The 71,867-nt window shown below is 46.1% G+C and overlaps 1 protein-coding gene across 1 annotated transcript; it reads right to left on the bottom strand.

Annotated features, from left to right (window-relative positions):
• Positions 1-51,582: 51,582 nt before the first annotated feature.
• On the bottom strand, positions 51,583-70,932 carry PTHLH (parathyroid hormone like hormone). The gene is made up of 3 exons (XM_060253942.1): positions 70,810-70,932; positions 60,920-61,339; positions 51,583-52,100 (listed from the first exon to the last, which is right to left on the bottom strand). The coding sequence occupies exons 1-3, from the start codon at positions 70,908-70,910 to the stop codon at positions 52,091-52,093; spliced, it is 531 nt and encodes a 176-aa protein (XP_060109925.1). The 5' UTR covers positions 70,911-70,932; the 3' UTR covers positions 51,583-52,090.
• Positions 70,933-71,867: the final 935 nt, after the last annotated feature.

Below are 71,867 nucleotides of genomic sequence, written 5' to 3'. Positions count from 1 at the left end.
CTTTCTCACTGAGGCACTGAGACTTAAGGCAGAGCTATGTAGATTGCCTTACAGTAGCTTATTCTCAGTGTTACCATATGAGGTGGCCAGAACAGCTGAGTCAGTGGGGCCATCTTCTGGGCTAAAGTGAGTTGGACAAAAACCTTTTAAAAACCTTGCTCCTCCAGCAGTTACGGTGGATGCAGGCTCTTAACCGAGTCAGCAAGGGGCAGCTGAACCAGGTGGGGAGCACAGTATAGTTCCAAGATCTCCTCTTCCCAGCCAGCATTACCTCTGTCTTTTCAGTTTGTTCACTCTTAGTCATTTAAGAACATAAAAACATAAGAGAAGCCATGTTGGATCAGGCCAATGGCCCATCCAGTCCAACACTCTGTGTCACACAGTGGCCAAAAAACCCAAGTGCCATTAGGAGGTCCACCAGTGGGGCTAGAAGCCCTCCCAGTGTCCTCCCCCCACCACAAGCACCAAGAATACAGAATATCACTGCCCTAGACAGAGAGTTCCAATGATAAGCTGTGGCTCATAGCCACTGATGGACCTCTGCTCCATATGCTTATCCAATCCCCTCTTGAAGCTGTCTATGCTTGTAGCTGCCACCACCTCCTGTGGCAGTGAATTTCATGTGTTAATCACCCTTTGGGTGAAGAAGTACTTCCTTTTATCAGTTCTTCTAACCCGACTGCTCAGCAATTTCATCGAATGTCCATGATTTCTCGTATTGTGAGAAAGGAAGAAAAGTACTTCTTTCTCTCCCTTCTCTATCCCATGCATAATCTTCTAAATCTTTAACCGACTTGAAGTGATTCAGGACCTCAATCACATCACCAGGAGACTTGGACAAGGAGATACAGAGCTGGGTTCCATTAGCATACTGATGACAGCTTACTCTAAAACTATGAATTACTTGTCCTGGGGGCTTTACATAGAGATTGAAAAGCATGGGGGATGGGACTGCACCCCATGGAACTCCACAGGATGGGTCCCAGACTGCCAGGATCATTCCTTGGACTAACGCCATCAAACAATTCTTGAGGAGTGGCTCCAAATTTAATGTGGGTGATTTGAAACATGTTACATCAAACTAGTGAGGCGTGACATCATCTTTCCACACTAAAGTGCAGGAGAAATCACCACTGGAAATTGACCAGAGTCTTGGAAATTGATCAGAGTCTTCAATATGAACTTCTGCTATTGAAAATGTGGTTTTAAATAGTACTATGGCTTTGGGAAGTGTAACATTGTATGTACAAAGTGCATAAGCACGTGAATACATTAATAACACGCTAATATAAGTAAGTTATACAGTGTTTCTTTGTGTTTCCTCGCTTGGAAGTTGCTCCTGCTCTAAGGGCCATGCTTGGTTTAGCTTGCTCCAGGGAGGGCTGCCAGCCTCCAGGTGGGACCTGGGGATCCCCTGGAATTACATCTCATCTCCAGACTACAGTCCACCTGAGAAAGTGGATGCTTGGGAGGGTAGACTTCATGGCATTCTGCCCCACCTAGGCCAGTTTGGTGTAGTGGTTGTGAGCAGACTCTTATCTGGGAGCACCAGGTTTGATTCCCCACTCCTCCACTTGCAGCTGCTGGAATGGCCTTGGGTCAGCCATAGCTCTTGCAGAGCTGTCCTTTAAAGGGCAGCTTCTGTCAGAGCTCTCTCAGCCCTACCTACCTCATAGAGTGTTTGTTGTGGGGGAGGAAGGTAAAGGAGATTGTGACCTCTATGAGACTCTGAGTGAAGGGTGGGATATAAATCCAATATCATCTTCTAATTCTTCCCTCCCCAGGTTCCATCCTGAAATCTTCAGGAGTTTCCCATCCTGGATCTGGCAACCCTACCCCCTTCCCCTGCCAGTGATTGGAGGAGACCTGACAACTCAAGCTCCAGGGCTGCTGGTGGTCTCCCAGCACAGTAAATTAAAGGGTCAGGTTAGCCTTATAAACAACTGTCAAGCAGCAACAGCCAAACCAGAAGGATCAAAAAGCTGTAAAAATTATCCCCAAAGTCCTGAGAAGCCAGCCACAGAGAAAAAACATCAACACAGCACCCTTTATTCGCCACATGCAAGGGTAACTCTGAAGGACGGCATTGGCTGTTGGTTCATCTTGTCCATTTACCTGGAGTAAGAGTCACCCTTGAAACACATCAGGAAGAAAGCATGCAGCGATCTTTTGAGGTTTGTATAATAAAAGCTGCGCCTTTCCCTTCTTCAAATCACCCACATTAACTAACTTTCTGCTAACTTCAGCACGGCAGAAGGAGGCAGAGGGTGAAGGCATGGTTTGATTAAAGTCAAAGATTATAATACGCAAGTCAGAAATATACAGGGCATTTTTTTTAAAAAAAAAAAGGTAAAAGGAATAAAAATGGGAAAGATAAGCATTTCCACTCTGGCTGGTGCCAGATGTGCAGAGTACAAAGCTGTCCTGACAAATTGCTCTTCTAAGCCGTCCATGTAGCTTCATCAGCTTAAGAAAGAAATGCAACTGCCTTCCTAAAGCTTTCTAAGCCAGAATGTTTATGGGGGGCAAATGAGAACACTGCAGGGGGCTAGGATGGCCAGTTCCCAGTCATCTCAAACCCTGAGACTCATTCGCTGGGGTTTGATGTCATCGGTGTGACCTGCTGATGTCACATTGGATAGTTGTATTAATTGTACGTCTACACCAGGGGTGGCCAAACTGTGGCTCAGGAGCCACATATGGCTCTTTCACACATATTGTGAGGCTCTCAAAGCCCTCACCATCCCATTGGCTGGGTTGGAGAATGCATTGAAAATTAAAGTTGTTTTCTTTCCACCTCTCCCTCCCTCCTCTCATCTTCCTTCCTGCCCTCAAACACCTGACATTCATGTCTTCAGGCTCTTAGGCTAAACAAGTTTGGCCACCCCTGGTCTACACGCTGCTGGGTCTGTACCACATGGTATTTATTTATTTAAAACATTTTAATGCTGCCTTTCCCTACAGCTTAGTGTCCCCAAGGCAAGCATCATAAGATATCTAAAACAGACTTGTAAAGACATGGTATAAATATAATTAAAAACAACAATCCAGCAGACGACATGGGGAGCTCAAACACACGGACAGCAAGGAGGGTCAGTGAAGGAAAACCATACAAAACAGGTTACGTCTTCATCTGCCAATAGAAGATTGAAAGAGGGAGATGTGGATTTCCCTGGGGAAGGAGTTCCATCATTTTGGTGCCATGGCTGAGAAAGCCCTTTCTTGAGTTGCCACTCATTTAATGTCAGATGGCAGGGGCACCCCCCCCACCAAAAAAAAAAAAAAAGGTTCCCTGATGATGACCACAGTGGTTTTGCAGATTCATATGGGAACAGTGGTCCTTGAGATATGCTAAAGTCTGGTATCTGCATAAAGCCCCAATCATGTGCCTTTGAAGAGATAGGCTATTCCCTAGACTAAAACTAATCAAAAGTAACATGGAAATTAGCTTTGTGCTAAACATGAAATATAGCTGAGCTTTCAGTGCCAATTATTGTCTCCCATCTCTAGTATAAAAGTGCAGTAGTTGCTACAGGCAGGCATTAATAGAACCATGTAGATCTGCAGTTGGCAAAACTGTCCACTACCCAGGGGGAAGGGAGTTGCTTTTGATCATATGGAGTCCTTCGCTGTTTTATTAGCGTACCTGCCTTCTACTCCCAAGAAATGTTGTAAAACGTAAGGTAAATGTGTTGTGTGCTTTGAGAAACCGAGGGATGGGGGAGAAAGCAATTAATTCTTACTTTGATTATTAAAGTGGGCGATTTCTGAGTTACAGCTGTTTGCAGATCACTCACTCAGGGCGTTTTCGCACTGACCTTAATCAGCAGCGACGCCCCTCTTCACCGCGCAGGATCGGCGTGGATTTCGCACTAATTGCCTCGGAGCACCCGGAAGAGCCGGAAAGTCCCGCGGCTTTTGCGGCGCAAATGGAAACTGGTTTTGGGCGGTTTCCGTTTGCACCGCAAAAGCCGCAGGACTTTCCGGCTCTTCCGGGTGCTCCGCGGCAATTAGTGCGAAATCCGCGCCGATCCTGCGCGGTGAAGAGGGGCGTCGCTGCTGATTAAGGTCAGTGCGAAAACGCTCAGTCTATACATTCATCTTCTAAAACAAGGTAAGTAGATATGTAGGTGGTTACTGCGCAGTGAGGGGGAAAGCACTTTGTACGTACTCGGAGTGTTTGTGTTCATGGTATTCACTGAAGAGATTATTATTTTCTTGTGTAGGATCTGTTGTTGTTTGTTTGGATAACAATTGGGAGTAAGTGAGGAATACCATAAATAAATTTATTATTGATTCAGATTTATTTAGATCCTCCCAATGATCTTATTTTTCTGCAAGAAGGGGTGGTGGGGCACTAAGATTGTCTGGATATGACAAGGGATATTCAAACAGCCGCTGCTTCAGCCGACATCCCGTTTCTGCAAGTTGGGGTCAGAGTTTTTTGACTGACCTTTCACCTTTTGCCTGCCTATTCATGGCTGTTTGGCGGGTTGTTTCAGCTGTTCCATCTGAACAGTACAGTGCTGCACAATCAGTTTCCTGCACATGCTCATTTGCTAGGGTTCCCAGTTCCTGGTTGGGAACTACCTGGATAATTTGGGAGTGGAGCCTGAAGAAGGCAAGGTTTGAGGAGGGGAGGGACATCCATGGGGTACAATGCCACAGAGTCCACCTTCCAAAGTGGCCATTCTTCAGGTGAACTGATCTCTGTCACCTGAAGATAAACTGTAATCTCAGGAGTTCTCCAGCCACCAGCTGGACATTGGCAATCCTGTCACTAAGGACTTGGGGAGAAAAGGTGAATGGACCAAGCAAATGAGTTGAGGCAACAGGTGTCTAATCAGGTTGGCTTCCCTTACTGCAGTCTTTCTCTCTATCTGGCCCAGTTTTAAGAAGCTCTTTAATGCCCAGCAGCTCTGGCTTGGCTTCATCATATCCTAACCAATTGCTGTGCAGGGCTTTTTTCTGTAGAAAAAACCCAGCAGGAACTGATTTGTATATTGGGCCACATCCCTGACACCAACCCAGCCGGAACTGCATTCCTGTGCGTTCTTGCTCAAAAAAAGCCCCGGCTGTCTGTTTATATTTTGACTGTTTTAATCTACTGAATTATTATGTATTTTATTATTTGATGTAGTCTGCCCTGAGTCCGCTTGCAGGGAGGGTGGATTATAAATTGACATAAGTAAGTAAATAAATAAGAATTTCATCTGGAAGTGGGCAAATGACTTCATTCTATCTCACTTGCTGCTTCCTCCCCACTATTCCTTCTCAGGAAATCCGGAGGAAAACTGTCTCTATTTTCATTTATATTTTCACAATGAAAAGAGCTAGAAAGTTGCTTTTTATAGAAGGGGATTTGGATGGGGAATATTTCTGGTGTGTTGGGTTTTTTTGTCCAAATTGTTTCCTGGGGTTACAGACCTGTCTCCACACACCTCCATTACAAGTAAAAACTAGGTCCCAGCCCTGTTCTTTTTGCTCCTAAGACAGTCCAATGTATGTATTCTGGGTAGATTGAAGGCTTGCATTTTGATTGGCTGGTGCCCAAGAGTGAAGACAGCTAATTACAGTAGCTCTAAACCCAACCCTCTGTGAATGAGACCACCATCCTTGTGATGGAACGGCTTTAGCTTTCTATAGCTGAAGCTCATGTCTATCATAAACAAGGAAGGAGGCATGTGAACAATTAGCAATTAACTATATCAGGAAATGTCTTTCAAACCAGGTGCCTGATTAGTCAGTTGTAGCTAAGTAAAATAGAAATCAAGTGGTGGCCCCTTTAAGGCTAACCAAGCTTATTTAAGGATAAGATTTCCTGAGTCTGACCTGACTTTGTCAGATGCATTCTACAAAACACCAAGAAGCAAGATTTCTTTTTGAAAAAAGTTAACTAGGAGGGGCTTTGAAGCTCGCAGCAGAAAGCATTAAACGATGGAAGGAAAATCTTCATATCATGTGTCTGTAACAGGGAGAAAGGCTGTGGGGGAGATCTGCCTTTTAAAGAGAATGTGGAATAGTTTGATGGCAATAAAATGGCTGTGAAAGAAAGCAATGGAAAATAAAACTATATTTGCTATAGCCAAAGTTAACTATTTGTGACAAAGATATTTGATATATAAGAAGAGCCTTCGGCATCTGCTTGGCATGCAGAACATCCCAGGTTCAGTCCCCAGTATCTTCAGTTAAAATATCTGGCAGCAGGGCTTTTTCTGAGCAGGAATGCACAGGGACACAGTTCTGGCTGGCTTGTCATTAGGGGTTTGGCCTAATATGAAAATTAATTCCTGCTGGGCTTTGTCTACAAAAAAGCCCTTTGTGAAACAATGGTGGTGTCATGGGGTATGGCCTAATATACAAATTAGTTCCTGCTGGACTTTTTCTACAAAGAAAGCCCTGTCTGGCAATAGGTGAAGTGGAAGCCCTCTACCTGAGACCCTGGAGAGCCGCTGCCACTCTGAGTACTGACTGATGGGCCAAAGGTCTGATTCAGCTTAAGGCAGCTTCATGTGTTCAACTTTCCAGCTCTGCTGTCTATCTAGTCAGCAACTGAGCCACTCTTTGCCCAACTTGCCTGGTTTGGCAGCTACTAGCATTGTTGCCAAGTTTGCCTCTCTCTGCCTCTTGTCAAAGGGGCTTTTGAGAAGAAGCCTGCAGGCTGCAGTGGGGGCTGTGGGTGGTGGGGCGGGTGCTTTGAGACAATTTGCAAGGGGCCCCCCAGGATTTTGACTGCCTAGAGGCCTCCATGGACTTTAATCCAGCACTGATCTCCTGGCATTGGGATTCAGAAGTTGACTGTCTCCGAATGTGGAGATTCCTCAGTCAGTCGCCATGATTAGTATCTACTGATAGACCTCTCCTCCATGAATTTTTAAAAACTTCTGGAGAGGGGTAACTCTGTGATGCCATGAGGTCCAGCTGGTCAATCTACTGCTGGGTGTTGTCTTGACTGATTTCTCCTTAGCTCAGGCCTGTAGGAGAGACTGTACATCTGACCACAGGCTGCAGTTCCATAGCAGCTTTACTTCTTCAATGGTCTATATCTGGACACTTTTTTTAAAAAAAATGTTGTTGTTTCTTATGTGGTGAAAAATCCTAGCCCATCTTTTTACTGTCTCTGCTGAGGAAAACCTCCTTGGTGGGGAGGCAGGAGGGGGCAAAAACACTGCACCTTCTGATTTCCACACCAAAAGGCCTTTGTCCCAAACCACACATGTAGACTTTTAAACTGAAAATAATATTAAAACACAGGGCTTCCTTTATAGCAGACCTTCTGTGCCTTATGCAGTTTTCGGAGTTCCTGTGTCCGTGGATTTATGATGTGCTCTGCACTTTCCACAGTCTCACTGCCCTTTTCCCACATGTGAAGGAGGGAAGGATCACGAGATTTGTGCTGAAGTAAAATTTATTCTGCCTGACGCTGTGTAGAGCTTCCAAATGCACCATAGCATGGAAAATGTAAATTCTGTAAGGCATCTTGAGTCCTTCCCAGGCACTGGAGACACCAGACCTTGCATGGAGAAACGTATAAATCTAGCAAGGGTCAGTAGTGAGCAGTCTTTAGCAGGTCTACTCAGAAGTAAATTTCATGCTATTCAGTGGGAGTTGCTTTCAGGAAATACCCTCAGGATTGCAACTTTAGTCTGTTCCCCCCCCCCCAATAACCTATCAGGAAATTTAATTTAATTTAATTTGTGATTATACCCTGTCCTGTCCTGCTAGGCGGGATTGCAGGCTGAAAAATCTTTAAGACACTAGATGCAATGGCTGCAGAAAGAGAACTTCCATAATGTGTTGCATCTCCCTCACCTGTGGTTGCTAACCTCCAGTTGGCAGCAGCTACAGATCTCCTGGGATTACAACTAATCTCCAAGTGACAGAGATGAGTTTACCTGGAGAAAATGGCCACATTGGAAGGCAGACTCTGAGGCATTATACCCCATTAAAATCCCTCTCCTCTCAAACTCCAGCCTCCTCAGCCTCAACTTCCAAAATCTCCAAGTATTTTCCAACCTGGAGCTGGGCAATCCTATCCACACTGACGATACTGAAGAGGAAGTGTTCTCTAGTTTTTATCAGTCTCCTAGTTCTCATCAGTCAGACCACAGGGAGAAGACGGTGCTTGGTTCCTACGCCTGAACTAAGGCTCCATAGACCATACCCAAACCAAGCAACTTGTGAAAGTTATTTCAACCTTCCTATAAAGCCATGTTTACCCTGGCTCGAAAAGCCTACACTAGTCCAATCTTGTCAGGTCTCAGAAGCTAATATTAGGATTAATATTAGTATTAGCTAGTATTAGGATGAGAAAACTTCAAGAAACACCAGGGTTGTTATGCAGAGGCAAGCACTGGCAAACCACCTCTGAATGTCTCTTGCCTTGAAAACCCTACAAGGTCATCATAAGTCAGCTGCGCTTTCCACCACCACCCTAATCCATGCTTAGAACCAACGTTTGGCTGAAAGTGGAGTAAAATGCAGTATGTAAAAATGACTATATTCCAGGTATCCTGTATTTATCTTTTTTTGAAAAGCCATGTCACAAGCCTTCATAAATACACCAGTTTCTGCTGAGAGGCTTTGAGATCGATTGAATTCTGGTGCTGATGGAGGGATGGCTGGACTTCACCTGCAGTCTTAAAGCACCCCCTGCAGGGCAGCTGACTTCTTCAGCAGGCTGTGGAGGGATTGCATTGTAGAGCCAGGACTGCTCTGGGAACAGCTTGAGGGCCAATTTGCTCCTCATTCCATTGGTGTTCCATGTGAACTAGGGAACACTTCCAGATCCCTTGTGGTGGGGGGAAAGGACAGGGGGTAGGGCCATAGGTAAGCATGGTTAGAAGCGCTATTTTTCTTGACTCATTTCAGAGAGCACAGCTAAATATTTAGAGCATTGTGAACCAGCCGTGGGTTCACACACTCCCTTTCCCCCTCCACTCCTCCTTTCACTTTCCATACCTTGTTTAGTGCCTAATCGTAACTGATACTGTTGGGTTTTGGCAACTTCACTCTCTGGAGCCATGAGTTAATTAATGGTTTGTTTATGCATGCTGGTACTTAGCCAGTCAGCGGTAGCACCTATCAGCTAGCCTGCACGTATCTCCCACCAGACGTGAGGTGTCAATATGCATGTTAACCTGTAAGGGGAAGCCCTAATTGCATAATCAATAGATTGGGGATGGTTTGGGGAGAAAGCATTGGGTTACAGTTTTTACAATCCTCTGTTCGTCCCTAGATCTCCATCCTGTTGCTGTTTAGATCTTAGAGTCAACATGTAGTTAGAGAAGACAGATAGGATGTTAAATCCTTTTCTTGTTTTGTAGAATTCCAAGTTACCCCTTTCCTCACTAAAGATTACTTTGTTAAAGCTAAATGCGTGTACCTGGCTGTTTTGTAGTTTACTCTGCATAATTCTGCTAACTAAATCCTAACAGATCCGTGTTCCCAACTTCCTAACTCTGCTCATGCCCGTCCTCCAAAACAGAATCAGAATCCATGGTTTGAAATGGCTTTCGGATGAACAAATCTCAGTGCGCTAGAAATGTGTGCCATCAAATCACAATTGACTCATGGCTACCCCAGGACTGTGGGGTTTTCAAAGGCAGTGATGAGCAGAAGTGGTTTGCTATATTGCAGGGGTGGCCAACGGTAGCTGTCCAGATGTTTTTTGCCTACAACTCCCATCAGCCCCAACCATTGGCCATGCTGGCTGGGGCTGATGGAAGTTGTAGGCAAAAAACATCTGGAGAGCTACCATTGGCCACCTCTGCTATATTGCCTTCCTGTGCATAGCAACTTTAGACTTCCAGGCAATCTCCCATTCAAATACTAACCCTAGCAGACTCTGCTTAGCTCCCACACTCTGAAGAAATCAAGCTAATCAGGGATATTCAGGCTGCTCAGCAAACTGTGGTTAGGTGTTAATCCAAGAAACATAATCCAAGGGAAGCAGTCAGCATAAAGAGATCATTGGGAGTTAATTGTCTGAACTGAGCATATCAGTCAGGTTGGAGCTGAGCATTGCTAAAGGTTTCCCCAACTCAGTTTTGCAAGACAATTAATTAATGAGGAATGTGGAGTCGTCTTCTCCTTGGAAGGTTTCACTGGAAGCTTCAAGTTCCTGGCCAGATCCTTTTGTGCATCATCTCATATTGTGGTTGTGCTCCTCATCCCACCCTCTTCTGCTGTCTGGCATCTTGGCAGGACAAAAGGTTCTCAGTGAAATTCATTTAGCCCGTCAAATATCACGTTGAGCAGCCCACATGGGAAACCCCCAAATGTCAGGACTGATGGATGCTGAAGAAATTGTAGGAATGCATCTCAGCTTTTCCCTAACTGGTCCAACTCTGTGCTTCCAAGCTGTGCAAACCAATCTTGCAAGTGCTACATTTGGGGTCAGGTCAGGTTAGGACTAGCCTTATTTTCCTCTAGATTATGCTTTGTATATGGACCTTAGTGCAAAATATATCTGTCTATGTGCTCTGTTTGTTCCTTTTTGCTTCTAATGACTGGGGGGAAATGCTTTAATCACAAAATTAGTGGTAAATTTGATGCTAATCCCTGCTATAATCTGAAAATGGGTGGTGGTGGTCTCATCTCCTGGGATGCAGACCTAGGCTCTGTGTTGTCCTTTAGACCAGGGGTGTCAAACTCATTTTTATGAAGGATGGATCTGACATAAATGAGACCTTGTCAGGCTGGGCCACGTGTGTCATAAAATGCAATGCCAGGTAGCAGAGATATAAACTTTATAAAGGACATAGACAAACAGAATTAAAGATTTAAGAAAAAAAGTTAAAACATGCTTAAAACATTAGCACTTGTTGGTCTTAATGGTGCTTCTTTATAACTCTCTCATGCAATCCAGGGAACTGGGCAAAGGAAGCTCTGGCTCTTTCTTTCCTTCCCCAGGGGACCGGGAGAGGGAGGAGCCTCAGCCAATAGAAGAAAGAGAGGCTTGGCTCAATAGCTCTGCTGTGTGGCTGAAACAACCTGGTAAGTTAAGCTATCTTTCCCCCCTTTCTCCTCAAGATGGGAGGCTCAGCCAATTGAGAAAACAGACGCTTTGCTCTGTAGCTCCTGTGCAATTGAACAAGCCTGGCAAAGCAAGCTGTGCTGCAGAAGAAAGCAGATGACAGCCAGTTGCTCAGGGGCCTGATAGGAGCCCTCTGGGGGCCTGATTTAGCCCCCAGGCCGCATGTTTGACACCCCTGCTCTTGACGGAATTACTGCATTGAACTTTACATGCAACTGTAAAGTGTTCCCGTACTTTAACTGGCTCAGAATGTAGCCATTAGAACAGGAATGAGAATTGACCTTTGAGAATATAGCTAAAGAACTGCCCTAACTCCAAGTTTGTATCTAGGCCCAATTCACATTACTGAATTTGACCTTTAAGGTCTTATATGGATTTTAAAAGTGGTTTGTCATGCAACATGGGGGGAAATCTGACTTGTTTTGCAACACGTATATCGTCCCCTTGGTCAAATAGAACTAGTTGTTCAGTACTTTGAATCCCTCAAGGGCCTTTCTGCTTTTCCTATCGACATAAAGGATGGGATGCCGGAAAGCTCCTCGAAAGTGGTAATAAAAAGCATCACATTTTAACAGTGAGGGTGATTTCTTAATGAGGAACAGAAGTCTTAAAAACTCATCCACTCTTTTGCTCTCGGTAAAACTTGCCAGATCTGCAAAAAGAGCAGAAGTTTCAGTAAATGGGTTATAGGCGAGAGTTGCTTGGTAAGGTTAACATGAGAACGCAAGCAAGTAGGAACACTCTATGATAGGGCAGGAGTGGCAGATCCATTTGTTAGGAGGACTGGATCTGACATAAATGAGACCTCGTTGGGCCCGGCCATGTCGGGGCCACGTGTGTAGATTAGGTAGCAGAGATATAAATTTTATAAAGAACACAGACAAACACAAATATATTTTTTAAAAAAACTTAAAACATGCTTAAAACATTAGCACTCGTTGGTCTTAAAGATGCTTTCTTTGTATTTCTTCCATGGGGTCCAGGAAAGTGGGCAAAGGACCAGGGGACCAGGAGGGGGAGGAGCCTCAGCAAACAGAAGGAAGAGAGGCTTGGCTCAGTAGCTCTGCTGTGTGACTAAGAGAGGCTGGCAAAGCAAGCTATTCCTCCCCAAGGGAGGAGCCTCAGCCAATGGAGAAAATAGAGGTTTGCTCTGTAGCTCTGCTGTGCAATTGAGCAAGCCTTGCAAAGCAAGCTGTGATGCAGAAGGGAGCAAGATATAGGAAGAAGGAAGCAGATGACAGCCAGTTGCTCAAGAGCCTGATAGGAGCCCTCCAGGGGCCTGATTCAGCCCCTGGACTGTATGTTTGACACCCTTGTGCTAGGGTGCCAGTACAACTGATAGCTGGCTACTCCAGGCACAATCCTTAAGCCACTCCACTGTACACCTGGTGAGCAGAACTTTTCCTGAACTGCCTCTCAGCTGTAGCTCCCCAAAAGGTACGCATGACTTGAAGGAGTCCATCAGGTTCAAGAGGTCATCAATTTCTCCTCTAGGTGAGTAGTTAAAAATCCAGTTCTTTCCTCATGTTTGAAAACCTGAAAAGTGACTTTTCCTCTACTAAGGCAGGATAAAAATCTCTTCACCAAGGGCCATATTTCTCATCTACTGTTACACTCCTCAGACACACTGGCGGAGAAGGAGAGAAAGTATTCTTGAAGGCCAAATAGCCAAGATGGGATGGTAGCACTGCGGTGATATTTGTATGTTCTTTAAAGAGCTATGCGCACAGGGCTGTTCTAAGCCCCAGAGGCTTGCATATATCTTGTGCCAGCATGATGCCTGACTCCTCTGCCATCTCAGCTGATCTTTTTCCAGGAGACTCAGCTTCAAGGAGTTGAGAGGACAGCAACTTCACTATAGACTGTAGCAACTCAACCACCTATCAACAAGCAGCATGTTGACAGTGCCCCACCCATCTCAGGCATTGATGGAAATAGCCAATCAGTCCACACCAATGTCGGTGGGCCTCCCTGATATCATCGTTTGGAGGGTAGACTCTATGGAATTGTACCCCACTGAGTCCCTGCCCTCCCAAGGTTCCTTTACCAAATCTCCAGGAGTTTTCCAACCTGGATTTCACACCCCTATCCGCTGCTAATGGCCAGGGGGGACTGAGCAACCTTGGGCCTCCAGAAGGGGAAAATCTCCCAAAGAACAAGTTTTTGCAAGGCCATGTATTGGGGCCCAAGGCAGCAGGCTAGTAACAAGAGATACAGTCATTCAAAGAAGGTCCATGGGAGAGGAGGCGTGAACTTTTCCCCCCGTGTCATTTCTCTGACTTCCAATGAGCCCTCTGGAGCCACTTTTTCTCATTGGGGGAGACACTTTGGCTGATTACAGGTGGGCAATTTGGGGTGACCTAGAGACACCTCAAAAACAGACTTGGAAAATCCATCCCAACGAACACATCTGCCACCCACCCCCATCTTGTACTCACCCCGTCCTCTGGCATCCTCAGAGCGGCTCAAAAAGCTACCACGTTCAAAGTGGTAGCAAATTTCTGAGCCGCATGCAAGTCACCTCTTCAGTGTCTGGACGTGGAAGCACGCAAGCGAGGCACCTTGGCAGTGTGAACCCACCAAGCTGCCCGAAGTTGCTTCCTGGTGTTTTTCCCCAAGATATTGCTTTCAGGCACATAGGCGCATAGGTGCATGAGTGCACATGTGCATGACCAAAAAATGAATGGGAAGAAAGAAGCTACAGGGGATGGTGCGCAACAGCTGTTTGATCAAGCCAAGTCACCCTGGGGATGGGATGGGATGGGAACGGCTTGTGGGGGAGCATTTGGTTGCTTTGGGGCACTTCTTTTTGTGCCAGCCCGATTTGGGACACCTCCCATCCGCCCCAAACTGGCTGTCTGTTATCAGCCTTTTTGTTGCCCATCTGTCTTTGCAAATAGGATTAAATAACAGCTTGGTGAGGGGCATACGAGATCAGGGAAATGGCAAAGGGGTAAAGGACCAAAGTGCCATAGCCATCATGACCACTATTTCCAAGTTAAAAACAAACCAAAACATAGACCCTCAGGGTATCCATTCATGGATCTCCCTGCATCTCTTCAAGGCCTGGTGAAACCTGTGGCTTTCGACTTTCAATGGTGTTATTTTGTTCCTTGTACTGAAAATGAATGGAGTGTTATGCACGTTCCTGAACCACATCCTTTTGACCAGTCCACCTACCTGCACATCTTTGAATTCATGTCTGTTCTTGATTGTCCTTAGTATTATTTTTGTTTTTTCTAGGTAACTGTATAGTAATTTTAGAATTGTTTTTCTTTCTTCATTTTCGAGATGTGAAGTTTCACTTTTTCTAAAAGTTTTTTTTAAAAAGGGAACATGAATGCAGGCAGTTGAACCTTCCCTATCTCCTACTTTCCCACCCCACACCTTTCTTCCAAGCTGGTGAGACCAAGCAGTGAGCCAACCTGAAGGCAAAAGTACCTGGACATGGGGGAGGTCTCCATTCTTGTCACCTACTCATGTTCAAAGCAGACACCCCACAACCAGTGTTTTCTCTAGTGTGAGCTAACTCAGTTTTTTAGCCTCCGACTCACATATTTTTGTCTTAGCGCAGGAAAAATGGCCCTTGAGCAAACTAATTGATGCAGTAGCTCACAACTTTAATGCTAGTAGCTCACAAAGTAGAATTTTTGCTCACAAGACTCCACAGCTTAGAGGAAACATGGCCTGCAACCCTTGCTTTATATAGGAAGCAGGCAGATATGTGCATGCATAAATGTAGCTGCCTCATGTTGTATGAATTTGGCGATTAGAATCCTATAAACCAGAGGTCCCCAACTTTTTAAAGCCTGCAGACACCTTCTGAATTCTTTCACAGGGCAGTGAACACAAGCACAAAATGGCTGCCACAGAAGGATCCAATCACAAAATGGATGCTGCAGGAAGTGGAGCCCATCTAAAATAGGGATTGTATTTATATATCACTCTATTAGTATTTTTTTAAACACTTGAGGCAAAAGTTCCGTTTAACTGGATGCCTTAAGCATTACAACCAATCAGAAGCCCAGCCCTACTGGATAGAAGTCCACCAAGTCCCATCCATTTTCTAAAAATACTTGGTGGGTACCAGGAATGGTGTTGATGGGCACCACATCAGGGATTCCTGCTGTAAACAAAAGGAGGCAATTTCTGCTGGTACCTCTGGCAGTAGCGTCTGGTGCTTTGCAGGCAGGCCCGTAGCTATGAGGGTAGGCTTCCCCCCCCGCCCTGGTGGGGGACCCCCCAATTTGCAGCCTCTTCCCCCGCTCTCAAAAAATCTGGAAGCGGGGGGGGGGGAGAGAACATACCTGTAGGCATCATGTTGTTGTAGAGCTTCTGATCCGTTTGTAAAATGTGTGCCCCTTTAAGGCTGCACAGGAAACAGGAAGGGCTTCATGGGAAAGGGTCAGTAACAGTTTCCATGGAGAACGGCCCCTCCCTTTCTTTTCCTGTGCAGCCTTGCTTTCGTTTTCACAGCAAGCAAAGTTCTGTTGGAAGACCAAGTAAGTATTTGTGTGTGTGAGAGAGGGAGGGGGCAGGAAGGGGGGATTCCCTGGTATGGAGCCCCCCCCTTTAGAAAGCGTGTGGGGGGGAAATGTCTACTAGGCACTCTATTATTCCCTATGGAGAACAATTCCCATAGGGAATAATAGGGAATTGATCTGTGGGTATTGGGGGCTCTGGAGGGGCTATTTTTTGAGGAAGAGGCACCAGATTTTTAGTATAGCATCTAGTGCCTCTCCCCAAAATACCCCCCAAGTTTCAAAACGATTGGACCAGAGGGTCCAATTCTATGAGCCCCAAAAGATGGTGCCCCTATCCTTCATTATTTCCTATGGAAGAAAGGCATTTAAAAAGGCGTGCTGTCCCTTTAAATGTGATGGCCAGAACTCCCTTGGAGTTCAATTATGCTTGTCAGATCCTTGTTCCTGGCTCCACCTGCAATGGCTCCTGGCTCCACCCCCAAAGTCTCCTGGCTCCGCCCCCAAAGTCCCCAGATTTTTCTTTAATTGGACTTGGCAACCCTATACGAGGGGGCCTGTGGGGGCACAGCCCCCCCCCCAACTTCTTGCCAAAGCCCCCTGACTCCGGGGCCCCAAGGAGCCCCAGGGCCTCAGCCATGTTGGCAGGAGCTGCCACCAGCCCTGAGAGCGATTTGGTGATGGAGAGGTCGCTCACGGGGCCGGCACCAGAAGCAGCCCAGCCCTCCTGCCTGAGTTAAAGGGCCCGCCAATCAGCTGATTGGCGGGCCCTTTAACTCAAGGTGGGATGCTGGCTGCTGCTTCTGCTCTCCACTGGCAGAGAAGGAAGGTCGGCAGCCAGAGCAACTCTCCCTGCTGCTCTTGTCGCTGCCCTCCCTTCCCGACACTAAAAGAGCATACAGGGTCGGGGGCAGAAGCAGCCCCAGCACCCTGCCTGAGTTAAAGGGCCCACGGAGCAGTTGGGGGCTGGAAGCTGCTTCTGCCCCCGGCCCCGCGTGCTATTTCAGTGACGGGAAGGGAGGGCAGCGACAAGAGCAGCAGGGAGAGTTGCTCTGGCTGATGACCTTCCTTCTCTGCCAGTGGTGAGCAGTGAGAGCCGCTCTCTCACCAGCCTTCCTTCCACGCCACTAAATAGCACATGGGGCCAGAAGCAGAAGCAGCCCCCAACTGATCTGCGGGCCCTTTAATGCACCAGAGACTGGGGGCTGCTTCTGTTCCTGGCCCTGCTCACTATTTTAGTGGCGGGGAAGGGAGGGCGGTGACTAGAGCTGCAGGAAAAGACACTCTCTCACCAGCCTCCCTTCCACACCACTAAAATAGCACGTGGAGGTGGGGGCAGAAGCAGCCCCCAACACCCCTCTCTTGTTAAATGCCCCATGGATCGGCTGGGGGCTGCTTCTGCTCCTGACCCCATGTGCTATTTTAGTGAATTGGAAGGAAGGCTGGTGAGAGAGTGGCTCTCCCTGTTACTCTGGTCACCACTCTCCCTTCCCCACCACTAAAATAGTGAGCAGGGCCAGGGATAGTAGCAGCCCCCAGCCCCCAACTGCTCCATGGGCCCTTTAACTCAGGCGGGGTGCTGGGACTGCTTCTGCCCCCGACCCGTGCTTAAAGTCTTGGCTGGATGAGAGCAGCTGGGAGGGAGGGTGGGGGAGGGAAGAGTGAGGAAAGGGAAGGTTGTGTGGGGTGCCGGGGGCATGAGTGCCCCCCGAAAACATTTTATGCCCCCCGACCTTCCAGATCCTGGCTACGGCCCTGTTTGCAGGTCTTCCAGTTGATGAGGGTTTTTTTTTTTTTTTTACCACAAAGCATCAACATGGTCATTTTGGGTCAACCCTGACAGTTTCCCATTAAAAGAAATTCAGGCCTTTCCCTCACAGGCTTTAAATGGTTACGAAGCATTCTTGTATTTTAATGTTTACTGTGTTAATATTTCCTGAGCTTTACGAAAGGATTTGGTACATCTGATGAGTATTAATGGATCCCAGTGTCTTCCCATTTTCTCTTTGCATCCACGCAGATTGTTGCTGCCGTTGGGGGGAAAAAAAACACATTAATATAAGCTGGCACTGGTGTTACTGGTAAGACATGCAGTAAATAACCCGGGGAATGCGAAAAGAAAAAATAAAAAGTCCATCTGTAGTGATGCATTTAACACAAATGCCTAGAAAGCATCTTGCAGGTGAGACCTCCCACACAGAGACAGACTATGTATCAACGTGGCTATTAAAAGCTAAGCCGCCTGCTGGTCTTTTTGGTTAGGAGACATTCTTGTTTGTTACAATTCCTTGGCTCTAAAATGGAGAACTGGCTGCAATGGAGACTGTGGGTTTTTTAAAAGGTTTTTTTCCCCCCTTTACTATTTAAAGATGTTTTATGAAAGTTTACCTAACTGCAACTTATAAGTCAGTTTGGTGAACAAAGATGTTCCTTCAGATGGTGAGGAAATGTACTTACAGCAAACCCAGTTTACTGTAATCACTTTTGGAACTAACCTTATATTTGCAACGTCCTCCTATTTGAGAGAAATTATTTCTTCTTATTTTTAAAATTTGCACTCCAGCCTGCCTAGAGGGTTCAGAATGTTGTATAGTTGTCAGACTCTAGGTGAGGCCTGGAGTTCTTCCATAATTACAACTTATCTCCAGATGACACAGATCAGTTTCCTTGAACAAAATGGCAGCTTCAGAGGATGGATTCTATGGCCTTACAAGCTCCCTGCCTTCCTCAGATTCCACCTTCCCTGAGCTCTGGCTCTACATTTCAAGGAATTTCTCAACCCAGGGTTGTAGAGTTCTCAACCTCCTACTGGGGGGGGGGGTTGGGTTTTCTCAAATTTCAGGGTCTCCAAACCACCAGAATAGGATTGGCTGGTGGGCAGCCCCACCCTCCAAAGAGCTCTGCCGGCACCTGACATGCCTGGCATGATTACTTCGCCTGGAAGTGACATAATCACATTGGGCACTTCATGTGGGGACGGACACTCTAGCATTTTGGTAAAGAACTCTATGGTGCCATAGCATTTTTTACCAAAATACTAGAGCATCCCTGCATGATGTGTCTGGTGTGATTATGTCACTTCCAGGTGACATCATTACTCTGTGCTGCTGTGCATGTGAGGGAACTCCCCCTGCCAGCAACCAGGGAAGACCTGGCAAAGCTAGAGTTGCCAACCCTAATACTTGGGTTGCCTGTTCCAGGTTGGGAAATCCCTGGAGATTTTGGGAGTGGAGCCTGAGGAGGGTGGAGTTTGAGGTGGGGCAGGACTTCAACTAGGTATAATGCCATAAAGTCCACCTTCTGAAGTGGTCATTTTCTCCAAGTGGATGGATCTCTGTCACCTGGAGATCAACTGTAAAAGCAGGAGATCTTCAGCCACCACATGGAGGCTGGCAACCCTGGGCTAGAATCCAAATCACAAGTTCCATGAGCATTCCTCTTTTTTTCTTGAATTCTCCCCATTCAAAAAGTGAGGTAATGTCAAGTAGAGATGAATACAGCCTTCTCACCCCACCCTTCCATCTCAGTTCAATTCCAATATGTGATCACCTCTTGGGTTCCACTCTGACTATCTTTGGCCATATTTTGTGAATCTTGGCTGAGTAGAACACCACAGAAGGGCTCTTCTTGGTGTCTCTCTGGTGTCTGCGGAGATGGTTGCATCTTCTGCAGAGACTTACACATTTTAATGATGTCACTGTGGCTGGACTCATCGCAGTACTTTAGTTTAAGAGTGTTGGAAGCTTTGGCAAATGAGATTTTAAGGAAATTTCAAGGAATACCTGCCTTAAGAAGCAAAACATGAGTTATTAAGTTAGTAGTAATTTATTAAAATTACTCACTATGTGTGCATGCACTCACATAAATAGTGGTACAAGGATGATTTTAAATTCTTTTAAAGTGTTTCTGTTATTTATAATTTTGGGTTACTTACAGCATATGTAACTTTAACGGGGATAATGCAGGGCATGGTGGACCTGGTATGTGAAGTGCAGGAGTGTTATGCCTGCTTTCGCCATCAAATTCTGCTTGTAATCAGTGATATTTTTTTGTAGAAAGAGCCCAGCAGGAGCTCATTTGCATATTAAGTCACACCTTCTGGCCTGGGAGCTCATGGCTGCCACATGGCGGGTTGGGCCAACTGGAGCCCTGGCCAACCCAGGTGGAGCACCACTCCTGGGGGCTCCGGCAGAAAAAAAAGCCCTGCTTGTAGCTTTGTTGATGATCCGAAGGGTTGGTTTTTGCAATGCAGCCCTAAGGAGAGTTACACCCTTCTGAGACCATTGGATTTAATGGGACCATGCAATCCCTAGCAGAGTTACAGCCTTCTGAAACCACTGCCTTCAATGGACTTAGAAGGGTATAACTAAGGCTTTTTTTGTAGAAAAAGTCCAATAGGAACTCATTTGCATATTAGGCCACTCCCCCTGATGCCAAGCCAGCCAGAACTGCATTCCTGCTCAAAAAAACCCCCTGGGTATTACTCTGCTCAGGATTGCACTGTTTATGATCTCTGCAAATATTATCAAACTGTATTGGGCATGTTATAATAATAATAATAGATTTTATTTGTATCCCGCCCTCCCCGCCTAGGCGGCTCAGGGCGGCTAACAACATTTTATACATTTACATTAATAGATAAAAACTTTAAATTTAACAATTAAAAGATTAAACATATAAAAACCAGTTAGTAGATTTAAATTTTGTTCACATTGATGAGCTAAAATGATGAGCTAAAATGTCACTATTTAAGTTCAAAAGATATTTTTAGCATACTAATGTAGTGTGTGTGTGTGCATGTGTGTGTGTGTGTGTTTTGTAGAAAAAGCCCAGCAGGAACTCACTTGCATGTTAGGCCAAACCCCCTGCGTTCCTGCTCAAAAAAGCCATATATAAATATAATTTATTTTGTGGATTTATATTCCGCCCTTTCCTGTGAACAGGCTCAGGGCGGATTGCAGCATAAATTAGATAACAATTAAAACCTACAGATGAAACTAAACACAATATATTGAAACCAAGATGTATATGTAATATATAAGGTTTACATCATGCAAGATATAATGCCATATAGTCCTCTCTCCAAAGCAGCCCTTTCCTCCAGGGCAACTGACTTTGGCCATCTGGAGATCCCTTCGTAATAGCATCACCTAACTTTCTAGCAGGAGATTTCAGGTGCCACCTAGAGGCTGGCAACCCTAGCTAAACAATACATTCAAAACCCTTTGTTTATTTATTTGAATTTTTTATTTGCCAACTTTTTACCATGCGGAACTCAAGGTAGTTTACAATATAAATAAAACAGCAGTAAAATATAAATAAAACAAAGACAACAATTTAGAATCTCAATCAGAGTGGTTTGGAGTAGGTATTCTTTACGTGGCCAGGACCTCCTCCAGTTGTACAAGCCGCTACTTCATGGAGATGCATTACTCTTTGCTCCAACCCTTCAGTCAGAACCGGCTGCCTAGGAGGTCTAGCACAATCATTGTTATTTCATTGATTGTCACCATGACCTCCAGTGGATCACATCAGTCATATCAGAGATATTTATGTGCTGGTTCATGGGAGCTGAATGGAGAATATGCATAAACACTAGTCACTGGGCACATTCCCCAGACATTGTGGAGAGTGTGGTCATAGCTGAAGCAGGCAACTGTGTACATTTCCCTGTCCACATACATAATCTCCGAGTGATGTTGGAGCTTCTCAACCATTACCTTGTGAATGTATGAAGCGTCCAAATGCAGAATATGAATATGTCTTGGCAGTGGGTGAAATACTTTGGTTCCTTCTCTCAGGTCTACATATTCCCCAGCATGGTATATTGGTTAGAATGACAGACTAGGATCTGAGAAAGCAAGGTTCGAATCCCCACTCTGGAAGCTTGCTGGCCAACCTTGGGTCTGTAGCATGCAGTCACTTTAACTTCCCTCACAGGGTTGTTATGAGCAGGGCTTTTTTTTTAGCAGGAATGCACAGGAATGCAGTTCCGACTGGCTTGGTGGCAGGGGGTGTGGCCTGGTATGCAAATGAGTTTCCATTGGGCTTTTTCTAAAAAAGAAAACTATGTGGAAATATGCTGATGTCAGGGAGTGTGGCCTAATATGCAAATGAGTCCCTGCTGGGCTTTTTCTACCAGAAAAGCCCTGGTTATGACGATAAAATGGAGGAAAGGAGAATGGTCTCAGCTGCTTTGGATCCTCATTCGGAAGGTGGGCACAGTGGAAGGGCTTCTAGCTCCACCGGTAGACCTCTTGATGGCACTTGGGGTTTTTGGCTACTGTGTGACACAGAGTGTTGGACTGGATGGGCCATTGGCCTGATCCAACATGGCTTCTCTTATGTTCTTATGAGTAAAGCGGGATAAATAAATTGTTTTGAGATTATAAACAAAGGTCTGAAGCTAGGATGGGATAAGTGCAGGGCATTTTCTACAAAAAACCCCAGCAGGAACTCATTTGCATATTAGACCACACCCCTGACACCAAGCCTGCCAGAACTGCGTTCCTGCTCAAAAAATGTTCCTGGTTAAAGGAACATTTTAATTTCCTGGTTAAAGGAAATTGATGGCAACTGCCATTTCTCTGACTGATAATTCACCCGAATGCCTTCCCCACAATTGCCCCTGGCACAGAACAGATTTTTCAAGATTGCTGTCATCCTGGGGGGGTTCAGTAATTCAGAAAAAAATCATTTGGGAGGGGCAAGGTATACTGCACAGGCAGCCCTCTCTAAGGTTGCCAGGTCTCCCCTGGATACCAGCAGGGGCATATGTGTAGGGAGAAGGGTTGCCAACCCCAGGTTGAGAAACTCCTGGAGATTTGGGGATATAGCTTGGGGAGGACAGGGACTTCAGTGGGGTATAATGCCATAGAGTCCATCCTCCAAAGTATCTGAAAATTGATCTCTGTAATTTGGACTCTGGAGATGAGCTGTAACTTTGGGGATCCTTCCACAGATCCTACCTAGAGGCTGGCATCCCTAGAGAAATAGTGGCCATTTCAACATTCCTCACTCCCCATTTTGGATTAAATAATAACCCAGACTTATCACTTATGTGTTCAGTGCACTTTCGCCCCAACCTCTTCCTCCAGGGTGGTGTCCACAATTCTCCTCTCCTCCATCTTATCCTCACAGCAGCCATGGGAAGCCAGCTGCTCTTGCCAAGCAAGCTAGGAATGCCTGTTGTTTGGGTGAGGTGCTGGGGTGTGGCTTGCAAGGGGAAAAATAGTGTCCCGGGCAGGGTTTTTTTTTGTAGCAGGAACTCCTTTGCATATTAGGCCACACACCCCTGATGCAGCCAATCCTCCAAGAGCTTACAGGGCTCTTAGTACAGGGCCTACTGTAAGCTCCAGGAGGATTGGCTACATCAGGGGTGTGTGGCCTAATATGCCAAGGAGTTCCTGCTACAAGGAGGTGGCTTAGGGACAAGGTTCCTTTTCCAGTCCCACCTCATTGTTTTGATGGAGGAGGGTGCCCTGCTGACCAAAAGGAGACTCAGGCACAGACAATGCAGCTGCCCATCAACAAGGACAACTGCTTCTTTTCTTCCGTGCATTCTCTCCTGGATGCTCTGTTTGATTTCTACTGACTTGTGTGTTAATTATTGCATGTGTGTGTATTAAGTGCCCTCAAGTTGCTTCCCAGTTATGGTGACCCTGTGAATTAATGTCCTCCAAAGCATCCTATCGTTAATAGCCCTGCTCAGGTCTTGCCACCTGAGGGCCCTTGTGGCTTCCTTGACTGAGTCAGTCCATCTCATGTTGGGTCTCCTTCTTTTTCTTCTGCCTTCACTTTTCCCTAACGTTATTGTCTTTCCTAGTGACTCTTGTCTTCTCATCATGTGACAAAAGAACAAGAGCCTCAGTTCATTTATTGCACAGCAGTTATCGAAGTTCTGCTTTTATTGCTACGGCTTATTTTCAATTCGATATATAGAGAAATAAAACTAATACAGACAAAGTTCTGAAATACAAACTACAAAGCTGTAATAAAACATCCATTATACAAGTTCAAAATTATATTCTTATTCTAGACAGGAAAGCATTCCATTTTCCAAATTTATCAGACATTTGCCATGTGGAAGTCAAGTTAGTTTACGCAAGATGAATGTATTCTGCTACTGCTTTTATTGCCATCAAGCTAGTGAAATGTTTTTCCCTTTATCCTTTCACATCTCCAGGGGTGGAATTCTAGCAGGAGCCCTTTAATAATAAGACCCCTTTAAGCTCTTGGAGGATTGGCTACATCAGGGGTGTGTGGCCTAATATGCAAAGGAGCTCCTGCTAGAATTCCACCCTTGTACATCCCTTTCCCTTTGTCTCAGCATTTTTAGATAGTGACTCTTCAGACAAGAAAAGATCTGGTCATTGTATTTCCACACAGAAGAAGAAAAAGAAGAATTGCAGATTATACCCCGCCCTTCTCTCTGAATCAGAGACCCAGAGTGGCTTACAATCTCCTATAACTTCTCCCCCTACAACAGACACTCTGTGAGGTGGGTGGGGCTGAGAGGGCTCTCACAGCAGCTGCCCTTTCAAGGACAGCTCCTGCAAAAGCTATGGTTAACCCAAGGCCATTCCAGCAGCTGCAGGTGGAGGAGTGAGGAATCAAATCCGGTTCTCCCAGATAAGAGTCCACACACTTAGCCACTACACCAAACTGGCTCACTGTTTATTTATCTGTTTATTTGTTTGTTTGTCTGATAGATTTTTAGCTCTCCCTCCCCTGCACAGCAGGCTCGGGGCAGGTTACAACATGCCCCCCCCAGTTCAAAGAATATATTAAAAATTAAATAAATAATTATAAAGTTCTCACATTTAAATTACGATAAAACAATTAGTATCCCAAAAATGACAATTAATGAAACATCGGAAGTGATAACACATTATTATGTAGTTGTACATCCCAACCAGATAGAAACTCTTTGCCCAATGTATGCAACATAATCGACATATCATGCAACCTTAAAATCTATCAAATTATTAATTAATCAAGGCACAAAACATTACTAAAACATTGCTAAAACATCGGATGGCGTCTGCTGTGTAATTAAAAAGTCCCAAGGGTTTGGGTTTGTGGGTAGCTGTAGATGGAGGGCCTGTTCAGATGCACAATTTAATCAGTTGTCACTGCTGTTTAATCAGTTGTCACTGCTGGAGGTGGTGGCAGCTACAAGCATAGCCAGCTTCAAGAGGGGGTTAGATAAAAATATGGAGCAGAGGTCCATCAGTGGCTATTAGCCACAGTGTGTGTGTGTGTGTGTGTGTGTGTATATATATATATATTTGGTCACTGTGTGACACAGAGTATTGGACTGGATGGGCCATTGGCCTGATCCAACATGGCTTCTCTTATGTTCTTATGTTCTGTTTCCTACTGAATTAAAAGTGGCTGATCAGACAGCAACATCTGCCTCCCGGTAGTCAATCGTTGTCTCCCCCCCAATCCTTCTCCAAACCAGATTCTTTTGTTACCTGCACCTTTGCAGTGTTTTTTTTAGTTGTCCAGTTTCACCTTGTAGTTTTCTCCATCTGGATAGTTCTGCTGCTATATTAACCGACTTCCGGATGCCTGAAGGCTGCCCCAGAGCAAAAGAAGCCTCAGACATCCGGTTTCAGTCGCCATTTTGTTTTTTACTACTTAGCAATATGCGCATAAAAGTGGGGGAAACAAAAAAAAAAGAACTGCATGGTGCCATTGTGTGGACGGCAGAAGATGGTTTCACCGCGGAGTGGTTCGAATTGCAGTATGGCAGTCTGATTGATAATATCCGGAAGAAAGATATTCGGAACAGAACCGGGTCAGTTTAACACAGACTCAACACACTGTGTGAACAGGGCCAAAGTGTCACAAAGTAAATGGGTAGGTGAGAAAGTCATGATGGAATATAGCAGGGCAGAGCAGGGGAGGCCAATATAGTGTGTGGGTGTCTGTGTATATATATGATAGATAGATTGTATACGTATTTTTATAAATAAGAAATTATGATAAATGTGCACTATTTTATTTGTCTGAGAATTTATAGGCTACTTTATCACTGTTGAAAGCTGCCCAAAAGGTAGCGTCCGGTTTTTACACCCAATTCTCCATGCAAATTGCATTACTATATACATACAGGCATACATACATAGCTGGCAAAGTAAATGGATCAGAGTCGTTCATGACCAAAGGGAAAAGAACCAAAGAAGGGGGTGGGGAGAGAGAGGTGAATCTGTTTTTTCCCCTTTCCCAAGCCTAGGCATCGAACCCCTCCTAAACAAATGTGCTGAGAAAGCAGGCATCTCTGAACTGGTGAAATCATTAACTGGGGTAATGAAATTTTTATTTGCAGCTATTAAGTGAATGAGCAAAACTGTTCTGAGAATTGCCAAAACGTTCCCATAGAAAAATCTGTATACTTCGGGGGGTGGGGAGGGAATAGGAGGAAAAGTGACGCTAGGATGAAAAAAATGATTCAATTTTTTTTTCCTGAGATGCAGTGCAGCAGATTGGGGTTTTTATGATGTGTGGGATGAACTTCATCCACCAAGCGTAAGTGGTCTTTTTCTACTAAACTGCAAGTTGTATTGCCTTCATAGGAGCCGCCCATTTAATGATGATGAGCAGGCTTTTATAATGCACTTTTCTCTACCTTGAGGAGTCTCAGAGTGGCTTACGAACACATTCCCTTCTCTTCCCTGCAACAGGCAACTTGAGAGGTAGGTGGGGCTGAGAGTTCTGAGAGAACTGGGACTGATCCAGGGACACCCAGCCGGCTTCATGTGGAGGAATGGGGAACCAAACCCGATTCTCCGGATTATAGTCCACTGCTCTCAGTCACTACACCACACTACATTCAGCAGCATCTCTAAATGGCGCTGACTGGAGGAGATCTCTCGCATGGCCTTTCTGTCATGGGTGCTGGGGACCCTGCAGAGGAAGTTGAGCCTGCAGAAGAAACTGTGCCCCTGCCACCTGCAACAGTGCCCCTGCCTCCTGCTGGAGAAGATCCCAGCCCCCCTGCCTCGCCCTCTCAGGTGGCGCCTGTGCGTGACTGCCTCCGTCAGGACCTCAGGGATCGGAGGAGGGCGGCACGCTCACAAGCAAGACGCTCCCTGAGCCCTGAGTTTTGAGAGGATTCTGGCCCTTCTAAGAGCAAGGATGCTTGAGTTGTAACAGGATCCTGGTTGCCTCTCTGAGCCAGCAATTAGCCCAAATGGGCAACAGCCAGCAGAGGGCTATATAGCTGTAGGCTTTGGGAGGAGGCTTTGTGGAAGCAACTAGTCATCTCCCTGACGTTCTAACATCCACTCCGGCTTGACTTTGGCTTGTGACTTCTGGACTCCCTGACCCCCTGACCTCGGCTTCTGGACCTCGGACCTGCGATACTTGTACAGTGATTCGGATTTGGTGCCTCGGACCCTCCTGCTTACTGGCTACAGACCTTGGACTGCCCCTGGACTTTGCCTGACCCGGCCCCAGCCGTGACACTTTCTTTTGATGAAAGTATTGAGTGGGTGGTGGTATGTACACTGACTTCAGACTTGTCACTGGATGGTCCTAATTTGGCTTACCTGCCATGGAAAAGAGAACAACATTCTGTGCACAGAAGACGGGAGAGGGAAGGTTCAGTGTTATGGGGAGACACTTTTTGTTTTGGCACCTACCTTTGCATGAACCCTGTGAGACACATGGCTGGAGCTCATCCATCTTGGCTGGCTTCCATGAATGTGTGTTTTGTTGTATGAGATCACAGAAATTACTATAGCTGAGATCTCCAAACTGTGAGCAAAGGATAAGTGTGAGCCGATGGCTAATTCTTGGTTCTGGGTTCATATCCTGTTTATCTTGGGCAACAGACATTGAGTCTTATTTATTGCTTATTTATTTAGAAGATTTATTTCCTACCTTTCAGCCCCATCAAGGCCACCAGTGTGTGTATGTGTGTGTATACATACGTATGAATGTGTGTTTATGTGTGTGTGTGTACATGTGTGTGTACACACACACATGTTTTTTCATATAACATGCAGAGACATCAATTGAAAACATAGGGCAGGGAGGTGGGGAATGCTAAGTGAAATTTTAAGAGTCTTCACTCATTGACAGAAGACAGTGATGGAAGGGAACAGATGAACATCCATGGAGAGGGAGTTCTACTATCATGGTGCCCCAACCAAAAAGGCCCAGTCTAGGGTGGCTACCACTTAACCTTGGAAAGCGGGGGCACACAAAACAGGTCCTCAGAAGATGACTGTAGTGGTTGGGTAGGTTTCTATGGGAGGAGGTGGCCCTTACCTTGTCCTGTACATCCCAGATTAGCCTGGTCTGGTCAGATGTTGGAAATTAAGAAGTGTTAGCCCTGGTTAGTACTTGGCTGGGAGATCTCCAAGGAAGTCCAAAGGTTGCTACACAGAGGGAGGCTGTGTCACACCATTTCTGTTAGTCTCTTGCCTTCAAAAACCTTTGGGGTTGCTTTAAGTTGGCTACAACTTGTCAGCACTTCCCAAGGCGCTCCTTCAGGTATGCTGGAATGAGACCATGAAGGGCTTTAAAGGTCAACACCGGCATCTTGAATTGTGTCCAGAAAAAAAAAATCCATGCATAAAGTGCTCAAGCAGGTGGTGGCTACACCCCCAAACCTCCAGGAGTTCACCAGCCTAGAGCTGCCAACCCTCTTCTTCCTCCATCTGCATCTAGGCATCAGCACCTTCTGCTCATGAGTGGGAGGTTCATGTCAAGGCTTGGGTCATGCAGCAGCTGTTTTGGGAGGATTCCCTTCTTGGATGGTGGATGAGATGTTTTTCAAAGTACTTAGGATGAGGTGGAGCCCAGACACACCTGATTCCATTGGAAGATAAGATGGAGGAGCAGCATTTGTCAGGTGAACAAGCATTCTGGCCAATTCAAGTTGGAAGGGACCTCCTGGGCCATCTAGTCCAATCCCCTGCACAATGCAGGAAATTCATAAATGCCTCCTCCCCCCCACACACCCAGTTACCCCTGTTCCATGCCCAGAAGATGGCAAAAAGCCCCAACAACCCTCCAGGATTCCTGGCCAAACTGGCCTGGAGAAAATTGCTTCCTGACCCTGAAGTGGCAATCAGCATTTCCTTGGGCATATAAGAAAGGGCCATGGGAACTAAGCACTGATGCAACCTTCTTGCCCTCCATCTCACGTTTCTCACTTTAAGAGCCCTGTTGACACTGTAACCACTTTTAATCTCTGGCGTGAAAACTCTTCTGGAGAGGGAAGCAGTATCGGAAGGGTTCCATTGTGCAGCTCTTTCTGTGGTGTAATATTTCAAACTCCAAGGGTGAGGGTCAATATTCCCTCTAAGCTGCAGAGTCTTGTGAGTAAAAATTCTGCCTTGTGATCTACTGTCATTAAATTTGTGAGCTACTGGCATTAAAGTTGTGAGCTACTGCATACATTATTGTGCTCTGGGGCCAGTTTTCTTGAGCTAAGACAAAAATGTGTGAGCTGGAAGCTAAAAATCTGTGAGCCTGCTCACGCTAACTCAACTTAGAGGGAACACTGGTGGGGATTATCATACCTTTATTCCCCTCTCCTATTAAAAAACAACAAGCCCAGTATTTGCATGTTCAAAGCTATGTTGGGGAGACAGTAAAATAGTTACCTTCCCCCCCCCCCCCCCCCCAATATTTTAGTTTTATATGCACTGGGAATTGCTGTGCATGCAGAGATATTGAATCTCTCACCTGGAATCTGAAATAGTGCAGGTCAGAACAAAGCATGGCTTGTTGTGGATCTATTTGTTACAAACTGGATTTTTAGATGTGAATTCCAGGAATCCATCCTTGGTTAGAGGGGATAGGCACCAGCGCTTCTTTTTTTTTTTTTAAGTTTTATGGAAAATTTCTTCAAAGTCCGACTTGTGGATGGTTTTAGAAGAGAGAGAGAGAGAGCGCGCTGTAGTCCATCAGGAAAAAGAGAGCTATTTAGAAGGAAACCTGAATAAACCCTCTGAACTCTGAAGAAACACTATAAGCTCCCCAAACCCCTGTTATGTCTTTGTACAACATAAGTTTGAAATTGGCCTCCTTCCTAGAATGCTGTTTGTTCACTCCTATAAGTGTAGGAGCAAAAGATTGCCAAAACATTTCCTAATTAGTCATCAAACATTGCACCATGGGTAGGATATTCAGTTCTTCTGTTTCTTGGAAGCGCCTATATATTAATGTGTTATTTCCACTTGGGAGTATTTGGGGACAGATACAAAAGTGTAGCAAAGAACTAGACAAACTAAGACGAAACTGGTCACTGTTAACAGATTCCTTTCTGACTCTAAAAGATTCTTCCGTTGGCAAAAGACTGATTATCCATTTTATAGGACCGGTAGAAAAACTAGTCTAATTTAAACAGAGTATTTGGGTTGAAACTGAATGTGCAACGTTTAGGATTTCTGCATGTTTTGCTCTTTGCAATGGATACTGAGTCTGGGTACTGTTTAGCTCACTTCCATCTGAGTCTTCTTGAAGATTTATTTGCTCACCTCTAGAGTGATCCATGCATATGGGATAGCCGTTCTCTGCCCTCCACTGCAGTTTTTCATAGTTTCTGATGAACTTTCTAGAGAATGCAAGATCATAGAAATTGCTATCGCTTTGGAACGATGAACTCCTCCATCGTATGTGTTGAATTGCTCACATAATCAGCATAAATGGGCTGACTATGCTAGCATGTGCCATTAGGGGTGTGTGGCCTAATATGCAAATGAGTTCTAAAAAAAAGCCCTGAGCATACTAATACTAAATGGTATGCATCATGTGAATACATGAAGCTGCCTGATACTGAATAAGACCATTGCTCCATTAAGCTCAATATTGTCTACTCAGAGTGGCAGCAGCTCTCCAGGGTCTCATCACCCACTGCCTGATCCTTTTAACTGGAGATGCCAAAGATTGAACCTGGGATCTTTTGCATGCCAAACTGATGGTCTAGCCCTAAGCCACAGCCGCTCCCCATCAACATTACTCCTTACGTTATTCTCTGCTTCATTTGTCAGGTTATTCATCCATTCTGAAAATCAAACACGGCTGGAACTGAAGCCAATGGGGGAAATGTAACAGATTCAGAATTTAAAATTTCAGATACTACCGGCAAAGTGTGAAATTTTGCAAAACATGAATCTCTCTCTTGACTTGTACGCTTCATTTCATTTGTGTTCCATAGGAGAAGCCTGGATTTTTAAATCAATGTTTAACAATTGCAATTTCCCTAGGATTGGAGAACTACTCCATGATGGACAACTGCCAAAAAAGTACTACTATAAATGCACCTGGAGAACCTGAAGACTCATTTCAATTTGGCTTCAGAATGGGACTGGGAACTGGGGCAGGCTTCATGGATCTGTCAGATGGGGATCTTCGTTTGCAGTAGGATAATTGTTCCCTGTTGGTTCTATTTGCTCTGGCTGCTGCCTCTGACATGGTTGGCTGGTCCATTGTGCCAGATCAGTTAGAAAACAGGGCAGAAATTAAAAGGAAAGCTCTCCAGCTATTTTAGTCCTTTCTGTCTGATTGGAAACAGAGCATTCCCCCCAAAGAAAACTAGAAGGAACCTAGTTAATAGGGGCGGGGGTCCTCTGCCTTCAGTTTCCCTTCATATAGAAGTTTTATTTAACTTGGCAAAACATTAAAAAAAAAAGATCTCATTTGTCTTCTGATGTCAAATTTGCAGGAATCGAGACAGGGAGAATGGAAACATGCAGGTAATTGTAGTTCTCAGTTATGTTGTTTTGTTATACACTATGTATATACAAGACCAGTATATATACAAAATCCCCCCCCCCCATTAGTATGCCATTAATCACTAATAAATAAATAAAATAAAGAAGGGTCTGTCTTATATTCACATACAGGTTACAGCAATGTCCTGGAATTTTTTCCCTTGGTATGTAACTTTTTTTACAGGGGGCGTCTTACATTCAGGGTCCCCTTCTTTTTGAGTAAATATGGCAACCTGCTCTGAAACCTGCCATGTGTAATAGGAAGGGAGTTCCCATCAATGTTATTCATGCTAATTGAAGAGAAGCATGGCTTCTGGAGGATTCTCATCTGCATCACTCCATGCTAGAGAGAGCTGCTTTTCCCGTTCGTTTTTGTTGCGCTGGAGGGTCTGGTTGTGCCAAAATGAAAAAGGATGATTGTCTCTTGTGAATCGGACTCTCTCTTTCTCTCTCTCACCAACATGCAATCAAACAGAAAGCTGTGCTGAGAAAACTTCTTGGCTACGATCGTAAAAAAAGAAGTGCACATTCTAACATAGACTGCAATGATTGGCACCAGATACCCCTTCAGGCAGCTTCCTCTCCAGCTCCAGAGGTGCGTTATTCCCAGTTGCATTCCCCAAACATCTGCTAGCAGTCCTCACACAGAATGTAAACCACAAACTTTGGTGTTAGCGTGGCATTTTGGAACATCAGTCTGGTTAGTCGCTTCTTTGTGTGCCGCCGCATTATTCTGCGGCTTCTTGCTTTGTAGAGGAAGGTAGTTTGGCCCTCTGAAATTTGCAGTGCCAAGAGACAATGTTAATAAAGCCGCCTGCGCTTTGCCCAGGAATTGACAACAATTAGTGGGAGTCATTCACATAACATTTGCAGGGTGAAGCGAAAGGAAGCCACGCAGGCAAGTTAGTCCTGCCCATTTTAAAGCAAACATATCCCAGCATTTCCAGGTTCTGGTGCCTGAATGGGCACCTGCTTCCTAGAGGTCATGAACGCAACCTTTAAGCGGACAATTTATGGCAAACCATCCTCAGTTATCTTGGGTGGGTATCTGTTGTTTTTGGAAGGGCCGGGCATGGAGAGCATTAACTTAGGAATACTTTCCACAGTAAATTAGCTAACAATGACAGAGGAAAAAATTAGTTGAACTGTGAGAAAGCGGAGTCCAGGAAACAGATCAAAAGAGGCTCGGAGGGGTGTGTGCAATTTCCAAAGCATTGTGTGGGATGTTCACGGCCCAACTTCAATCTTCATGGAAGACAGTTTCTGCCTAACTCCCCTTTTCCAGGCTGGGAACAATGGAAAATCACCACTTCACAGACAGGTCACTGTGTATCATAGAAGAAAGGATTCCTTATGCATCCCCCCCAACCCTCCCCCCCTCCATCTGCATAAGCTTCCAATGCTATCTTAATTTACTTGACTAGCATAATTTACTTGTCTTGCTGGAGACCATGGGCAACAGATTTCTCTATACATTTCTAGGTCACATTCCCAATAACATTCTAGGCTAGGTTGCCCCATTCCAAGGTCTTGCTGGGCAGCAATCTAAAACAAACTTCATAAAAGCAGACATGACGACTGATGCATGGAAAATGCCAGCTTGTCTGTTTGCAGTGGTTAATTTTGAAGAAGAACTGCTGGTGCCAGAGCCATCCTGGAAACCCGGCCTCTGTAGTGGGAGGAAGTCAGCTTCAGTAGCCAGACAAGGAGACACTTTGGTTAACTGCTGCCATTCACAAGTGACAGTGTTTAGCCAGGTGGGTCTGATGGGTCTGGCTCCACAGAGGAGAACTCAGGCAAACCTGCTTTGTACTGAATCAGACCATTCACAAGTGTTGCTCAGTACTGCTTACTCTGGTAGGCACCCGCTGCGCCAGCTCTCCTTCCCAGTTAAGACCTTTTTAACTGGAGATGTTGCGACTGAAGCGGGATGTTTTGCATGTATCTACGACCTTTTCCCAAACGTATGGTCTAGCCAAGGATCAATCCCAATCAAGCCCGGTCAGAATTAACTCTGCCCCCACCACCATTTGTTATTTCTCTCTCTGTTTCATACACTTAGATGAGGGCAAGACAAGCTGCCCCAAAGCCCAAGGTAGCATATCAGCCATGCGGGCCAGCTCTAGACTGTCTGGTACCCTAGGCAAGGCAGCCCCCCTCCCCGCACAGGTAACATGACTGAGTCACATGTTGGGGTGCCCAATTTGGCACCCCCAGAAGGCTGGCACCCTAGGCAATGGCCTAGTTTGCCTACCCTGCAGCCATGACCAGTAGCCTACTAAGGGATTCAACAAACCTCTTGGGTTTTGTTGGCTCTCCTCTGGGGCACCTGAAAACAAATATCTGGCAGACCTCAGGATATGACTGGGAGAATCAGAGACTATCTAGACCTGGACTTCTTGGTAAGGAGGACAAGTAGCAACTCTTCAATATTTTATTTGTTCCATTACTGAGGCCTGGCATTCCGAACCATGTCAGGGGATGAGTTCTTGAATAGAATTAAATGTTAATTAGCAAATGACTCTAACTAAACAGTCCTCTGGCTTTTAGCAATCATTTGTACTTCATTTACATTGGCTCTTGATGTGGGAACGTCATGGCAGTGGGCTATGTTGGTGAACGAGGCTGTTGGGGTAGCAGCCCAACCAATTGGGGGTGGTGGTGATTTGTTCTACCTTGGAGCACATCTGGGCACTGTGGGGTATCTAAAACTCAGAGAATGCTACCAGGAGTCAAATCTATGGATGACTGGAGGCACTGCTTATGAAGACGAGCTTCACTGCTTATGAAGCTGAGCTACCTGCTCTCAATCAACTCCAAAGAGGATGGATTGCATGAGAAGACCTATGGAGGAGGGCTGCTCTCATGAAAAATTGGACAAGAAGCCCAGTGTCTAGATGACCAGGGGGAGTGATTGTTTCCCTGGATCTGTATTGGTCATGGAGATGATATCAACATTCATGGCTGATTTCAGGCTGACAAGAATCCACAGTAAACCAATGAATGGGAAGACAGATGTCGTGTAGCAGCTACAATGGCAAAGAGAGTTCTGGGGTCAGTATCTGAGAGTTCATTTCCTTTGGAGGAAGGAATTAGTGGGAGAAGTTGCAGCTTGTGGGTTTGAGAACATGGGGGAGCCTCTGCCTTGCAGGCCTCGTCCTTGGGGGAGACCCTTTCTCCATTGTGGCACTGTCCACAGCTTGATATTTTGGTGTGACATCAAAGCAGTGCTCTTCCATTTATGCTTTCTTTACACAGCAGTCTCAAGCACTTCTACATTTTGAACGCTGTACTTAGGATTTCCGTAGTGGCTGGAGGTCTCCTGGGACTATAACTGACCTGGAGGCAACAGAGATCAGTTCCTCTGGATAAAGTGGCCACTTTGGAAGGTGGACTCCATGGCATTATGTCCATTGAAGTCCCTCCCCTCCTCAAAACCCACCCTCCTCAGACTCCACCCCCCAAATTTCCAGGTGTTTCCCAACTTAGCACCCCTAGGTGTACCTTGGTTTAGGATTGCACTGTTAGGATATTTGAAGCCACTTTTCCACTGAAAGGCAGTTCACAGCAGATTAAAACACTCACAGTGATATGAAAAAAAATCAAAGTGAATAATATAGAACTCTCAAGAAAACACTCTCAAGAACTCTCAAGGAATTAACTTGTTCTGCTTTGACCTGCATAACCCAGGCTAGTCCGAACTTGGAAGCGAAGCAGGGTCAGCCCTGGCTAGTATGTGAATGGGAGAACTTCAAGGAATACCCAGGGTCATGATGGGGAGGCAGGCAATGGCAAGCCACCTCAGCATGTCCCTTGCCTTGAAGACCCCACAGGGTCTCCATAAGTCGGCTGTGACTTGGTGAAACTTTCCACCACCGTCAACAACAACGAACATTCAGTTGGTGAGTCTACTACTGCAAGCATTTACCGTAATTATTACGGTTGCTTTTTAAATGCATTTTTAAGAGATTTTTTTAAAAAATAACTAATTTATTGTTCAGGTGGGCAGCTGTGGGGTCTGAAGCAGCAGAACAAAGTCTGATTCCCGTGGCACCTTTAAGACCAACAAAGTCTAATTCTGGCTATAGGCTTTCAATGTGCATGCACAGTTCATCAGATAAATATCGGAAGAAGTGTGCATGCACACATGTATCTAAAAAAGTGTGCATACAAGCGAAAGCTGATACCCAGAATTAAACTTTGCTAGTCTCAAAGGTGCCACTGGACTCAAACTTGGTTCTGTAAAATATTGTGATAGCTCTGCACCATCTTGGGTTCCGGCAGTGAGAGAAAGGAGGAATGGAAAATGTCAAAAAAAATGTATATGTTTTTAATGAGACCTGTAAAACGTACCTTGCTGTCAGTACTGTCTCCTCTCCACCTTTTTCTTAGAGGTGGTCTTTCTCCTACCCCCCCCCCCTTTATTAAAGTTTACATTTCAGCTGCCCGGGCATGGCAAAGCGGCACAGAAAGGTTACTTGACTTTTGCCAGGGCAGCATCCCCGCCATAGTTTAAACAAGCCGACGGTATCCGGAGACACTGTTCCAGCACCTTTCACCAGCATTAAGTTTTATGTTTCAATAACAAGATATTTTAAACTTTCAAATACCATAACTACAGTATCCCTCCTCTGCTCACTGGACTGCAGCAACAGATCCAAACTTTCCCACCACCCTCCTGTGGTTGGCTAGAAGATCAAGCACACAGACTGAGACTGCTATAGACATTTGCCTCCCCGTAGGCTTCTGCAGTCACTGGAGAATGTTAGTTACAACGTTGGCAGGTGAAAAGAGAGCTAAATGGAGTTTGTGGCTGAAGGGCTAGGAAAGTGTTATCCCTGATCTTGATGGTTCATTAAGGACTGGTTCATACCAGTGTGTCCATGCTAGGGTTGCCAGATCTGGGTTGGGAAACCCCTGGATATTTGGGGAGAGGATAGAACCTGCGGAAGGCAGGGTGTAGGTAGGGGAAGGTCCTCAGCAGGTACAAAGCCATAGAGTCACCCTCTAAAAGAGACATTTTCTCCAGTGGAACTGATCTCTGTATTCTGGAGATCAGTTATAATTCTAGAGCTCAGCCTCCCCCCCCCCCCCAAAAAAATTGGCAACTGTATGTTCATCCCTTGGAGACTGCACTAGAGAATGAAGAATTGGCATCTCTTGTGACCCAGCATCAGATCATATACAGTGCTGGGCAACAGGGACAGCTGATGCAGTCAGGAAATGATGCACACATTTGAGAGGACTGATTGGAGAGTGACTGGACTGATTGGTGAGTGGTCTGGTCAATATGCTATTGACCGGACTTTTTTGAGCAGGAACGCAGTTCTGGCTGGCTTGGTGTCAGGGGGTGTGGCCTAATATGCCAATGAGATTCTGTTGGGCTTTTCCCACAAAACCTCGATGGTGAAACGATGGTGACATTAGGGGCTGTGGCCTAATATGCAAATGAGTTTCTGCTGGGTTTTTTTCTACCCCTCCCCCCCAAAAAGACCTGGCTATTGACAACCATTATCTCTTTCCACTGCTCCTGTTGAACGCTCTTGGCACTTTGGGCTCGTGATGGGTCTGGAGATTCAGAGTGAAGCAGTGGCCACAAAACCCTTTCACTCTTTTTGAGATAGGTCTACCAATTTCTTAATAATTTATGTGAGAGACAGTGCAGTGTAGTGGTTAAGAAGAGTGATAGCCTCTAATCTGGAGAACCAGGTTTGCTTCCCCACTCCTCCTCCCCATGAAGCCTGTTGGGTGACCTTGGGCCTGTCATGCTTCCCTTAGGACTCTCTCAGCTCCACCTACCTCACTAGGGGCCTGTTGTGGGGAGAGGCAGGGAAAAGCTATTGTAAGACTACTTAATGTAGAGAAAAGCAGGGTATAATAACCTCCTCCTCCTTTCTCTTCTTCCTTCTCCTCCTCCTCCTTCTTTCTCCTCCTCCTCCTCCAAATTACTTGCCTTTTGTTATTCTAGGTCTTGCTACAAAATATCGCATGGCTTGACATGAAAAGATGGAGGGATCCAGCCTTGATTGGTAGAGCAAGACAGCATCAGTTAAAGCATCCCTTCCTCGACTGGATTATGGATTGCTCTAGTCTCATATCCTGTTTCCAACTGTAACTAGTGAGATGCTTCTTGTAGGGTAACCAAATCTAGTTTGAGAAATTCCTGGAGATTTGGCAATGGTACCTAGGAAGGGTGAAGTTTAGGAAACACAAGGAGCTCATTGGTAACACGTTACCATAGAACCTGCCCCCTAAAGCTGCCACAGCATCTAGGCAACTGTTCTCTGTAGTCTGCTGAAATCTGCTGTAATACCAGGAAGGTTTCAGGTCCCATCCCACCTAGAGGTTGCCAGCTCTATCTCTGGGGTGGTCACAAGCTGGGCAGGAAAGTGAAGGCCATCCTTTGCTGTTTATGGCCAGTGTCTGATACTCAGGTCACAGTCACACAAACAGCAGATGTGATTGTGACCCTGGACTGCACAACTTCAGACTTCATTTGGGAGCTGACCTCTCTGCAAGATATGAAACTGGATATCAGAGGGAAAGGTTTGAACTTCGCTTTCTCCAAGACATAACAGTTTTATGTGTGCAAGTGTTTTCATTTTGAATCAACTAGTTAATTTTAGTAGTTTGGTTCAATCTATGACAATTTCATCTGTTCTTCTAAGTTGGCTTCCAGCTCTGTACAAAAAGGAAGCCCTTGGACATGGGGGGGGCGGGTTCCAGTTCACAATGGCAAAGGAGTCAAGAAGAGGAGATACACTGAACATTGGCAGCCTTCAAAAAATAATGGGGAGGTTCAAGGTATTGGCGGCCATCAAAAATCCCTTATTTCCCCTATTTCATGGAAGCTGCTTTTAGTCGTTATGAGAAAAGTAGCTATACATATTCGAAACAAATGAAATAATTTTAAGAGTCCCTTCACCACTGAATCCTAGCATGGCAAGTGGAAATCTAAACTAGATCTTTCTCCCTGACATACTTGTTTTTATATATGCTGAGATTTTCTTTCTTATGTAATGGAATATTTAATCATGAACAATTCTTTATAACCTAAAGAAGTACCGTCCAGATGCAGATCTACCATCTCATTTACTGTTTGTTGTCTCAGACCTCAGTGGACTCTTGCCTTGAGATGCTCCACACAAGAAATGTAGCTAAAAGTAACTGACATCCCTTATGAGACCTTCTTGCCCTAAATTCCATAAATCAGGTGTTCTGTGCAAAAAAGTTTAACTTAATTTGATTGTCCTGGAGGTAGTGCCAATGGATTTTGCTGGTTAAACATGAGGGCCAGTAGAAGAAGATGAAGACTTGGTTTTTGTACCCTGCTTTTCTCTACCCAGGAGTCTCAAAGTGGTTTACAATTGCTGTCCTTTTCTCTCCCCACCACAGACACATTATGAGGAAGGTGGGGCTGAGAGAGTTCTGAGGGAACTGTGACTGGTTAAGGTCACCCAGCAGGCTTCAAGTGGAGGATGAGTGAGGAAGCAAACCTGACTCTCCAGATTAGAGTCTACCAGTCTTAACCGCTACACCATACTGGCTTTCTTCTGGGAAGGGAAGAAGGGAAAGGAAGGACTAAAAAGTTCTAATTGCTTTGACAAAATTATTCATCTTTTGGAAGGGCCATGGCTCAAAGCTAGAGCTCCTGCTTCCCAGGTTCAATCCCTGGCATCTTCTGTTACAGGATCAGGTACAGAAACTCTCTTTACTTCAGGCCCTGGAGAGCAGTTGCCAGAGTAGACAAGGCTAACTAAGGGTCTGATTCAGTTAGAAGGCAGCTTCATGGGTTTATCCTCTTGATCATGTGTCCTTTTCTGTGGTTTTACCAGAAACAACCAGAACTGTGTGTGCATTTTCAAAAGCCATTGCACCGTAGAGTTATACACTGGCACTGCATACTGGCTGTTTCAGCTTCAATCCCTTTCCTGGCACTGAAATTTCATTCTTGATTTCTGCACACCTCAGGGTTGCCAGTTGCAGGTTCTACAAACTACTTGTGCTGCTCAAGACTGAAATGACTCCAGAGATTGCCTTCATCAAAGGAGAAATGTACAGCTGAATGCAAGGAGTGAAGGTCACCTTCCAGGTGGATCTCTGCTCTGATGTGAAGAGTATTGCCCACTGAGCCAACCATCACTGTCCATTTAAAGGGACAGGGAATCCATAACTCTTTTAAAATGTCCAGACTCACATCACATTGCAATAAAGAAGGCCAATGCCATGCTGGGAATTATTAGGAAGGGAACTGAAAACAAATCAGCCAGTATCATAATGCCCCTGTATAAATTGATGGTATGGCCTCATTTGGAATACTGTGTACAATTCTGGTCACCGCACCTCAAAAAAGATATAGTATTGGGAAAAGTGCAGAAAAGGGCAACTAGAATGATTAAGGGTTGGAACACTTTCCCTATGAAGAAAGGTTAAAACACTCAGGGCTCTTTAGCTTGGAGAAATGTCGACTGCGGGGTGACATGATAGAAGTTTACAAGATTATGCATGGGATAGAGAAGGTAGAGAAAGAAGTACTTTTCTCTCTTTCTCGCAATACGAGAACTCATGAACATTCAATGAAATTGCTGAGCAGTCAGGTTAGAACTGATAAAAGGAAGTACTTCTTCACCCAAAGGGTGATTAACACATGGAATTCACTGCCACAGGAGGTGTCGACGGCTACAAGCATAGACAGCTTCAAGAGGGAATTGGATAAGCATAGGGTTGCCAAGTGGGGGACTCTGTGCACGCGACACAATGACATCACCCAGAAGTGACGCCATCATGCCGGCATTTCCATGAAAAATCTATGGTTTTCCCGGATGCTCTAGCCATTTGGGATGGGGGAATTCTATGGTACCTATTGTACCATGGAGTTTTCACTCTCAAATGGCTAGAGTGTCCAGGAAAACCATAGAGTTTTCCTGGAAACATCTAGAGCGGCTGCTGCGCAACATCATCATGCCGGCGACATAGTGGGAGGTTCCCCCCACCGGCCCAATGTGGGCTGGCGGGTTGGGGATCTCTCAGGCAGATGAATCCCCGCCCGGACTGGGGGCTTGGCAGCCCTAGATAAACATATGGAGCAGAGGTCCATCAGTGGCTATTAGCCACAGCTTATCATTGGAACTCTCTGTCTGGGGTATTGATGCTCTGTATTCTTGGTGCTTGGGGGGCACAGTGGGAGGGCTTCTAGTGTCCTTGCCCCACTAGTGGACCTCCTGATGGCACCTGGGTGTTTTTGGCCACTGTGTGACACAGAGTGTTGGACTGGATGAGCCATTGGTCTGATCCGACATGGCTTCTCTTATGTTCTTATCTTGGACCAGTAAGTCAGAACCATTCTCCTTGCTATTTATGATGGAAAACAATTTACACCCCCTTGAGGGGGGGCAGTATTTCCAATGACTGTCCTCAGTTCACTCCAGTGCTGACTTTCTGCACACTTCGTAATCCTTTCCCATACCACAAACTACCAAAGCAGCAAGGGAATTTTTGGAACAGCAATCAGATCTTCCCTTCTACAAGATTTCTGTAGCTCTCTGAACAGATGGTGGGTGTGAATTGGAAGATGTTTGACTTAAAAGCCGTGTCTCAGATGAACTTGGACATCATTGAGCGTGCTCAGTGGGTTTTCAATAATTTAATCTTGTTCAGCCATTGTTTTTTCAAGGCAACACCCTTCATGTTTAAACATCTGCCACTTTCCTTTTGTCTGACAAGGGGGGAAAAAAGTCCCTCCTAAATGAAAGGAAATGTTTGAAGCTTCCCAAATATCTCAAGTGACTCAAGTATCCTGTTTGGACAATGATCAAACCTAATGAATCAAGAGTCCAAAAATATGAATGAGATGGATATGTAGACAGAATTGAAGCGGCGGCCTGACCTTGACCTTGACCTTTTGACTCTGGCTATAATACGGAAGCAGATCCCCTGGTCCTGCCTGCCTGCCTGCATCGAACTCCCTTGTAGGCCTTGCTTCAGGACATTATGAATCATTGACAGTGTCTTCTGGCCCCCTAAACCAATCATTCCCAAAGACTTTGCCATGAGAGAATAGCTTCTCTGCCAAACAAAATCAATCCATTAAAGAAACTAATTAAAGGACGTGAATATGGCATCATGAAGTGCTCTGGGAGGATAAAATGGAGGAGAACACCATGTACGGCATAGGATTAAAATGCATGAAATGTATAAAATAACAACGAAATAAGATCCCTGGGGTGGATCCAGTCCTCTAGTGGAAGCAGCATGCATATTTGCCTCAGTGGGGCAACAGTTGGCTTCCAGGATCATTTCCAGTCAGTCAAACAGCAAGGAGATCTCCATATTCATAGGCAGTCAGCCTCTGCATGCCAGTGTACCAGCAGGCAACATCAGGGCTTTGTCCTTCTATTGGCCTTTCAGAGCAACTGGTTGGCCACTGTGAGAGGGGATGCTGGACTACCACAGGTCTGATCCAGCATGATTCTTCTAATGTTCTTAAGGGGGCAGGCCCTCTCCCCCTATACCACAGTTCCAATAAGAGCCCTGTGCCTAATACTCAGCAGTGCGGGCCACAGGGGGACGCATACAGGAAGAAAACTCTCAAGGTGAGATGCTGCAAGAGCATATGGAGCTTGGATATTGGGAATGATTCTGTCCTGGGTTCTAATCTAAAATGTGGTTGAGGCATGACATATGGGAATGTAATGCTTCTCAATGACCTGTAACTGCTGGGAAAGATTTGTTTGTAATGCCTTCAGGAAAGGAAGATATGAGTTTTACCACCTAGGTAGAGAGAGGGGGCAGATGGGGTTGCCAAACTATAAATTTTTTGGAGATTTGGGGGAAATACCTGTAGGGGGTTGAGTTCTGGAAGAAGAAGCTTAGTAGGCATGGAATGTCATAGAATCCACCCTCCAGAGCTGCCGTTTCCAGCAGAGGAACTGATCTTTGTAGTTCGGAGATGAGTCACAGTTCCAGGAGAACTGCCCCTATTGTGGATGCTAATTCCAATTTAGGGAAATTTGTGGATATTTCTATAAACTGGCTTTCAGTGGTTGTCCTCCTTTCTGTGGTCAGGGACAGAGGGTGGCATTGGCAAGATGGTCTCCCTGCAACACCCACTTGAGTGTTGTGTGCCAAGGGGGTGATCCTCTTGCCAATGTTCTTTAACATTTACATGCGCCCCCTTGCCCAGTTGGTCTGGATGTTTGGGTTGGGATGTCACCAATACGCGGATGACACCCAGCTCTATCTGTTATTGGACAGCTGCCCAGACTCTACCCCAGAGAATTTGACCAGAGCGTTAAAGGCCATGGCTGGTTGGTTGCAGCAGGGCTGGTTGAAACTCAATCCAATGAAGACAGAAGTCCTGTATCTGAGTGGGGAGAGGGGTGTTGAGGCCAGGATCAGGCTGCCCACCCTCGACACTTGCACTGGCTCAGAAGGTGAAGAGCCTGGGGGTAGTCCTGGATGCTTCACTTTCTATGGAGGCCCAGGTCATGGCATTTGCAAGGTCTGCCTTCTTCTGTCTTTGGCAGATGACACATTTGACCCTTTATTTCTCTTCCCAGGACTTGGCTACAGCAACCCACGCAATGGTCACTACCAGGCTTGATTAATGTAACTCGTTTTACATGGGCTTGCCCTTGAGACTGATCTGGAAACTCCAGGTAGTACAGAATGCAGTGGCATGCTGGCTGATAGCATCACTTATGTGGCCATGCATTTGGCCGGTACTGTGGCACTTACATTGGCTACCAGTTGAGTACTGGATCAGCTTCAAGGTTCTGGTATTAACCTTCAAAGCCCTATGTGACCTGGGACTGACATATCTGAAGGACTGCCTCTCCCCATACATGCCCCAAAGAGCCCCGCACTCACTGGATCAACACCTATTGGTTAACCTTGGCCCAAAGGATGTCTGCCTAGCCTTGGCCAGTGCCAGGACTTTCTCCACCCTGACTCCAGCCTGGTGGAATCAGCTCCCGCTGGGGATCAGGGCCCTGCAGGACCTTTTATCATTCCACAAGGCCTCTAAAACAGAGCTGTTTCACCAGACCTTTGGGTGAGCCAGCAGGCATCCTTCTTAGTTGGCCTCCCTGTCTTAGTTCCCAGTCCATTGAAGTACCTACTGACTCAACCTACCTGGCATTAATAGTCCCCCCCCCCCGCCCCGGAAATTGCTGCTTCCCTTGAATTTTACTGTTTTAATTATTTTAATCTAATCCATTGTAATGATTCTTTAACTCTCCGTAATGGCTCCATCTTGGTGGAACCAGCTGCCGGAAGAGGTAAGGGCCCTGCGGGATCTTACTCAATTCCGCAGGGCCTGTAAGACATCCCTCTTTCGGCTGGCCCACAACTAATCAGCACTGAGTACTGAATATCGAAGACTGAACATCAAATACTGAACTTGTAACCGATGAGTGTAGCTGTAGGACCGCCGTCTGAGTTTAATGTGTATGTATATAACAATTGTTTAGATTTTTAACTGTAAATTATGAAACGTTAATTTTAATGTTTAATTTTAGATTCCATGTTAGTTTTATATGTTGTAAGCCGCCCTGAGCCACCTAGTGGGAAGGGCGGGATATAAATCTTAGATAAATAAATAAATAAAAATAAATAAACTCTGTTTTGTTGTGAGTCCACTTGAGGAAGAAGAAATAAAAATGCGAAAAATAAATAACAAATATTTGGTGATGGAGCCTGACAAGTGTGGGGCTTGGGAAGGGGGAGGGACTTCAGCAGGATTGAATGCCATGCGGTCCAACCCCCGAAGCAGCCCTGACCTCCAGAGAAACTGACCTCCAGTATGAAGGCCAGTTGTAATTCCAGGAGATGTCCATGCTCCACTTGGAGATTAGCAACCCTTAGATGCCTTGCCTAGCCCCCCACCCCGGCACATTTACAACTGAAACATATAAAAGAAACGGAAAAGATTGTAGCGCTGCCCACAGAGCTCTTCAGCAGAGCATCCAATGTGAAGTTTTCACCAAGAGAAAAAAATTGTCAGTTTCTGTGCAGTTCTCATCAACTCAGCCTCTTTGATTCATATCAAGTAAGGTGTTTATTGAAAGAGATACATGTTCACAGCATGAGACGTTTTTGTTAGAACTGCCCACCTATAGTGGGGTCAGATACTTATACACTTTGCATGGTCATTAGTATATGTAATGTAAGCAATTCTAGGCACACAGAAAAAGTGACAAAAGTATTTCAAACAGGTTCTCATTGATATCCCCCCAGGTGTCTTTCTACTGAAAATGAAATTTAAAACGGTATCCCTGGCAGTCCTGATAGTGTCTGGTCTTCAAGGTCAGAGGAAAGGACTGCAGCGTCTCTTTCATAGAGCCTCGGTGCACTCTGTTTCAGCCAGAAGGCTATGTGTAATGAACAAGCCCCCTGCAAAGCCCTTGCAAACGTATTTGCCAGGAAGCAACAGCAATAGAAAGCTACTGCCACCAAATAACATAAAATCATTGGCAAGACACACTTTCCTGCCAAAAATGATGAACACTTATTTCATTATATCTGAATGAATGTGACAGTCTCTCCCTCCCTCCAGCTTTCAGGACCTAGTTGGATCTACCATCCTGCAGGAAGCCCTTCATGCCTCCACCTGCTCTCTACCTGTGTGTTTGAAAATAAATAAAATGCTAAATAGACCCTGAAGACTCAATAATCCTCCAGAGCTCTCTCCTCCAAAGGGAATCAACCCAGGTAAGCACTAGCTGCTGGAACTTTTCACTGCTGGGGGGTGGGGATAAGGCAAGTAGAACAATGCCTTTGCCCAGCTGTTCACCCAGATGGTGTAGTCAAGTAGGGTCATAGGGGAACAGATGTCTTTCAGGTTCTCTGCTTGCTGATTGGCTAAAGCTTTAAAGATATCCAGAGGGTTTTTTTGTAGCAGGAACTCCTTTGCATATTAGGCCACACACACACCGATGTAGCCAATCCTTCAAGAGCTTACAGGGCTCTTAGTACAGGGCCTACTGTAAGCTCCAAGATGACTGGCTACATCAGAGGGATGTGGCCTAATCTGCAAAGGAGTTCCTGCTACAAAAAAAGCCCTGAATATACCATTTTGAATTGTAGAAAAGAGTAAGGCCGTTTTCCCACTTACCTTACCCCGGAGCGACGTCCCTCTTCACCGCGCTGCGTCTGCGCAGATTTCGCACAAACTGCTGCGCAGCACCAGGAAGAGCCGCGTAGTCCCGGGGCTTTTGGGTCGCAAATGTAAGCTGCTTTTTGGTGGTTTACATTTGCGACACAAAAGCCCCAGGACTACGCGGCTCTTCCTGGTGCTGCGCAGCAGTTTGTGCGAAATCCGCGCAGACGCAGCGCGAAGAGGGACGTCGCTCCGGGGTAAGGTAAGTGGGGAAACAGCCTAAGAGTCCAGTAGCACCTTAAAAACTAACAAAAATTGGGGCAGGGTATGAGCTTTCATGAGTCACTGCTCACTTCTTCAGATGCAGCTAGAATCTGAGTCCATCTATCCTGTATATTGGAAAGTAGAGCAATTTCAGATGCCAAGTTACATCAGCAGGCAAATGACAATAGCAGGTGAATGACAATAGTAGGTGTGATTGGAGTACATTTGATATTTGGAGGGGTAGTAAGAATGGTGAAATCAGCATAGGAAACCAAGGTCTTGATTCAATCCAGGTGTACGCATTGTCTTGAGTTTCATACCCAGAAATAAACTGGAAGCTAGTGAAGTACTGGCAAGATGTCTTTGCTTATATCCTTATCAATTCTCTTTGTAGAACTAGATCCAACCATTGTCCCATCCCATTCTATAGAGGGAGTGTGATCACATCCAGTACAGGCCACCTCCTTAGTCAGCTACACCACCAACCAGCAGAACCACTCCACTGTGTCAAAGCTGAGCTTCAGTTCACAGGACCTCATGCAACACATTAGCAATTCTAGACACCTGCTCAGAACATCCAGTCTGATGATCTGGAATGCAAGATACCTTCCAAATTAGGTCCCTCAGCAGTTTTATGGAGATGTTAAATAGACAAGGTGGAATCTTGTAGGTCCACATAGCATCAAAGCTCTGGGGCTGGCCAGCCAGGGGAAAATGGGATCATCACAGTGTGATACCCTCAAATCCTTCCTAGGAAGATGGTCCAGGATGGCCAATGCCACTGAAAACCACTGAACAATCCAAGAGAATCTGTAGGGTTGCATCAGAGGAAGTGCTCCCTGAAACCCTAATCCAGCACAGGTCCCTCTCACCACCCCCAAACTTCAGAGCCTTTATAGTATCCTGGAACAGGGATCTTAATTGGGGTCCAGAGATGGATGGATGCTGAGAGGCCACTTTCTCCTCATTATCTGCTCTGCTCCTCTAGGTGAGAACAGCTTCTTGCTCATCGGTTCTTCCCTCCTTTCCTCCTTTTTGCTTCTGTTTTTTCATCTGTGCTGTGGCTTTGCTGGTTGGATTTGATGCTACAGTCTCCTGGAAGTTTTTAATCTCCGCCATTTCTTGAGGTATTGTTTTTAATTGTTGCAATTTTGTTTTTTTTACTTGTTCCTCTGAGCCACCTTGAGCATCTGCTCAGCAGACAAATGACCTGCAGTAGTCAAGGTAGCGGTGCGGCCGTGCTTTGACTGCCAGCCCTCAAGGCTAGATGAGAGAGGGGAGCTGCTTGTAAGGTGGCCAACCTCCAGGTGGGGCCTAGAGATCTCCTGGAATGACTACTGATTGCCAGATGATGGAAATTTGTCCACCTGGAGAAAATGGCTGCTTTGGAGGGTGGATGCTATGACATTCTACCCCGCTGAAGTCCCTCCCCTCACTAAACACCACTCTTCCCAGGCTCCACCCTGAAAACCTCCAGCTATTTTACAACCAGGAACTGGCAACCCTAGCTGGTTGTCTCTGCCAGAGAGCAACTTCGGACTGTTGCATTATGGGAAGGGAATTCCCCAGCTGGCCCTCCCCACCCAGTGATTCCTCTTTGGCCCCCAACTTGAAACACATATTATGAAAAGGCTGCAGTGCTCCAGTATTTTTCTCCTTATAAGGAAATCAGCCCCTTAAAAAGGCTGGAACTAGAACTTCCAGCTGCACAGAAATAAGAACATAAGAGAAGCTATGTTGGGTCAGGCCAATGGCCCATCCAGTCCAACACTCTGTGTCACACAGTGGCCAAAAAAACAAAACAAAAACCAAGTGCCATCAGGAGGTTCACCATTGGGGCTAGAAGCCCTTCCACTTTGCCACCGCCCAAGCACCAAGAATACAGAGCATCACTGCCCCAGAGAGTTCCAACAGTATGCTGTGGCTAATAGCCACTGATGGACCTCTGCTCCATATTTTTATCCAATCCCCTCTTGATGCTGGCTATGCTTGTAGCTGCCACCACCTCCTGTGGCGGTGAATTCCACATGTTAATCACCCTTTGGGTGAAGAAGTACTTCCTTTTATCCATTCTAACCTGGCTACTCAGCAATTTCATTGAATGCCCACAAGTTCTTGTATTGTGAGAAAGGGAGAAAAGGACTTCTTTCTCTACTTTCTCCATCCCATGCATAATCTTGTAAATCTTGTAAAATGAGGGACACAAAACAATATCATGTTTATTACAGACCTGAACCCGGTGGGCTATATTGGATTTCTGAGCTAAGGGGCAATATTGTGCCTCACAAAGATCTGATTTCTGGAGTTCCAGTTTCTGAACAGGGTGGTGCAGTGGTTCAGACAAGATAGCCAGGAGATCCAGGTTCAAAGCCTCACTCATGCCGTGGAAGATCATTAGGTGATTTTGGGCCAGTCAAACACTCTCAGCCTAACCTACCTCAAAGGGTTGTTGTGAGGATAAAATAGAGGAGAGGAGAATAATGTAAACAGCTTTGGTGGGGGGAGCCCACTGGAGGGAAAGGTGGGACATAAATGAAGTAAATTAAATATGTAAACTAATAAAAGTATAGGAGATTCTTTCCCTCAGAGAGACACTTGACTCATGTCTGCTTTACAAGGTTGGGTAGTGCTTCAAAACATTTCCAAACCCTGTTTGAATGGAGGCAGACTCTGTATGTGTGTGTGTGAGAGAGAAAGAGAGAGAGAGAGAGAGAAAGAATGATTTCCCACTAAACTTACGCCGCTCTCACTCTCCTCTTCTCCGTGAGGCTGCTGCTGGATTTCGCACAAACTGCTCCGGACCAGCAAGTTGCTCCGCCTCTCTTCACATTCCCTCCACAGCAGGCTGGAAACTAGTTTCTGTCTGCCACTGAGGGAATTTGAAAAGGGGCGGGGCAACTCACCAGCTCAGGGCAGCTTGTGCGAAATCCAACAGCAGCCCCACAGGGAAAAGGAGCACCGAGACTGAAACTAGGTGAGTGGGAAATCGGTCAGAGAGAGACAGGGAGAGCGAGAGCGCACACCACAGGCCACAATGGTTCATTCATGAGATGAACTCAGGGCTGGCCCTGCCACTAGGCAAAGGGCAATTGCCTAGGGCTCTGGTCTTCTGGGGGTGCTGAATTGGGTGCCCCATGTGACTCAGTGATGTTATCAGTGTGGGGGGGGGGGGCGGGGAGGGATAAGCTAGCTTTGCCTAGGGTGCCAGTCAGTCTAGGGCCAGCCCTGGATGGACTTCTTATGCCTGTCTAAAGGAGAGTAAGTTCTACTGAACTGGGGTCGGCTCTGGAGTTGACAAGTGCAAGACTGGGCTGCACAACATCTAGAGGATGAGTTGTTACCCAGCTGTGCGTTTTCTCTCCCTCTGTGTTTGCCAATGCAAACTTTGCCACCATATTTCGCTTATTTACGATGTCAGGAGGGACCTAGGTGCTCTAGTGTGTCCAAAGAGGTAACACAAGAATCACAGCTAAATAAATACTGCATGGGCTCAGCAATGGAGACCATAATATAGAAAGACCACATGTATCAGTTAGAATTGAGCCTCGGAAGACTCAGACCGATTTCCCACTAGTCTTACCTCGCTCTCACCCTCCTCTTCTTAGCGGGGCTTCTGTTGGATTTTGTACAAGCTGCCCCGGGGCTGCAACTCGCTCTTCCTCATTCATGCAAACAAGATCCTCTAAAAACCAGTTTCTGTTTGCTAAGTGAAAAAGGCAAAGCTAGTTGCAGCCCCGGGGGCAGATAGTGTGAAATCCAATGGAAACCCTGCTGAGGAAAGGAGAGCGAGATAAGACTAGTGGGAAATCAGGCTCAGGCTAAACATTGATACAGAAGAATTGTGTCACGCAGCCTTCTGCACCATAAGTGGGAGCAAGAGTTCAAATGCTCTGCCTTCATAGCAAACCAGCCCATTGGGAAGCATCTTAGAATTACAGAGCCAGTTTTCTTTCCAGGTAAGAGCCCTGTGGCGCAGAGTGTTAAAGCTGTAGTACTGCAGTCCTAAGCTCTGCTCACGATCTGAGTTCGATCCCCGGCAGAAGCTGGGTTTTCAAGTAGCCGGCTTGAGGTTGACTCAGCCTTCCATCTTTCCGAGGTTGGTAAAATGAGTACCCAGCTTTCTGGGGGGTGGGGGTGGGAAGTGTAGATGACTGGGGAAGGCAATGGCAAATCACCCCATAAAAAGTCTGCCGTGAAAACGTTATGAAAGCAACGTCACCCCAGAGTCGGAAACGACTGGTGCTTGCACAGGGGACCTTTCCTTTTCCTTTCTTTCCAGGACAGATGGCACAAGTTACTCACCCCCCCCCCCCCCCAATCCTGCCTTGATATCATTCTGTGACCTTAATGCCATTTTCTTTTGGGGGAGGGTCTTTTTAAAAGCAACAGCAGCGCTACAGAGTAACTGATCAGTCACGCTGTGCTTGACTGTACCAGCTCTCCCCCCCCCCCCCACCCCACACTCCTTGTATGTAGCCTTAACAAAGCATTCCAATATGCCCCTGTTGTAATTGAAGTAGGAACGTCTGGAAAAAAGAGGTGGGAAACTTTTTGGAAGGAGAGCTTGAAATCTCCCCCCCCCCTCCCTTCACATGTTCCAAGGCAGAAATGGGTTCCTGGCTCCCATTTGATCATGCCTGTCCCATCTCTATGCAGGCCTGTGCTGGAAAAAAGGTTTCTGAACTCTTCATTGACTGCCTGAGATCAAACAACCTAGTACAGATCTGCTCCACTTCATCGTGCCAGGAGGGAGGGAACTGCTCCTAGGCAATGAACAAACTTGAGGATACCTCCAGCCAGGTCTCAGATTCATTCAGCAAGAGCTCACAGGAGTGCAGCTCCTGAACCTTTCTGATGGTTCCCCCTCTTCCTCCCCACCTACCTTGTCCATTGAATAATAGATGCAGCTGCGTAACAATCCCTGGATTAGGAGAGCGGCCACCAGAAGCTTTGCCATGCCTTCAGCAGCCCTCATTAACCCCTGGAGAAGCCTAAGCCACCCTTTCTCCACTTCTTATGTGATTCTGGGCGGCAGGTGGTTTGCTGGCCTTTTGACTGGGGGTGGCAGCCCAGGAGAGCCCCAGGCGAGTGAGGCCTGCTTGGGCTGGCTGGATCTCCCTTGCTCGCCAGGGGCTCTCCTTTCTTGTATCGGGTTGCTTTTGGTTGGGGGGGCAGTGGCATATGCGAATGAGTTATGCTAATGAGCTCCACCACCTATTTTTCTACAAAACGACCCTTGCCTCTGGCATCTTCACAAGAAGAGTTCCTGCTGTTCAAGAAAGCCTTCTGGATATCTGGGGCTGTGTTCCAGGTGTAGCCTCTGGATGAACCCACAGTACTGTCTGTACCTTCTACAAAGTGGATTGTGAGTCGGACTCTGCTCTGGGGACTCTGGTTCATGAAGTAGTATTGATAGCTTTGGGGAAGTGTTTCACAGTTGCGTTGTTATATTTAAATAAATTGGATTTACATTTTGAATCTGGGAACATTGCTCTAGAATTTGAACCCGGCCCATGGGACTAAGGGGGTTACATCTATATCTTCAGTCAAATTTTGTAGTTGCAGGAAGGCTGGAAAGCTACAACCGCTCCCTCCATGTGAGCACACAGAGCGAGGCACCCCTCCTCAGTTTGTCTCCATACCTTCTGCTCTGCCTTGGGAAGTTCAGAGCTAGGACTCACTGGGGTATGTTTGTGTGGCTCTTAGGCTAGAGTGTTTCCTCCAATGCAGAAAGTTCTGCTCCACAAGGAATAGACATCAGTTTCTCCTCTGTCTTAGTGCCAGACATTGGAGCACAAGTTGCTGTAAGTGATTTTTAACTAAAAGCTAATGTGAAAATGGAACTGAAACCAAGGTAAACATATTAAATTTAAAGACTATTTTCAGATGTTATAAAGGGGAAAATGATTGTTCCTTGTCCTTAAAATTCCTAGAGGACACATTTCTCCTTCTGAGTCACGATGTGATTTTAATTAGATTATATTTTATTGGACTTTCTTTTCTTTTCTTTTTTTTACAAATCATTTTTTAAAAAAAACACTGCCTTTTTATACATGCGTGGAAGAAAATCAGTTGGGAACAATTGTACTTGGACAACACATTAAAATCAACCAAAAACCTGGAATCGTTTGTTTATTTTTTTATCCACATATTAAAAAAAAAGTATATCTAAAGTGCATGTTACAAAAAAAAATTATAGAAAGTCAGCAGCACCAAGATAAAAGTTCATGAAAAATAAATACATCATTCAACAAAATAAATTATGGTAATTGTGACAATGAGAATTGTCTTAGCACAAAATAAAACAATATTCACAAATGTTCAAATGTGCAGCTTTGGAAAGCATCAGGGGCCAACAGTTGAGTTTGATATATTTACAGTATTTACAGATAATAAATACTTCTAATACTTTCCATATGTTCAGTATTACAGAATACTGCGATGTGTTTTCCAAAGACCTCAGCTGAAGATGTCAACGCCTTCTGCAAAAAAAAAAAGGAAAGAAAAAAGGGCAACATTAGTTTTTTTTCCATACTAAATAATTGGACACACCATTAACAGTCATCCAAACAGGGTGTGCCTCTCTTGGAACAGATGATGAACATCGTTGGGTCTACCAAAGTGGGGTTTTTCCCCCCCTGTTGTTCAGCTTCTACTGTACATGGCTTTCAACACAATTAAACTAGCAATGCAAAGAATTATAGACCAAGTCCAAGCAGCTGATCCTCTGCAGCTGGATCTGTGTGAGGTAAGAAAAATCCTCTGCTTCACCTCTATCTCATTCTCTCTCTCTCTCTCTCTCTGTCTCTCACACACAAAACAACAGATCCTGTCTGCGTCACCACTGAATAAAGCTCTACTGAAACCAGTCTGAAACTTGGTGTGGGCTAATGTGCATTGAAGAGGGTCATAATAATGATTTGGAAAAGAACCAAGATATTTGCAAAGTTGGGGGAAAAAAACCTTCTCGCAAATCTATGCTGGCCAGCCAAGTACCAGGCCTGCTGAAAGTCCCTTCCTCTGTTGGAGCTTATTAGGGTTGCCAAGTTCAACTCAAGAAATATCTGGAGACTTTAGGGGTGGTGCCAGGAGACATTGGAGGTGGAGCCAGGAGCAAGGGTATGACAAGCACAGTTGAACTCCAAAGGGAGCTCTGGCCGTCACATTTAGGGACCACACTCCTTTTAAATACCTTCCCTCCATTTGGAATAATGAAGGATAGGGGCACCTTCTTTGGGGGCTCATAGAATTGGACTTCCTGATCCAATCTTTTTGAAACTTGGTGGGTATTTTGGGAAGAGGCACCAGATGCTATGCTGAAACTTTGATGCTTCTACCTCAAAAAAACAGCCCCCCCGAGCCCCAGATAGCCATGGATCAATTTTCCATTATACCCTACAGGAATGGGTCTCCGTAGGGAATAATGGAATGCCCAGCAGACATCTCCCTCCCCCCTCCTGCTTTCTGATGACCCTGAAGCAGGGGGAGGGCCTCCAAACCAGGGGATCCCCTCCTCCCGCCTGGAGATTGGCAGCCCTAGAGCTTATATATGGTGTCCTGTTCAAGGTCCACTCCATTTTTGTCATTCTGTTGAGGCGGGCTATTGGGCAAAACTTTACTCAACTCTTGAGTCATATATTTTTGTCTGTCTTTCATTTCCATTAGCTGTCTTTTAAAGTAGTGTATCCCCCTTTCCGGAGACGGGCTCCTCTTCGCAGTACTTCCTTGAACCTAGAGTTGCAGGCATCCAGATGGGGCCTGGAGTTCTCCTGGAATCACAACTGTTCTCTAGATTGCAGAGATCGGTTCCCCTGAAGAAAATGGCAGCTTTGGAGGGTGGACTCTATGGCATTGTACCCCACTGAGGTCCCTTTCCTTCCCCCAATCCCACCCTTCTCAGACTCTACCCCCAAATCTCCAGGAATTTCCCAACTCAGAACTGGCAATCCTATCTGAGTCTAGATAGCTACAGGCAGGGGGTATAAGGCACAGGGAATCATGAGGAATCAGCAGGATGCAAATTCATATAATCCCCAAGAGCTCCTCGTTCTTACAGGATTTTTTGGACAGGTTGTAACAGTGAGGTAGCTTCTAATGTAAGCCAAGATTTTTCTCCGGTGCATGCCATGATTTCTAAATTAAACAAAAAAGTATATACCCTCTTGGCCTGTATAACAAAAGCATATCATGAAGCATTCCAGATAGCTGTTAAGTGTATGAAACTCTTGGAATCTTTCAAAAGCCACTTCAAAACCATCAGAAGATCTTCCTGTTTGGTGTGGAATTTTCGAGCTGTGTGTTTCAGGTACAGAGCCTGCAGCAGCAAAATAAAGCTAGACTCCAGTGACACTTAAATCAATTTGGTTAAATCTTTTAAGGAATAACCAAACTACCTGTGTATAAATCACTAGTGGGTGCTCTTTATTTCTACTAATAACTAAGCAAAAAAAAAAGTTATCTGCCTTGGGGCTAACAAATGAGTTACTGCAAGCCGCTGGACATATTTGCATGTGAGTCTGAGTCTACGTGGCTTCTAAAACATCTGAGTATTGCATACCACCACCTGGGTTACCCTTATTGTGCAATCTCTTTCTGTGCTAGCAGTTGCAAAAATAACACCACTTAGTGGTTGCCAGCCTCCAGGTGGCGGCTGGAGAACTCCTGGGATTACAACTGATATCCAGGCAAGAGTTCAGTCCCCCTGGAGAAAATAGATGATTTTTTTTGGGGGGGGGGGGTTGGGATCTATGGCATTTTTCCCCTGTAAGCTCCCTGTCATTCCCAGGCCCTACACCCAAATCTCCAGCAGTTTCCCAACCTGAATTTGGCCACCCTACCTCTCCATCCCTGGACCTAGCAACTCTACGTACATGGCTGCACATCAGATTCACAGTGGAGCCAACAGCAGATCTATGGGGCAGTTCACAGACCCAAAAAAGCAGCATGGGAGAGGAGGCAAAAGCCACTGCTCCCTCCATGTTGTGGACACCAACAGAAAACAGCTGGTGTATATCTGGGAGGCCCATCACACCTGTGATACAAAATCCTCATGTTGTCCCCAACACAAGGACTTCATCATGTGCAGATGGAGCTTTAGCAACAGCCCTTATTGTTGACATTGCTAGTTGTTAGGACTTCAGGTGCAAGTGTGATCATCACAGCTTGATTGTGAACAGTGAGCCTCAAAAATCCTGCAGCTGTACCCAGAGCAATCCCAATATACCAGAGTCTGGGGATGTGCAGTTTATTATTTGCTAACTGAGCGGTGGCCCATTTGGGAGTTTCATAAGTGCTTAAAATCTTAACAAAATTGTTTGTGGCAAGTGGGAACAGGCAGAAGCATTCATATCTGACAGTTATTCTATCACTTAACTCTCCGGCACAGGAGGAAGGAGGGGGCTGGGGTAGCAAAGGGGAAGAGTAGTGTTGCAGATAAGTCCATGACAGGGGAGTTGTCCAATCAAAACAGTCTATTTCCCCACTAAACATATTCGGCATTCTGGGCTCAGCATTTCTACCTTCTGCCAATAATTGTGTCATCTCACTGGTTTGCAAGGGCTTTCTAATTCTGCCTTTATCACCACTGGTCCTCATTGCCAGAGCAATCCTGTTAATCTGAGGATGTGTAGAGGCCAGGCAGACAAGATAATAGAGATGGGTTAACAGAGGTACTCCACCAAACCTCCCTAGCGATTGGCAGCCTGCCTGCGCGGTAGATATGCCCGGGGAGGGGTGTATCAGGTTGGAGTTTCCAGTGGTGGAAACGCCATGTCACAGAGGACTTAGGGCGACCCTGTGGGGTTTTCAAGGCAAGAGACTCCAGTTGTGGTTTGTCATGGCCTTCCTCTGCATAGTGACTCTGGAATTCCTTGGAGGTCTCCCGTCCGAATCCTGGCCAGGGCCGAGCCTGCTTAGCTTCTAAGAGCCAGCAAGTTTGGGCTAGCCTGCAATGTGCAGGTCAGATCAGGCTGGAGTCAACTGGCCCCTAAATCAGAACATGTGACTCAGCAGCTCTAAACTCTGCCTCATCCCATTTTATTTTAGCCTTCTGTTATTGGAACTTGGCGAAGAACAAAATGCTAAAAGAAACAGAGTGCAGTGAAAAAAGGCAGCAGGTAGAGGCAGGGTTTAGTTCCCCTCCCCCATGCACTCTGCTTTTCTTTAAAGTATACCCACTCCCCCATTTGAGAATCCCCTGGAAGGATGGAATAGCACTGGCTGATGCCTGTTTCCCAGTAACAGATGAGCCAATAAGGAGTTTGATGACTGACAGCACAGGAACACTGCAGTTTGGCAATGGAGAATTCCTGGGGTGGAGTGAGGCTACATCAGAGGCACATTCAAGGGATTTGCATGGCAAGCGTGTTTTCCCCTTGAAAGCAATAGAGATGACTTTTGCGATGATCCCTAATACAACTAGCTTCAATTCTTCTACTACAGGATCCAAACCAAAGTTGTTTTTAAAAAATAAAATTAAAAAAAAAAATCTGACCTGGGTGTGTGCCTATCCTTATTAGAGCCCTGCAAGCTCTCCACTTCTGCCTTTGGAAAACTACAGCAATGGAGCAGTGCATTTCATGGTCTTGTTTCCTTAATGGACCGCATTCCCACCAAGTTCAAACAAGTTCTTTTTTGGGCCAGTATCCAAAATTAAAGATGATAGCGGGGAAACTACTGGGGATTATTGTTGGACTTCATGTCAGGAATTCGTAGCTGTCTGTCTCCCTTCCCTCTTATTTTAATGGTAATTTCCAAGGCTTTGATTAAGGGAGCTGCTAAGACTTTGTAGCTGAGGGAAGTTTCTGGCAGAAAGCAGGGAGATGGTTGCTTTCAACAGTGCTAGGATGCATGGTGCAATGTGCCACGGAGCCATCTAATCTTTCAACCCACCTCTCTGCCACAGCTGCATTTATGTTTTCAGTGCTTCGGAAGCATTCAAGGGATTTGCATGGCCAAAGTGTTTTAACGGATAACCATCTTCAGATTTTTTTAAAATTTCCCTTGAGGAAACGAAAGGATCTTCAACTTGAAATGTTGTCTAGTCCTTACAATGAAGAAATCCACACTTAAGCCCACCCACCGGTCTCCACCCAGAGGTCTGCCAAGTCTACATATTTGCATGGTCTCTGAGTGCATGTGCAATTTGTGCATTTATGGGGTCTGCTTAGATCTCTGGCTGAATGGAGAGGGGAAGGGGCCCAGCAAGGAAGAGCCTTCTCCTCCAGCTTTCATTTTACACTCATCCTTTGCATGCACAGAGATCTTGATTTCTCTGGCAATGGATAGAAAAATCTGCAGAAGAAGCAGCCGTTTGTATACCTATTGAGAAGGCAATCGAAGTGGAACAACGTTTTAAAGAAGGATATCTGGCTATACCTGGTGAAAATCACCATGTGTTTTTCCGGAAACATTATCCTGATCTTTTAAGGCTATCTGTCACGTGATGGCATAGAAATATTATCTTCTGCCAGATTATTGGCATCACTTCAGGTAAAGATGCTTTTGAAGCTCAGAAGCTGAAACTCCACATTCCATTTTTTGTTTTCGATCACTTCCTTTTCTCAAACAATCCATCTGCCTTAAAACAAATGGCTCATGTATAAGTTCTTGAAGGTCTTGTTATACTGCTAAAATATTATAACAAAAATGCTTTGAGACAAAGCCAGATCTATGGATATTGGGTGAGGTTTGGGTTTCCATTGGACATAACCAGGCATTAAAGCTGGTTCAACATTTCAAAACAATTTTAACCCAGTCTTTGCAGCTCTCTTAAAAAGAACCCCAGGGTATAAAAACCATAGTGATGCAAGTCATAAAAATTAAACTAGAGGAGAAAAAACCCCCTAGGAAGCGAGCAATTTTCTTGAAATTAAAGTGTGACTACTTTCTTTAAAATACGCACAATCACTTTTTGCATAGTTCAGTGTGTCCCCTGGCAGCAGCTCCAATAAGGTTGCCAGCTATGAGTTTGGAAATACCTAGAGATTTGGGGGGTGGAAGAGGGCAGGGGTTGGGGAGGGGACAGACTTCATTGGGGTATGATGCCCTGAAGTTCACCTTCCAAAGTTGCCATTGTCTCCAGGGGAACTGGAGATCAGTTGTAATCCCAGGAGATCTCCAGCCACCACCTGGAGACTGGTAACCCTATTCTCAGAACTCAGAGTACCATTTTGTTGGCTTTGCCCGTGCAGAAGCTTCTGTTCTAACCAGGCCCCGGGGTTTGTATGAAAAAGCATGTCGGTGAACAGGTCCCTGCATGATTAGAACAGCCATGAGACACATTTCTAACTGTCCACCATCGCAGAAAATCTTGATCTCTCCAAAGCACAGAGAAAGGGCTTCCAAATGCATCAGGCATAAGAAAGTACCCCTGAACCATCTTCAAACAGGATCAGGGATATTGTTCAGAGTAGGTGGAAGAAGGGGCAGATCACCCTCTCTGTGTGTTTTCAGCCAGCTTTTCAACCTCTAGATGGCAGCTGGAGACCTCCTGGAATTTCAAGTGATCTCCAAGTGACAGAGACTTCACCTGGAGAAAACGACCACTTTGGAAGGTGAACTCTATGGCCTTATACCCCACTGAAATCCCTCCCCTCCCCAAACCTCACCCTCTTCAAGCTCTACCCCCTCCTGGTGTTTCCCAACTCGCAGCTGGCAAACCCTAGTTTCAGGCCTCATGATAGGGCAGGAAAACCTATTTTCCTTGCCAACTCACTGGTTTTATATGGAGTTACAAACTGCACAATGAGTGCTTGGACAAGGCATGCAAACACAAGGTAGAAATCCCTTCAAAAGGCGGGGTGAGATAAGGCAATTGCTTGATGTTGTTGTAGCTCTCATGAGATATAAAAAAGCATTGCTTTTTTGTGCTGTTTAATTTTTGTTACAAGAGCCCGGTGACGCAGAGTGATAAAGCTGCAGTACTGCAGTCAGAGCCCTCTGCTCACAACCTGAGTTCGATCCCAGCGAAAGCTGGTTCAGGTAGCCAGCTCCAGGTTGACTCAGCCTTCCATCCTTCCGAGGTCGGTCAAATGAGTACCCAGCTTGCTGGGGGGAAAGTGTAGATGACTGAGGAAGGCAATGACAAACCACCCTGTAAAAAGTCTGCCATGAAAACGTTGCGATGCGACGTCACCCCAGAGTCAAAAACGACTGGCGCTTGCACAGGGGACTACCTTTACCTTTTAAATTTTTGTTACACCTAAAGAGTGGCCTTTTCCTCCTTGCCCTGAGTTATGCACTCCACAGGCAACAAGAGTGCAATCCTATGCAATGTCTAGAAAATTCCATAGCAGACAACAAGCCTTTGAGATGGATTTGAAAGCTGCTTGGGCTTTTGAAAGATTCCAGTAATTTCAGACACTGAACAGGTATCTGGGGCAACCAGATGTCATTTGCCGTCAATACCCAATGCGTTGTTGAAAGACAACTTCTGAAATGGCTCTCTGGCTTCTGAAGCCAAACAGGTCTGCGTTTAGTCAATGCTTGGGTGGGAGACCTCCGGGAAAAACGTTGTACAGTGCATGGAGTTCCACAGTGGAAAAAAGGAGGGACGTAAGTAAAATATAAGCTCGGGACTGTTCAGATGTCTGTCCAAGAATCTCCCTTAAAACTCAAGTTCACTCTATTTTCTTTTGAGTTAAAGCGAATGAGAGAGAGAGACAGAGAGTGTACATTTTTCAAGATTCCTTCCAAAAATGATCATACAGAACCAGTGCAGGGCAGCCGTTCTTAAGCTTCAAAAATCACTGTTACATTTTAAAAAGCCCTTCTTTGTCATACATGAGAGCAACTTGTTCCTCTTCCCCCAGGGTAATGCTCAACATTTTTCAGCAGCAATGTAATTGTTTGACAAGCTGGCAGCAAAATTGGAACTGAACTAACAAGTCCTAATGGTAGGGAAAATATTATGGCAGAGGGGTGGCCAGTGTGAGTAGATTTTACTAAGAGAAACTTTCCATGTTCTCCCCTAAGGTTAAAAGTAGCAAGAAAGAAGGGGGAGGAAGGGGAGAGAAACCCAGTGCTGTAAAACAGGGGTGTAAATTGCTAAAAGAGGGAAGGGAACTCCGCTGCTTTTATAATGTGCAAAATTTAACCAAAGTTTCTATTTTCCAATCTAAAACCCAAATCGCTTTCAATTTTTCTTTAAAAAAGCCCCTTATTCCCTTCTTTTCTTTTAAAATTCTGCTAAACAGTAATGGACTTGCAATGCGTTCAAATGCAAACCTTTCTGTGACAATCCCAGGACAAACTTCTAGAGTAGATGCCTAGTGCTTAAGACAAGATATAACAGTGCGGTCCTAACCACTCACACTCCCTAGCAAGTGGGATTGCAGCTAGGGTTGCCAACCTCCAGGTGGCGACTGGATATCTCCTAAGATCACTGATCTCCAGGAGACAGAGATCAGTTCAAATGGCCACTTTGGAAGGTGGACTCTCTGGCCTTAGACCCCACTGAAGCCCCTCCCCTTCCCAAACCCCACCCTCCTCAGGCTCCACCCCCAAAATATCTCAGTAGCTCCCAACCTGGAGCTGGCAGACCTCACTGCAGTGTAACTGTGCCACCCAAAGGAGCCTGGTCAGTGTGGGACTCGGTCCTGGAAGAGACTGAGAGAGGCCCACAAGTTGGCTGCTCACTCACTATGACTTTGTTACCTCCCTTTCCAAATGGAGGAGGGTATCTACCTTAATGAATCACTTTAAAGCAGACAGAACAAAAACTCTGCTGCTCTAGAAAGTAGGCTTGCCACCTCCAGGTGGAGAAATGCCTGAGGATTGAGGGGTGGGACCTGGAGTTTGGGGTCGGGGTCGGGAGGGACCTTATTGGGGCACAATGCCATAGAGGCCACCCTCCAAAGCAGCCATTTTCTCCAGGAGATCAGTTGTAATCCCAGGAGACCCCCAGGCCCCATCTGGAGGTTGGCAACTCTAAGGGGAGTATTTGACCCTCTTTTTTACTGCAACGTAAAGGAAATGAGAACCAGACACAGTCTTACTCTGAGGCAAAGCGGTGAGACTGCTTCGGACTCCAGACTTTGGGTTTCATTAAAGGGCAGTTGAATGGACAGACCTGGATACAGTTAATCAGGAAACTGATGGTGGCCAGGCCTGCTCTACTCAAGGACCCGAATGCTGTTGGCAATTCTTCTTTTAGCCTGCACTAGTCTTGCACTAAACAACTTCCCAAACAGATTTTGCTCCATGTTCATTGGCCCTATGTAGGCAGGAGGCACCATAGTGATTTGGCCCTGGAAACTTCAACAGTTGCCTTTGTCATTAAGGGTGAAGAATAGCGAATTACCTTGCATTGACAAGTGTAGTATCAAAGATGTCCAAGGGCGGGATCCGTGCCATGCCACTGCCAGACCCCCTCGAGCTGGGCCAGGCGGAACGAATTCTCCTTTTTTTCTTCTCCTGCTCCTTACGTTTCCCGGCTTTCCCTTTCTTCTTCTTCCCTGGTGTCTTGAGGGGCTGCTCTTTGTACGTCTGAACTTTGTTGGTCTCCTGAGTCAGGTTTTTGCCCTCATCATCGCTGGTAATCCGGATGCCGTAGTTCTTTGCAATGGTGGAAGGTTTAGGGTTAGGGGAGACCTCTGACATGGCTCGGATGTCAGCTGTGTTCACCCCGTCTATCAAAGTTTGCAGGAAGTTTCGCCTGCGTATATCTTGCATGGTCTTGCTTTTGTCGTGTAACAGCTGATATTCTGATACTGTTCTTTTACTGTTTAAAGAAGCAGAGAGAGGGAGAGGGAGAGAGGGAGAGCATGTTACATCAACAATGAAACGGTGTTGTTGTTCAGCCAGTCTGGCAATACCCATCCCTTCTCTTTTTGGCAACTTTAATAACCATCGTGATGCAGCTCAACGAGTCTGTCTTCTACCTCCTTGATGTGGGATGATTACATCAGCTTGTCTGAGAATGGTGCTACCTACTTTTGCAGGGCCATTCCCAAATCATCCGTCGGCTCCTTATCTTGACTTTTCTGCACCATCACAGGCCGCTTGGGAACACACGGAGCTGCCTTCTACTGACTCAAACCCTTGGTCCATCAAAGTCAGTATTGTCTACTCAGACTGGCAGCAGCTCTCCAGGGTCTCAGGCAGAGGTCTTTTCCATCACCTACCCACCTGGTCCTTTTAACGGAAGATGCTGGGCATTTAACCTTCTGCATGCCAAGCAGAGGCTCTACCACTACACCACAGCCCCTCCCCTTATCAACATAGAATCACCTAGAAGAGCATTTTTAAAACCACATTAGCAGATCTCAATAATAAAAGTTATAGTGTCGCAGGAAGGGCTCCAATGTAACTGGCCATTGCATTAAAGAAATAGGCCAGCATCTAACACAGTGGATTTGCCGTCTCTTACAACTTTGAACAAGTCTCCCTTCCCTCTTTTCCTTCTGAGTGAAACTGTGGACAAAAAAAAATCTATTGACACTCCTTGATTCAGATCTGGTAGGGCCACCAGAGATATAAAATGCATTATTTGGTTTAAATGGTATTCTCCAGAATGTGAATTCTAGACAAGTAGTGCAGAATTCTAGACTAGTAGAGCATTTGCAGAAAGGCAGGGTGTGAGTACAGAAATCCAGTGACTGAATAAAAGCACCAGCCTAAGGAGGGCTACACCCTTTAAGTCAATGGGCTAAACCAGGGGTCGCTAATGCAGTGCCTGTGGGTGCCATACCACTCCCTGACAACTTTGCTGGTGCCTGCCAAGTGTTTCTCTTAGAATGTGAGTGGAGCCAGGGAGGGCTTTTGTCCCACAAGGCTTCTGATTAACCACTGGAGATTTGATTGACTGTGCAGATTGCTGCCATCACAGCACAAGGATCTTCATTGCGCTATGGAAGATAGGCCGTGGCAATCATTTTGTGGCTGCCATTTTGTTGCTGCACCCGCCTGGCTGTGTCAGAGTTCCAAATATGCCCCCAGGCTCAAAACTGTTGAGGACCCCTGGGCTAAGTGTTGACTTCAGTATCCATTGCGCTGGACATCAGAAGGGGATGACTCTGCTCAAACGTACACATGAAGCTGCCTTATACTGGATCAGATCATTGGTCCAGAAACTCAGTATTGTTTACTAGACAGGCAGTGGCTCTCCAGGGTCTCAAGCTGAGGTCTTTCACATCACCTCCTCCTTGATCTTTTAAACTGGAAATGCCCATGTCTGAACCTGGGACCTTCTGAACGCAAAGAAGATGGGCCACCACTGAACCATGGCTCCTCCTCTCATTGCTATAGACCTCAGGCTAGTTGTTTTCCATCTTCACTGTCACATCTGCCGTGTTTGCACCCTGGCCTTAAAAACACCAACGTCCTTCCCTCCTCTCCTTATGTCTTGTTCTGTGCATACCTTGATGCTGTCTTGGCCGCCAGCTGAGGCTGTTGCCTCTATCACACTGCTGACACATTCGCTCACCTGAGCTCTCTCTCTCAGTTCTAGCATTGTTAAGCAATGGCTTAACCAGAGATTTTGCAAACAGTTCGTACTGGAATAACAAGGGAGGGAAGCGAACGTGGTCTGCAGAAACCATGCTGTGGTCCAGCAGAGCAGCCTGGGAAATCATTTGTGATGGGAAAATATGTGCTTCTCCCTCAGGGTAAGGTGGATGCGTGAGGAAAATGGGGGAGGTGGGATTGGAGGCCGGTTCCCAGGCATGCCAAATTTGCTGCCCTGCTGGTCCCTAAGTAGTTGAATGCATTCATATAGCCTTGCTTTGTGCATGCATATGATAAATGGAAATTAATGGTCAATTAATGGGAATTATGTCCTGGCTGTTTTGCTGGCAACTAATCACAAGTTTCGTGCAATGCAGAGTTACTCCATCTGTCGAATGCAGGCCTAATGCAGGTTATTCCAGTGATAACCAAGAGCACTGAAGAGCACTCAGATGTGGCAGTGAGGAGGAAAGGGGGTTTAAATAAATAAATAACACAGCACGATTGTCCTGTCTTGTCCTGCTTCTGAACAGCTGTTCTGCACAAACGTTGCAGGACTCTACAAACCGGTCATTGTCTGTGCAATTCATACCCGGGGACTCTAAACATTACAAATGACATCCAGGCCACTCCATCCCCTTATGCAGAGAGCCAGCCTAACAAATGTTCACACATCGGCATATACTTGTTTGACTACTTGGCACACTTTAGAGATTGGCATCTGAGTGACAGAGGATGTTTAAGCTGTGGTGTTTGACGGACAGTGCTTTGCAAGGCTGGGGCTGCAGCACCAGGCCTCGGAGATGAGGTCAGGCACCAAGGAGTCCCTGATTTGAATCTCTCCTCTGCCATGGGCTTCCCAGGTGGGGCCAGCCCTGCCATCAGGCAGACTAGGTAATTGCCTAGGGCACCGGCCTTCTGGGGGTGCCGAATTGGGTGCTCAGTGATGTTATCAGTGCAGAGGGGGGCACCAGAAGTTAACCTTGCCTAGGGTGCCAGACGGTCTAGGGCTGGCCCTGTTCCAGGTGGTCATGGGCAAACGGCTGTTCTCCTAGCCTTAGACCTCTATTATATGGGGATAACGGCACCGACATAACTTTACCAGGTTGTTGTAAGGGGTTCGATAAGTGAACAGGAACTTCCAGAAACCCTCTGTGAACGCTGCCCTGCCCTGGATAGCCCAGGGTAGCCTGATCTTGGAAGAGGTTGAAGAGACTGGGACTTTTCCGTTTTAATGTGGAGGATTTGCTGCCAGAGGATGTAGTGATGGCCACAGGCACAGAGAACTTTGAAGCTGAATTAGATCAATTCATGGAGGAAAGGTCCTTTAGTGGTTACCAGCTGTGGGGAGAAAATTTAGTACTAGAAGGCAGCATCAGGGAAGGCCTTGGCCTTTGAACCCTGCTGTTGGCCCTCCATGACAACTGGTAGGCCACTGTATGAAACAGGATATGGGACTAGATGGACCAGTGGTCTGATCCAGCAGGCCTCTTCTGTTGTTTTTTAAGTCAGTAGCATCCTTGTGTGAACCAGCCTTTTTGCTACAGAGATCAATAGTCCACCCAGTGCCATGCCATCAGCTTAAATGGAAGACAGCTGTCCAGAAACTCTGAGACAGACTGGAGAGCAGTAGATAGGAAGCCTCACCAGGAAGAGCATCTTGGAGATCTTTTAAGTAAAGATTCTGAAAAGTGAACTTGGAAGTGAACCTGGAAAATGAAAGTGAATTCTGGAAGAGAACATGGTGTGTGACTATGTATGCGTTACAGCATTTGGGGAACCCACATCTACGAACAGTGTACCATTTTATGGGAGGAATGTATATCTATGTGTGTGTACATGTGTGTGTGTGTTTGTACAGGACTGCTAAAGACATCTTTTGGAAGCAAGCATCTCTTCAGAAGAGTCCTAAAGCTGTACATATTGGGTCAACCCATCAAAACAGTGTGCATTTTTTAGCTTACAATTGATCTCAGTATGGAAAGATAATGCGTACACCCAGGGCTTTTTTGCAGCAGGAACTCCTTTGCATATTAGGCTACACCTCCCCTGATGTAGCCAATCCTTTAAGAATTTACAGTAGGCACTATAAGAGCAGCCCTGTAAGCTCTTGGAGGATTGGCTACATCAGGGGTGTGTGGCCTAATATGCAAAGAAATTCCTGCTACAAGAAAAAGCCCTGCGTACACCCTTAAAATCTAATGTGGCATCAATGGAAAGAGTCGGAAGCCAGGCAACTACCCAGTGTCTTCCCCACTCTAGCCTATTCTTCACTGTCTACTTTCAAATGAATGGTAGCTTCTTTGGAGGGACTTTCTCTCCAAAGGCTGCCTGCCTGCAAGAACCACTGCTGTGCTCATCCCCTTGTAGGAACAGTATTGTGTGTGCTACAGGGGGTAGCATCAGAAGCATATCCTTAAAATATGGATGTTATGGAAACGCAGAAAGGTTGAAGAAAGAAATTACAGCTGAGAAAGGACACTGTGTGTATCTTTTAACATGTACTCCTTACAATTATAACACTAAAGGGAATCCCCCCAGAGCACCACTCTCAGGAGACTTCCTCTGATATTTTCCCTTTGTGTCTCTCCGTAGTCATCACATGGCTGTAAGTTACCCATTTGACGTAACTTTGGTCTGCTTTGAGAACACATCATGAGATTTGGAACTCTTTAAGTTGGAGTGGAAGAAGTTCAGAAGATAAGTAGAAAAAGAGTGGAAAATAAAATCTTTGATAATGATTAAGTTTTTGATAATGATTAAGTTTTTTAAAAATAAGAATATAATTTTTAGGGGGTTTTTAATAGTTAAGGGCACCTTTAATATTTGTTTCTTTAAAGTAAATAACACTGGCAGGGGTCAAGTAACGGGGGGAGGGGTGGGGGGAAAGTAAGATATGGGGTAGAATTTCTTTTTCTTTTTCTTTAAGTCTTTATAAGTTGTAGATATAGTTTTGCTACCATATGTTACTAATAAAATTGTTTATCATTGAGAACACATCATGAGATCACAGATCTCATGAAGTGTTCTCAAAGCAGACCAAAGTTACATCAAATGGGTAACTTACAGCCATGCGAGTGTGGTTGACCTCTATCCTGTCTATGGTGGCTCACATTAAAGTCCACATGATATTTCCTGCTGAGATACTGTCAGGAGTTGTGTCAACTCTCTTGTCAAGTTTTAAAATTCATAGTGTTGTGATCACATTGAAAACATGATGGCCAAAGTTTTGAGTTGGTCCTTCAGAACCAATTTGTGAAATGTCCCACCCCTCTCCCTGTTTCTCTTGCTCGCATTTAGTCATTTCCTCCCATGAAAAGCCCAGGCTCTGGGTGAGGCTTGAGCTTCTCTGAAGTCATGATGAACTGTGAGGGAAAAGGAACTCGTCTGTGAACCCTCGGGGACCTCACAATGGCCCAGACAATGGGCGGGAGACACTTTGAGGTCAACATATAATTTAATTTGAGAGAGGATTTCCTATGGGCTATCGTGAAGCCAACACCACCTTATTCTCCTACTGCTGCATTCATCCACATTATTTTTTTTAATCTAATAAGGATATTAATGGGAGAAAACGCCTCTGTTGCCTAAGTACCTTAAACACTTCCCTAAATTCCTTGAGAATTCTCTGCTCATGGAACACAGTAAAAATTTATTATATAACTTCATCAGCGTTTGGTATATATTTCCAAAATAACCTGCCTGATGATGTGAAACCATATTGTGCCGGCAGAGGGTGCCTTTCCATTCCAATGTCTGTCCAACACTTCATGTGCCAATCCGGCCCCAAACGTCTCTGCTGTTTTATGAAATCATATAACATCACTTGGCATTACTTTGCGCATGGATTCTATTACACAGATGTAATGATTACAGCCTGCCCGATTGCTTCTTTTGTATATTATGAAATGAAAATCCTTCGCAATGATGGCGCTAGCCGACAGGGAAAGGCTTTAATATAAGGATTCCAGTGGTTTCTCTGTTTACCAGATGAATCTGGCTAAAGAATATAGAGGAAGCCCACCAAGGGGCAAAGTGGGGTCTGACTCACAGGGATGTGGATTGGGGGCACCATTAGAATGGAGCTGGCTTCTGGGACAGGAGTCCAACCTTGCTCTAATGCTCATTGCCATACTAATTAGGGGCACTATTCCAGTGCCCTTTCTTAGCAGTGCCCCTCCTTTCAGACTTCCAACGGGACGGGGGTAAGCTTTGTTTTTAAAAGCAGAGAATTACAAGTGCACTGTCTTTCAGAGTGTGTGCGTTAGGCATGTAAAGCATGTTGATTTACATCACACAGTGATATTTATGTGCATTCAGATAGTTGATAGGCTAATCTAATTGTTTAACAGTAATTGTTCAGCATATCAAACCAATGCCAGAAACATGGGCCATAACAGATGTGTGCCAGGAGTTTTGCCACTGGGGCTCCTGGCGATTTTTAAAAAAACTTAGTTCTCCGGCACAATGAGACATGCATGCTTAAGAATTAACTTTTTTAAAATGAAAAATTGCTGGGAATTTCAGACAGAGGATTCTTAGCCTCTGTCTGGCTTGGCTCATAGACTCTAAAGAATAATCAAGTCTGGCCTCTTGGCCTCTAGAGCTTCCCCTCTCCCCCCCCCCCCCCCCGCCCCCATGCATCAGGCACCAAACTGCCTTGAGTAAGATCTGATAAAACAGCTTAAAGAAAACCAAAACCAGAATCATAACAACAGCTACAAGCAAGTGTCCTTTAAAAGGCTCATTTTCCTTCACGGTTTCTCCCACCTCATGTAATCATGTGGCATTAGAAAAGATTAAACGTTTTGTGTGCCTAATTAAGAGGATGGATTAGATGTCAGGAAAATAACAGGGCGGCGGGGAGGGAGGGAAAACACACACACACCAAAAAAAAAAACAGTGCTAACTGGAGGGAAGATGTGAAGATTTAGGAATTGTTAGGATAACCCACTAGAGGTCCCTTCCGCCTGCGATACAGTAAGAACTTGCACAGTGAAAGAGGTCTGACCCCAAACCAGATGCAGTTAATTCAATGCTAACATGTGGTAGGCAATTTTGAGAGAAGCGCTGAGAGCTTATGGTTTCTCGCTGCCCAAAATGCCCACACAAATTACTGTATACATTGCACACCACATTCACAGAGCTATCATTCAGTCTCATAAACATGTCCCCGGCCCTGAATACGGTGAATTCAGCATCCATAAACACGCCGGTCGGTTAACCATTTTCCCCTTTGGGGATTAGCTCAACCCAATCATCATTAGGAAAGTGTCCACTGTTGACACTGGGTATTGCCAACAAGGCCTGGCTTCCAGCTGGCACCCCTCCCCCCTCCATACACACACCCGGGGCTAGAGGAATCCCGGTCCACGACCACTTCCAACAGCCCTCCTGTTCTTCTGAGTTCTCATTCACTTTTCTCCAAGAGAACTGGCTCCCTTGGACCCGCAGCCACTCTGCCTCTTGTCTCCCCCTCTTCAGAATGCAAAGAGGCAGACATGATTTAGCTCCAGAATGCTTGCGCTTCTGAAAGCCTGGCTGAGTGGGATTTAAATTTTTTATTCCACCAACTCTGTCTAGAGTCAGAGATGCAAGACAGGCCAAAGGACTCTGGTGTCTGGCTCCATTTGGAACAGGTTCCTGCATTTGGGATTGCATCCGCTTCCCATAGCTCCAAGCAGCCATCCTTGGTAATATAGTGGAGGGGTGGGAGGGGAGGTGGCATCCCCCAGGAGCAGTGTTCCCTCTAAGCTGCAGAGTTTTGTGAGCAAAAATTCTACTTTGTGGGCTACTGGAATTAAAGCTGTGAGCTGCTGGCATTAAAGTTGTGGGCTCCTGCTTCAGTTATTGTGCTCTGGGGTTATCCTTCCTGAGCTAAGACAAAAATGTGTGAGCTGGAGGCTAAAAATCTGCGAGCTAGCTCACACTAACTCAGCTTAGAGCTTAGAGTGCTTCGGCAGGGGAGGGCGGGGTACAAATAAAATTTATTATTATTATTATTATTATTATTATTATTATTATTATGAACACCAGGAGGATTACATATAAGCGGCGACTCTGTGGACGTTAGCTTCCCGAGTGTGGGTTATCACCTTGGCACTGAGAGGTGTGGGGAGAGTTTTGTTGTGGGCATCTTCAGGTGGAGGGGATAATTAAAAAACACTCTTTGGAACAGCAGACTGGACCCAGAACAGTTCTGAGCGCCCTGACCTGTGCAAGGATTCAGCGCCAACCCAAACAAGACCGTGTTCCATAACTATCACCAGACGCACAGTTTTCTGATAAAAATGCTGGCAGCCAGAATCTCAAGGCAGCAAACGTTAAATGGGAAGAGAATGTCCTGTAATCTTATCTTTGGGACAGCGTTTCTCCATCCCAGTTATCTATAGAGTTTGGGTGCAAAGTTCACATATGGCATTGCCAGCCAAGTTGGATGAGGCTTTTTTAGTTGCCTGTCCCCACAATGGCTGCTGGACATCATCCCAGCTGCCTGAAGTCTTGCGTGTAGCAAAGTCCCTAAAGAAACCTGCTTTCCTAGCATTATTGCTCAAGCCAACCACCTTAGAAAGCCACCGGGCTTCTGAACTTCTTGGACACCCTTTCCCTTTTCTTAGGCTGGAATAAATCAGGGATTTTGACTCTTGGCCTTCAGTCACGGGCATTCTCTCGAACATCAATGAGTAACTGCCATGTGGGAATATTGACCTGGGTGGTTTCTGTGGCTTTTTGTCTGAGTTCTGTTTACGCTACAGGCATATGATTCATGCTAATAAATATGGCGAGGACTTAGACAGGCTTGGGGCTTTGGGACCTCACTGGGATTATGTTATCTTAAAACCTTTCCATCTCTCCAAATCCAGGTATCGAATTCAAGCCAGAGAGCTAATGCTGACTGGTACTTGCTAAACGGTGTGTGTGTGTGTGTGGGGGGGGGTGTCTTTGATGGAAGGGTCCCATATTTCTTCCCACATCGCTCCCCAGGTGCTGGGATCAGTGCCAGCGTGCCGGGGCGCCCCCAAGTCAAAAGGTGCCCACTAGTAGAGGTTTCTTGTGCTGACCACTGAGGCTCCCCGGCCACCCCCAACCCACCTCCTCTGTTCTTTAAGGACAGTGACTATGTCCCTCTTGGCTTGCCAACAATCCTGGAGTTTGCACAGCTGTGCGCCTGCTCCAAAAGATGCATTTCTCCCAGTATTTGTCATAAAGGAAATAATAAACCTGCGAGGGACCATCATTGTCGATGTGTCCCTCTGTTGAAGTTTCTCTCGGCTCGAAAGCCAAAGAGCTTCAGCCGTCTGGTGACTTCGCAAAGGGGCTTGGGAGCGCTCTGAAACTGAAGCCGAGCGCCTGCACAGGAAAGCGGACGCCTAGAATAAAACTTCCACGGTCTTAAAGGTGCCGCTGGACTCAGACGCTGTTTCAGACCAACCCAGCTGCCCACCCGAACCTATCTTCGAGAAACGCAGGCGGGCAGCCGGGTTGGTCTGAAGCAGGCGAACAAAGCAGGTGTCCAGGTCCACCTTGAAGACCAACCAATTTTGATGTAGAACGAAAGCTTCGGTGTGCTCTTAAGCACACTTCATCAGACGAGGAATCTAGCACAGCACATCTTAGAGAACTCCACAGTTCTGGAGGAACTGGACCTACCCCGGAGAAGGCAAACCCTGATGCCAAATGGGCATTCCTGCAGAGACGCGGCGCCCCCCCCCCCTTAACGCGAAGGGCAGAGAAAGGGAAACTTACGTTCTGCGGAGGTTCCCTTCCAGCGCCCTCCCCGACGAGGGGGCTCCGTAGCTGAGCATGAAGATCAGGAAACTCCACTGTCTAAAGAGTTTGGGGAACATCGTCGCTGGCTGGAGGGGGGTGGGGGGGCTTTGGAACCTGCGAAGAGAAAACACGAGTGAGTGGGGGGGGGGGCGCTTTCTATGCTCTTTTGCAGCAAGACACGCGGCGCTCCGCACATGAACCCCGCCCCCCCCCCGCCTCCAAGGAATCAGCGCTGAAGCAAGAAACAAGCGGGATACCGAGGCAGGCAGAGCCCGGGGCATGAGTGCAGATCACGCGTCCTTGGGGCATCAGAATACCTCTTGGCCAAGGTTCAGGTCAGGCGCGCTTCTGGCCCGCGGCTCTCCTCTCCCCCTTCCCCGAGGGCGCGCACGGCCAAGCACTGGGCAGGCACGGGCAGCGGGCGCTCCGAGGCGGGCGGGCGGGCGAGCTGCAGCCAGTGGGCTCCGTAGCCGGCCACGGGATGTTCCCAGACGCTCTTCTGGAGGCAGCAGCGCAAGGAACAGCCGCCGCCGCCTCTGGGAAACCTGCTGGAGGAGGAGGAGGAGGGGAGGAGGAGGCGCTTGCGAAGGGCTGGCGCCCGAGGAACCGAGAGGCTCCGAGCAGCCCCAGCGCGGGCGGGCGGGCCTCCCCAGCGAGCTCCTACAACGCCCCCCGGGCCCCGGGCCCACCCCCGGCTCTCCTGGGCCCCCCAGCCCGGCCCGCGGAAGGAACGGCTGGCCTGAATTGGGGGGTGGCACCTTTTTGAAGGAGTCCCTCCTTCGAAAAACAGAAACCAAACTCCCTGCCAGTAGACAGCTAGCAGCGCAGGGTTGCATTGCAGGCTTCGTTCCTGCTAAGTCAAATGCTCTGATCGAGGACAGGTTGGGGTGGTATTTTTTTTTTTCTGGAGGGGAGGGCGGTGTTTCCAAAAATGTTCTGCAGTCAGTCGGGAAGGGTTCAATCCGAAGGGTACCCTAAGATCCCCTACTTTTCCACGACCCCACCACGGCTAAAGGCGGAGCTGGGGCCTCGTC

The sequence above is a fragment of the Heteronotia binoei genome, chromosome 14, assembly GCF_032191835.1.
Source record: "Heteronotia binoei isolate CCM8104 ecotype False Entrance Well chromosome 14, APGP_CSIRO_Hbin_v1, whole genome shotgun sequence".
Classification (NCBI taxonomy): domain Eukaryota; kingdom Metazoa; phylum Chordata; class Lepidosauria; order Squamata; family Gekkonidae; genus Heteronotia; species Heteronotia binoei.
Note: the sequence above shows the minus strand (reverse complement) of the source record. Positions and strands in the feature narration are given on the sequence as shown.

Excerpts from the sequence above, each read along its gene's own strand:
- PTHLH (XM_060253942.1), bottom strand. The coding sequence starts at position 70,910 with ATGTTCCCCAAACTCTTTAGACAGTGGAGTTTCCTGATCTTCATGCTC. Across the intron at positions 61,340-70,809 it reads GAAGGGAACCTCCGCAGAAC|TAAAAGAACAGTATCAGAAT; the intron begins GTAAGTTTCCCT and ends TTCTTTAAACAG.